Raw genomic sequence first — 72,089 nt, forward strand, 5'->3', positions numbered from 1 at the left:
AGCGTACAGGTCGCAGTGGTGGGTAGTATATGGGGCTTTGGTGACAAAACGGATGGCACTGTGATAGACTGCATCCAATTTATTGAGTAGGGTATTGGAGGCTATTTTGTAAATGACATTGCCGAAGTTGAGGATCGGTGGGATGGACAGTTTTACAAGGGTATGTTTTGCAGCATGAGTGAAGGAGGCTTTGTTGTGAAATAGGAAGCAAATTCTAGATTTAACTTTGGATCGGAGATGTTTGATGTGGGTCTGGAAGGAGAGTTTACAGTCTAACCAGACACCTGGGTATTTGTAGTTGTCCACATATTCTCAGCTAACCTTAGCCACAACAAAGTGAAATTAAAAACATATCATACGAAATAGATGAGGGACATCCACAAATAAATACATATCAAGTGAAATGTAACATATCATACTAAATGGAGGGAGACAGATGTATATTTACCATGTTATGTCCAGGGTGGAACTTGCAGTGCACTTGGACACTGTGTGCAGTACACACCAATCAAGGATTCACCAACAGTGAAATGGCAATGTAAACAAAAAAGATCAATACAATACACAAGTGTTATATATATTTCAAATTTTAGGGATATTTCTTCAACAGAGCAAAACATTTGTCGGAAAATATGGAAAAATCGTCCAGAGGGATGGAAGCTGTTGGGATCCTGAGTACTACCCACTCACTCACTCACTCACTCACTCACTCACTCACTCACTCACTCACTCACTCACTCACTCACTCACTCACTCACTCACTCACTCACTCACCTGTTCCTGTCTGCTGTTTATGATCATCAGGTCTGCTCCTCTGTTCAGACAGTCCAGTCTGCTCTCCTCCCAGGTTTTCATCTCAGTAGACAGGTCTGCTCCTCTGAATGAGTGAGTGAGTGAGTGAGTGAGTGAGTGAGTGAGTGAGTGAGTGAGTGAGTGAGTGAGTGAGTGAGTGAGTGAGAATCAAACATGCCTTGGTCAGTAATGTATCTTCCAGTATTTAACACATGTAGTCTATAGTGTATTCCTTAAAGAGGTGGGGTTTCAGGTGTCTCCGGAAGGTGGTGATTGACTCCGCTGTCCTGGCGTCGTGAGGGAGTTTGTTCCACCATTGGGGGGGCCAGAGCAGCGAACAGTTTTGACTGGGCTGAGCGGGAGCTGTACTTCCTCAGTGGTAGGGAGGCGAGCAGGCCAGAGGTGGATGAACGCAGTGCCCTTGTTTGGGTGTAGGGCCTGATCAGAGCCTGGAGGTACTGAGGTGCCGTTCCCCTCACAGCTCCGTAGGCAAGCACCATGGTCTTGTAGCGGATGCGAGCTTCAACTGGAAGCCAGTGGAGAGAACGGAGGAGCGGGGTGACGTGAGAGAACTTGGGAAGGTTGAACACCAGACGGGCTGCGGCGTTCTGGATGAGTTGAAGGGGTTTAATGGCACAGGCAGGGAGCCCAGCCAACAGCGAGTTGCAGTAATCCAGACGGGAGATGACAAGTGCCTGGATTAGGACCTGCGCCGCTTCCTGTGTGAGGCAGGGTCGTACTCTGCGGATGTTGTAGAGCATGAACCTACAGGAACGGGCCACCGCCTTGATGTTGGTTGAGAACGACAGGGTGTTGTCCAGGATCACACCAAGGTTCTTAGCGCTCTGGGAGGAGGACACAATGGAGTTGTCAACCGTGATGGCGAGATCATGGAACGGGCAGTCCTTCCCCGGGAGGAAGAGCAGCTCCGTCTTTCAGCTTGAGGTTCAGCTTGAGGTGGTGATCCGTCATATTCTTTCCATTTTTTAATAATGGATTTAATGGTGCTCCATGGGATGTACTTCTCCACAACTTTGTTCCTGACCTGTTTGGAGAGGTCCTTGGTCTTCATGGTGCATCTTGCTTTGTGTTGCCCTTAGCTTAGTGGTGTTGCAGACTCTGGGGCCTTTCAGAACAGATGTGTACATAAACTGAGATCATGTGACAGATCATGTGGCACAAAGATTGCACACAGGTAGACTGCAGTACTTAATGCATGCACCACTTTTCAGTTTTTTATTTCTTTGAAACAAGTATTTTTTTTCATTTCACTTCACCAATTTGGACTATTTTCTGTATGTCCATCACCATGAAATCCAAATAAAAACCATTTAAATTACAGGGTGTAATGCAACAGAACAGGAAAAACACCAAAGGGGATGAATACTTTTGTAAGGCCCTGTATAACATGAATTAACTGATATGTGACATGAGGGAGATGTCAGAATAGAGGAGAGAGAGGGAAGAGAGGGAGGGAGGGAGGAGACAGGGAGACAGGGAGACAGGGAGGGAGACGGGGAGGGAGGGAGGGAGGGAGGGAGGGAGAGAATAATTAACTGATATGTGACATGAGGGAGATGTCAGAATAGAGGAGAGAGAGGGAAGAGAGGGAGGGAGGAGACAGGGAGACAGGGAGGGAGACGGGGAGGGAGACGGGGAGGGAGACAGGGAGGGAGACAGGGAGACAGGGAGACAGGGAGACAGGGAGACAGGGAGACAGGGAGACAGGGAGAGGGAGGGAGGGAGGGAGGGAGGGAGGGAGGGAGGGAGGGAGGGAGGGAGGGAGGGAGGGAGGGAGGGAGGGAGGGAGGGAGGGAGGGAGAGAATAATTATCTGATATGTGACAAGAATTCATGCTAAAATTAAAGCTCTTCCCCACCTGCCCTGAATGACGGGGTCGCCGCTGCCTGTCCTTGAAAACTTCTGAGGGGAGGAACCTTGGATATTCTCTCCCAATGCGTGTTGAGAATGAGGCGAGCGGTGGTTTCTAATATTCAACATTTTCTCCAGAAGTGTGCGCTTGTTCACTTCCCTTCATGCATTTGATAGGAAATCACCAGTATATGGGAATTCCCTCTAGCCCACATGCCTACACCGACCCAAGGCTTTTAGATTTATGGGAAATAGTAGATGAGTGTACACTTCAGCAGAAAGAAGAGATTATTGGAACGCAACCCAGAATCTGAATATCTGAAAACCAATATTGTGGACGCGGTGTGTTAGTTGTCTCTTGGCACTGAAAGAGTGGTCGGCGTTTTGGCCAACTTGAACGATGCACTGTGCAACCACATGATGCGCTGGATTTGTGAGAAATTACAGAAATATCTACATATAGGTCAAATCCACATCTTGTTTAAATGTGTTTATTATACTATCATCTACAACTGTTTGTTGTACATTAACATTTTCCCTAAAATTGGGTAATTAACTGTGAGTACATGCATTTACATGCTACATGGTATTATCATTTTGTTGTAATTCATTTTTGCCTATAGATTATTTGCAGCCTTTTGGATCAGTCACAAAACTGTATCGGTTTCAGCTTTGTCCAATTCCCTCTAAACATTTTATTCATGTCAGGGATCGGCCTCCCACATGCGGGACAACTTCCAGTTAAACTGGAGGGCGTGTAATTCAAAAAAATTATATGAGTTAATATAGATTTGAAACATTTAGGTACATATAAGTGTCTTATATTAGCTGAAAGCTTAATTAATGTGGTCAGTGTGAAAACGAAGATTGATATCAGACCAGAAATATTGTTAGTAAGACTAGCTAAGCATTGGCACCAAGTGTAGAGTTTGCACATGTTTTTTCAGATTAGGGGATAAGAGTCCAAAAGCAAAGCTAAATCTTTACATATTACCTTAATGTTTTCTTCTTTCTGTTAACCTAAGTTTAAATGTTAATGTGTTATAGTCTCTATGGCCACTGCACAGAACACAACACAGAACACAGCATCCTCACAATGTTGATTTTATAGAAGCAATGCCATGTCATAGTTTAGAAACAAACTGTATCATTTCCTTTCTAACTGACTCCTAATGGTAATATCTACTGTATGATTACCTTTCTAACTGACTCCTAATGGTAATATCTACTGTATGATTACCTTTCTAACTGACTCCTAATGGTAATATCTACTGTATGATTACCTTTCTAACTGACTCCTAATGGTAATATCTACTGTATGATTACCTTTCTAACTGACTCCTAATGGTAATATCTACTGTATGATTACCTTTCTAACTGACTCCTAATGGTAATATCTACTGTATGATTCTAACTTCAGTGACTAGTAGTTGAGTAGTTGCTCTGATGTGGATCTCCACCAGATTCCTCTCTGATCTCTGTCTGTTGTCCACTACGGTCCACTAGTATCCAATCACCTTCAATCAGGAAGTTATACATTACAGGATATTCTAAACACAGTGATATAACATGATAGCTGTCTGCATCTTTATCAGATAAAGGGAACTTCACAGGTGTGTTTGCCTGCGTGCTGCATGTATCCTCTCAGTACTCTTCTGCCTTCTGTCTATGTCCAACTGCAAGTCACATTGTTTTAACAATCCAATCACATTCAATCAGGAAGCTGGTAAACCCGATAGGTTCCTTTCTTACTTCATCTGAGCCTTAGTTCATCTTCTTACTGAAGAAATTTATGCTAATAATTGATTATGAAAAAAGAAGAAGCCTATGGCAAATCACATAACATGTTTCTATTTAAAACAATGAATACAATCATTGTAAAGATGACAGTATGTCTACACACTGTTTAACTAGAGAGAGATGCATTAGCACTGTAGCACTACTATATAATGAGCTGCTGTATAACTCTTCACAAATCCAGTTATGTTGAGAGGTAAATGCTATGTCATAATATTTATATACAGGTTTAGAATACCCAATAGTAACATCAGCACAGTCCTAGTTATATCTTGGTACTCCACCATTATCAGGTTGTTTTGCCCCTCAGTACAGTACCAGCAGTGTGTTGGTGTGTCTTAGAGAGAGAGATAATGAAGTTGTGTGCACTGTAAGGTGTTGTATGTCCTCCCACCAGCCTCCTCTGTTGTCATGGTGATGTTAAACCACTTTCTCACAAATCCAATAACGATTGAGTAAACATGACTGGTCATTCCATGCCTTTACAGGAAGCCAGGTTTCTGTGTTCAGTTCAACACAGTCCTCCTCCCCATTTGCTGGGTTGTCACGACCATTATCAGGTTGCTGTGAGTACCAGTAACTACAGGGTAAACAAATACAGAGAAAATAAAATATTAAAATGGTATTTTGTCACATGCGGGAAATACAACAGGTGTACACTTTACCATGAAATACTTAGTTATGGGTCCTTCCCAAAGAATGCAGAGTTAAGCAGTAGAAAATATATTAATTAAACATTTACTATATAAAAAAGGAAAATATTACCACAAAATAAAAAGTGACTTGGCAATCAGGTAATAAACAGAGTAGCACAGTGAGTGTGAAATACTGTGAAAGTGTGTGTGGACGTGTTAAATGCTATTTCTATGGAGTTTAGGGATAAGGTTAGAGTTAGTGTTAGGATTAGAATTACATTAAGGGTTAGGAGCTATGGTTAGTTATATAGTTATGGTTAGGGTTAGGGTAAGGCTTAGGTTTAGGAGCTAGGGTTAGTTTTAGGGTTAGGGTAAGGAGCTATGGTTAGTTATATAGTTATGTTTAGGGTTAGTTTTAGGGTTAGGGTAAGGCGCTAGGCTTAGGTTTAGGAGCTAGGGTTAGTTTTAGGGTTAGGGTAAGGAGCTAGGGTTAGATTTAGGAGCTAGACTTAGTTTTAGGGTTATGGTCAGGGTTAGGTTTAGAGTAAGAGTACGGGTTAGGGTTAGGGGTTAGGGAAAATACGATTTTGAATGGGACTTAATTGTCGCATCATGTTTGAGTATCAGTGTAAGTGAGTGTGTGGGTAGATGTCTAGTGAGTGTGTGGGTAGAGTCTAGTGAGTGTGTGTATAGAGTCTAGTGAATGTGTGGGTAGTGTCTAGTGAGTGTGTGGGTAGAGTCTAGTGAGTGTGTGGGTAGAGTCTAGTGAGTGTGTGGGTAGAGTCTAGTGAGTGTGTGGGTAGAGTCTAGTGAGTGTGTGGGTAGAGTCTAGTGAGTGTGTGGGTAGAGTCTAGTGAGTGTGTGGGTAGAGTCTAGTGAGTGTGTGGGTAGAGTCTAGTGAGGGTGTGGGTAGAGTCTAGTGAGTGTGTGGGTAGAGTCTAGTGAGTGTGTGGGTGGAGTCCAGTGAGTGTGTGGGTAGAGTCTAGTGAGTGTGTGGGTAGAGTCTAGTGAGTGTGTGGGTAGAGTCTAGTGAGTGTGTGTGGGTAGAGTCTAGTGAGTTTGCATAGAGTCAGTGTAAAAACATATTTTTAAAAGGGGGTCAATGTAAAAACAGACATGTTTTTTCAGCTTTAAATGGAGCACATACTTTTTTTGGACTAAGATCCAACATTTTATTTGTATTTTTAAACGTCATTTTAAGATATATCTTTAGTGCTTGTGGGATGACATCTTTGAACATGATTTGAAGCAACATGTAATTTGTTAAAAGTCTCTATCACACCTGGATGGTCAAATCTCACCTTGTAGTCATTGGATTATGAACAACCCAGAGAATCTGTCCTACTCCTTACACTGAGGTCAGTGCTATTATAGAGCATTAGTCTCTTATCTTGGGGTTGTCAGTGTAATTAGAGCAGGAGTCTCTTACCTTGGGGTGGTCAGTGATATTAGAGCAGTAGTCTGTCACCTTGGGGTGATCAGTGTTATTATAGAGCAGTAGTCTCTTACCTTGGGGTGGTCAGTGGGGTGCCGTCCACCCATTTCCAGGTCCCCTCAGTAACAGAGTCAGTCAGACCAATCCAGGCTCTCTTATTAAAGCTTAAGAGAAACTCCTGTTGTTGAGAAAGATACTGATATTGTCAACTACACTGAAAGATACATTACTGACCAAGGTATGTTTGATTCACTCACTCACTCACTCACTCACTCACTCACTCACTCACTCACTCACTCACTCACTCACTCACTCACCTGTTCCAAATCACTGTTTATGATCACCAGGTCTGCTCCTCTCTTCAGACAGTCCTGTCTGCTCTCCTTCCAGGTTTTAGTCTCAGTAGACAGGAAGTACCAACTGGATTCCAACTTAATCTGCCAGCCTTCAGGACAGGTTTGTTCTACAACACAAAAACATATATTTCCATCTTGTTATTCGGCACCTATTATTGAAACTGCATATTAGATATGTGATGTTTTGATCATTTATCAGGTAAACTCACTCAGATTTGAGAACTTTGTCATGACATCATCTCTTTCCTTCTGTAGCTGGTCTCTCTCTTTAGTCAGGGTGTTGTAAGTGGTCTGTAGCTGGTCTTTCTCTACAGTCACATTGCCTCTGTTATCTGGAAAGCATTGATACATTTCCAGTATATCACAAAAGTGAGTACACCCCTCACATTTTTGTAAATATTTGAGTATATATTTTCATGTGACAACACTGAAGAAATGACACTTTGCTACAATGTAACGTAGTGAGTGTACAGCTTGTACAACAGTGTAAATTTGCTGTCCCCTCAAAATAACTTTAAAAAAACAGCCATTCATGTCTAAACCGCTGGCAACAAAAGTGAGTACACCCCTAAGTGAAAATAGTTCTGCTGCTATTCTTGAGCAAGCTCTGTACTGGTGATGCCCTGATCCCGCAGCTGAATCAAATTTAGGAGATGGTCCCAGCGCTTGCTGGACTTAATTGGGTGTCCTGAAGCCTTCTTCACAACAGTTGAACCCCTCTTCTTGAAGTTATTGGTGATCCGATAAATGGTTGATTTAGGTGCAATCTTACTGGCAGTATGGGAGAAATTATGTACGGAATTATATATGGAAGATAATAAATAATGTAACATTTATAGAGTACATTTGCCATTCTGGTAAAAGGCATTATCTATTGTATAGGACAGGAAGCCAGAGTAAGGCCATGAGAGTATGGGACAGCTGGAAACACTAAAAATGGAGACACATAGACGCCTAGAATAGCTGGACATACAAAGGTCAGAGGGATATACAAAGGAGGGGTCAGCCAAATGACCAACTGATGGATTATAGGCATAAATCACATATTCTTAGGACATGGAGATGCTGAAGGAATGACAGGGGAGACACATAAGTATGCTGATCTTAGACAACCACATGAAGAGAAGGCGACACATGGGCGCCAGGACAGCTGGACACACTAAAACTAGAGGAGACACACAGTCTGCTGATCCGAGATAAAAGACACACATACAAAAGAACACATGGAGTTAATTACAGGGTCAAAGCATAGGCCATGGGATAGAGGGACGTATATTATCTTTAGGTCAAAGCAAGGGTCTTGTCATCATTATAATCTGACGGAAAGCAGATATGGGCGTTATTGGGCTGAACAAGCAGGATGCACGGATTGGGATGTAACTTCATTTGCATATGGGAGGGACTTATGTGGTATGGTATAACTCAGAGCGAGTACTCTGAAAAAGTGTGTGTGTTCCGCGGACCACTCCGGCTTGCGATACTGTTGTATTAAAAGTCTATTTTGATTTTTGTTCTTGATTGCGTCATATTTGAACCGATTTTCCACCACAGCAGCAATATCCTTGCCTGTGAAGCCCTTTGTTGTGCAAAGCAATGACGACGGCACATGTTTCCTTGCAGGTAACCATAGTTGGCAGAGGAAGAACAATGATTCCAAGCACCACCCTCCTTTTGAAGCTTCCAGTCTGTTATTTGAACTCAATCAGCATGACAGAGTGACATGCTGACATGATGTCAGCTGGTCCTTTTGTGGCAGGGATGAAATGCAGTGGAAATGTTTTTGGGGATTCAGTTAATTTGCATGGCAAAGAGGGATTTTTCAATTAATTGCAATTCATCTGATCACTCTTCATAACATTCTGGAGTATATGTGAATTGCCATCATACAAACTGAGGCAGCAGACTTTGTTAAAATTCATATTTGTGTCATTCTAATATTTGTGTCATGTGTTATATAGCATCTATAAATGTATGTCATTCTTTAAAAAGGGTTCATAAACGTGTCATAACTGTGTGACAATATCACCCATGTCGAATATGACATAACCACACTATTTTAAATAGGATATAAACATGTGCTTTATAAATAGTGACATGCTGTGCTGAAGTATGAAACACGCTCTAAAGTTAAGTTATTTTCGATTAATCTCGTTCCCAGACACTTCCGCCCAAACGCTTGGAAGGTTGGGTAGATCAACGCATCACACTTGGCCTTCGTTAAGTTAGGTTTAAAGTACATTTTAAGAAGAGAAATTAGGGCTTAGCCATCTTTATGACTTTGTGACTGTGTTAACTAGTGACGACCAGGGGGAAAGTATTTGCTAGCAACGGACATAGCCTAATGGGAAATATTTTACTCAGTAAGGTCACTTACATATAATTCTATGGTCACTCCCACTATAAGGTCAACTTTGAATGGTTGATATCCCAGGCTTATACTGTGCATTCAGAAAGTATTCAGACCCTTTGACTTTCTTACAGCCTTATTCTACAATGTATTAAATTGTTTTCTCCCCTCATCAACCTACACACAATACCCCATAATGACAAAGCAAAACGTTTTTGAAACTTTATTAAAAATAAAAAACTGAAATATCACATTTACATAAGTATTCAGACCGTTTACTGTTTACTTTGTTGAAGCACCTTTGGCAGCGTTGAGACTTATTGGGTATGATGCTACAAGCTTGGCACATCTGTATTTGGGGAGTTTCTCCCATTTTTCTCTGTAGATCCTCTCAACCTCTGTCAGGTTGGATGGGGAGCATCACTGCACAGCTATTTTCAAGTCTCTCCAGAGGTGTTCGATCGGGTTCAAGTCCGGGCTTTGGCTGGGCCACTGAAGGACATTCGGAGACTTGTCCCGAAGCCATTCCTGCGTTGTCTGTCATGTGCCTTTTACTGAGGAGTTGCTTTCGTCTCGCCACTCCAACATAAAGGCCTGATTGGTGAGTGCTGCCGAGATGGTTGTCCTTCTGGAAGGTTCTCCCATCTCCACAGAGGAAATCTGGAGCTTTGTCAGAGTGACCATCGGGTTATTGGTCGCCTCTCTGACCAAGGCCCTTCTCCCCTGATTGCTCAGTTTGGCCAGGCGTCCAGCTCTAGGAAGAGTCTTGGTGTTTCCAAACTCCTTCCATTTAGGAATGATGGAGGCCACTGTGTTCTTGGGGACCTTCAATGCTGCAGAAATGTCTTTGTACCCTTGCGCAGATCTGTGCCTCTACACAATTATGTCTCAGAGCTCTATGGACAATTCCTTTGACCTCGTGGCTTGGTTTTTGCTCTGACATGCACTGTCTACTGTGGGTGTCACGACTCCTGCCGTAGTTGGCTCCCCTGACTGTTCGGGCGGTGCTCGGCGGTCGTCGTCACCGATCACTTTTTCCTTTTTCTGTTTGTTTTGTCTAATTAGTTGCACCTGTGTCTAATTGTGTTTTCCTGTTGCACCTGTGTCTAATGTGCTTCCTTATTTAAGCCTAGTCTACCAGCCCTTGTTTTGTGCGGGATTCTTTTTGTGTTATGTGTGGTGTCGTTGGGTGTGTTAGTGCTCCGGACCGTATACAGTGTGCTTTGGGTTGGTCAGTGTTTTTCGCGCCCTGTGTTTAGGGCATTGCATTTTGGTGCCAAATTAAAGTGCACTTCTTCCCTTGGAACTCTCTGCTCTCTGCGCCTGATTCTTCCCTCACACACTCCGTCCCGCGTGACAATGGGACCTTATATCGACAGGTGTATGCCTTTCCAAATCATGTCCAATCAATTGAATTTAACACAAGTGGACTCCAACCAAGTTGTAGAAACACCTTAATGTGATCAATGGAAACAGGTTCCACCTGAGCTCAATTTCGAGTCTCATAGCAAAGATCTGAATACTGATGTAAATAAAGTATATATGTTGTTTTTATATATGTACAGTATATAGATTTGGAAAAAAATTATTAGCCTGTGTTCCCTTTGTCATTATGCGGTATAGTGTGTAGATTGATTCAATATTTTCTTCTCCTCATCAATTTTAGAAAAAGGCTGTAACGTAACAAAATGTGGAAAAAGTGTAGGTGTCTGAATACTTCCAGAATGCACTGTAGACATGGTTTGTGTACTCAAGTAGAGCTGATGCAGTTTTTTTGTTTTTGTTGTCACATTATTGGCAGTGCTTGACTTTGACTGAAATAGGTTTCAGTACGCAGTCCCAAATGGCACTCTGTTCCCTATATAGTGCACTGTCAAAAGTAGAGTGCTAATAGGGTGTCATTTGGGCCTCACTCACAGAAAGCCAGCCTCAGGGAGATGTTGAGAGTGACTTGTAGAACACACAGCACTCCTAAACACCCAGCAGCCAGCCTGTAGAGTCTTAGTCTTCTATCTGCAGAGAAACAGACACAGACACACCATCCTTATGATTACAAACAGAACAAACATCAAACACCCCTCCCCCAGATTTAGGGTTGGCAGCGAACGTTTGCTCAGGAGTGCTGTCATCTCAATTCTGATAAACAGGAAGCGACTTTATGAAGAAAATACCAAAATGACACAATATAGCTAAAGCATGACTTAAAGAGGCTATCTGCGATTGCTGCTTACATTTTTGGGACTTTGAAATGTATCATATTTACCTATTCATTCTTTATGAATTTAACTTTTAAATGCCTCATGAGCTTAGTTTAACTATGTAACCCCATCAGGACCCAAAATATAAGCTTGTTCTACCATGGAATTGATAACAAACCCTGTGTAACCTCAGATGGGTAAAACTATCATTCTGATCTAATGGATGGTATTCGTTTTCCTCTGCTGGTCTTGTTTGGTTCTTTCCTCCTTCTATCCCTCTCTCTCCCTCCCTCTCTCACTCTCTCGCTCTCTCTTCTCTCTGTGTCGTTCCTGTCCCGTCGGTTCCTTGTATTGTATTCACCATGCTGTGATTGCGTTTCGCCCTGTCCTGTCGTGTTTTTGCCGTGATTGCTTGTTCTACCATGGAATTGATAACAAACCCTGTGTAACCTCAGATGGTAAAACTATCATTCTGATCTAATGGATGGTCCGTCCTTGCATACATACTGTAGCTATGACTTACATACAGTACCAGACATACATACTGTAGCTATGACTTACATACAGTACCAGACATACATACTGTAGCTATGAATTACATACAGTACCAGACATACATACTGTAGCTATGAATTACATACAGTACCAGACATGCATACTGTAGCTATGAATTACATACAGTACCAGACATACATACTGTAGCTATGAATTACATACAGTACCAGACATACATACTGTAGCTATGAATTACATACAGTACCAGTCATACATACTGTAGCTATGAATTACATACAGTACCAGACATGCATACTGTAGCTATGACTTACATACAGTACCAGACATACATACTGTAGCTGAATTACATACAGTACCAGACATACATACTGTAGCTATGAATTACATACAGTACCAGACATACATACTGTAGCTATGAATTACATACAGTACCAGACATGCATACTGTAGCTATGAATTACATACAGTACCAGTCATACATACTGTAGCTATGAATTACATACAGTACCAGACATACATACTGTAGCTATGAATTACATACAGTACCAGACATGCATACTGTAGCTATGAATTACATACAGTACCAGACATACATACTGTAGCTATGACTTACATACAGTACCAGACATACATACTGTAGCTATGAATTACATACAGTACCAGACATACATACTGTAGCTATGAATTACAGTACAGTACCAGTCATACATACTGACATACATACTGTCAGCTATGAATTACATACAGTACCAGACATAGCTATGAATACTGTATGCATATAGCTATGACTTACATACAGTACCAGACATACATACTGTAGCTATGAATTACATACAGTACCAGACATACATACTGTAGCTATGAATTACATACAGTACCAGACATACATACTGTAGCTATGAATTACATACAGACCAGACATGCATACTGTAGCTATGAATTACATACAGTACCAGACATACATACTGTAGCTATGAATTACATACAGTACCAGACATACATACTGTAGCTATGAATTACATACAGTACCAGACATGCATACTGTAGCTATGAATTACATACAGTACCAGTCATACATGGCTCTGTCTGTGAATTGCATACAGTACCAATCATACATACTGTAGCTATGAATTACATACAGTACCAGTCTTACATACTGTAGCTCTGTCTATGAATTACATACAGTACCAGACATACATACTGTAGCTATGAATTACATACAGTACCAGACATACATACTGTAGCTATGAATTACATACAGTACCAGACATACATGGCTCTGTCTGTGAATTACATACAGTACCAATCATACATACTGTAGCTATGAATTACATACAGTACCAGTCTTACATACTGTAGTTCTGTCTATGAATTACATACAGTACCAGTCATACATACTGTAGCTATGAATTACATACAGTACCAGACATGCATACTGTAGCTATGAATTACATACAGTACCAGACATACATACTGTAGCTATGAATTACATACAGTACCAGACATGCATACTGTAGCTATGACTTACATACAGTACCAGACATACATACTGTAGCTATGAATTACATACAGTACCAGACATACATACTGTAGCTATGAATTACATACAGTACCAGACATACATACTGTAGCTATGAATTACATACAGTACCAGACATACATACTGTAGCTATGAATTACATACAGTACCAGACATACATACTGTAGCTATGAATTACATACAGTACCAGACATGCATACTGTAGCTATGAATTACATACAGTACCAGACATACATACTGTAGCTATGAATTACATACAGTACCAGACATACATACTGTAGCTATGAATTACATACAGTACCAGACATGCATACTGTAGCTATGAATTACATACAGTACCAGTCATACATGGCTCTGTCTGTGAATTGCATACAGTACCAATCATACATACTGTAGCTATGAATTACATACAGTACCAGTCTTACATACTGTAGCTCTGTCTATGAATTACATACAGTACCAGACATACATACTGTAGCTATGAATTACATACAGTACCAGACATACATACTGTAGCTATGAATTACATACAGTACCAGACATACATGGCTCTGTCTGTGAATTACATACAGTACCAATCATACATACTGTAGCTATGAATTACATACAGTACCAGTCTTACATACTGTAGTTCTGTCTATGAATTACATACAGTACCAGTCATACATACTGTAGCTATGAATTACATACAGTACCAGACATGCATACTGTAGCTATGAATTACATACAGTACCAGACATACATACTGTAGCTATGACTTACATACAGTACCAGACATACATACTGTAGCTATGAATTACATACAGTACCAGACATACATACTGTAGCTATGAATTACATACAGTACCAGTCATACATACTGTAGCTATGAGCTATGAATACATACAGTACCAGACATGCATACTGTAGCTATGACTTACATACAGTACCAGTCATACATACTGTAGCTATGAATTACATACAGTACCAGACATACATACTGTAGCTATGAATTACATACAGTACCAGACATGCATACTGTAGCTATGAATTACATACAGTACCAGTCATACATACTGTAGCTATGAATTACATACAGTACCAGTCATACATACTGTAGCTATGAATTACATACAGTACCAGACATGCATACTGTAGCTATGAATTACATACAGTACCAGTCATACATGGCTCTGTCTGTGAATTGCATACAGTACCAATCATACATACTGTAGCTATGAATTACATACAGTACCAGTCTTACATACTGTAGCTCTGTCTATGAATTACATACAGTACCAGACATACATACTGTAGCTATGAATTACATACAGTACCAGTCTTACATACTGTAGTTCTGTCTATGAATTACATATAGTACCAGTCGTACATACTGTAGTTCTGTCTATGAATTGCATACAGTACCAGTCTTACATACTGTAGTTCTGTCTATGAATTACATATAGTACCAGTCGTACATACTGTAGTTCTGTCTATGAATTACATACAGTACCAGTCGTACATACTGTAGTTCTGTCTATGAATTGCATACAGTACCAGTCTTACATACTGTAGTTCTGTCTATGAATTACATACAGTACCAGTCATACATACTGTAGTTCTGTCTATGAATTACATACAGTACCAGTCGTACATACTGTAGTTCTGTCTATGAATTGCATACAGTACCAGTCTTACATACTGTAGTTCTGTCTATGAATTACATACAGTACCAGTCTTACATACTGTAGTTCTGTCTATGAATTTGAGAGTGGTTACATTTCTGCAACATACATTGTTTTGAACGTTTCTCTGAGTGGATAAAACAGGCAGGTCACCAGGTGCACAGAGCCTGTTTCAGGTTACTAGACCCTCAGCTGTTTACCAAAAACACTGGTGGGGTATCCACTGTGTTGTTGTTTACATTTTTTTATTTTCAATTGATCTTTTTAAATAGTTGTACATAGTTCCAATAACTGAAGTGAAAAAAAAGTATTAAATTGAAGCATTTTAGTGTATGAGACCCCAGCAGGTTGTAAACCTCAGGCACTGTACCAACTGAACCACACAGAAGACAGAACAATAAAACATGTACAAGCATTTTTCTATGATGTGCTATTAGTGTGTGTGCACATGCCAGAATACGTGTGTTCTTTCGGTTTGTGCGCTCATACCTGTCTCCATCTGTGTGTGTGTGAGAGAGAGAAAGATAATTCTTTGTACCTGAGAGATGGGTCTCAGTCTTCACGCTCCTCGTTGCTCTGTTCCAGTTGTCTTGATTAACTTCTTTTAATTCAATCACCTGTTTGTTGACGTAGTCGGCCATCTTAACTAACTGTACCGAATATCAATGATTAAACCAATCAATCAATTAACCTCTTTAATTTATTAATCACATAATTCAGACTGTCTGAATTGTTGTGGTATATATGATTTTAACTTTTACTTATAGTATTATCTTACTAATGATTACCTTTCTGACTGACTCCTAATGGTAATATCTACTGTATGATTATTACCTCCTAATGGTAATATTCTGATTAACTGACTCCTAATGGTAATATCTACTGTATGATTACCTTTCTGACTGACTCCTAATGGTAATATCTACTGTATGATTACCTTTCTGACTGACTCCTAATGGTAATATCTACTGTAATGATTACCTTTCTAACTGACTCCTAATGGTAATATCTACTGTATGATAACCTTTCTAACTGACTCCTAATGGTAATATCTACTGTATGATTCTAACTTCAGTGACTAGTAGTTGAGTAGTTGCTCTGATATGCGTCTCCATTGGTGTCTCTGTCTGTCTGTGGTCGACTGCAGTTGAAAGAATGTTTTAAGTATCCAATCACTTTCAAGCAAGACGTCATATTTCGCAATAACTATATGTGACATTGTTCGTAAGGATGTGAAATTATGGCTCGTACTCCGTGACTCACATTCAATCAGGAAGCTGGTAGAACTCAGAGATTGTTCCTTTATTTACTCATCTGTGCCTTTGTTCTTCTTATTATAAAAGTTATTTATAATAATTGATCATGAAAAAAATGTCATTGGAAGTCATATGACATGTTGCTAATAAAAAGAGCTAGAGAGAGAGAGATGTGTACAGTCTACAAGAAATGATACATAATGAACTGTACATTTTAACATTGACAACAGCTTGAGTGATATATTCCTAATTTGTTTTGTATGCGTGCATGATCCTGTGTGTGTGTGTGTGTGTGTGTGTGTGTGTGTGTGTGTGTGTGTGTGTGTGTGTGTGTGTGTGTGTGTGTGTGTGTGTGTGTGTGTGTGTGTGTGTGTGTGTGTGTGTGTGTGTGTGTGTGTGTGTGTGTGTGTGTGTGTGTGTGTGTGTGTGTGTGCACATGCCTTTCTCTCCAACTTCTCGTTCGTACAGCCATTCTACCAACATATATGATCATTCTTCAGATACAGTAAAGAGTTCCTTCAACAGCAGTACCTACAAAGATCCATCTAGAGGTCATCTAGAGGTGTGAAGGCACTGACAAAAAGGCGGAGGAGGAGGGGAAGTGTGCAACCTGCAAACAAAGGACCAGACGAGCGTTGGCACACTGTCCTCCACGTGTTGAACATTATAGTTTCAACAATCTGAGGCTACACAGTGAACACCCTGCCGGGACTGGAACAATGGAACCACTCTTAAATGCATAGACAGAACTATGCATGCAAGGACTGATCCTCCACGAGTTGAACATTATAGTTTCAACAATCTGAGGCTACACAGTGTACACCCTGCCGGGACTGGAACAATGGAACCACTCTTAAATGCATAGACAGAACTATGCATGCAAGGACTGATCCTCCACGAGTTGAACATTATAGTTTCAACAATCTGAGGACAGAACTGGAACAATGGAACCACTCTTAAATGCATAGACAGAACTATGGTAGAACAAGCTTATATTTTGGGTCCTTAGAAAGTTAAACTAATCTCATGAGACATTTACAGAATAAGCTACATACAAGAATCAATGGGGAAATATTATTCATTTAAAAGTAGAAAATAAAAGATGATGTTGCAATCACAGATAGACCCTTTAACTCATGCTTCGGCTCTATTGTGAAATTTTGGTAATTTATTCATACAGTAGCTTCCTGTTTATCAGATTTGAGATGACCACAAGGTTGAGCAAACTGTTGCTGCCTACCCTCAATCGAATGAAAACCAATGGAAATGTTTGGCTTTCAGAATTCTAATCATAATCATTAGTGATGTGTGTGTGTGTGTGTGTGTGTGTGTGTGTGTGTGTGTGTGTGTGTGTGTGTGTGTGTGTGTGTGTGTGTGTGTGTGTGTGTGTGTGTGTGTGTGTGTGTGTGTGTGTGTGTGTGTGTGTGTGTGTGTGTGTGTGTGTGTGTGTGTGTGTTCCTCTGCGGATGGAAGCCTAAGACTACAGACTGGCTGCTGTGTGTTCGACAAGTAACTCTCAACATCTCCCTGAGACTGGCTTTCTGTAAGTGAGTCTGTGTCCCAAATTACACTCCATTAGTGCACTTTTCAAACGTAGTACACTAATATAGGGGATAGCATGCCATTTGGAAATCTAGGGTGTCATTTGGGACCCTATTCCATGTATAGTGCATTACTTTAACCCTGGCCGATATGATAGATATGTATTTATTATCACACTATAATTCTGTTCACACAAAGCAAGGATCACAATTCGGACCAGCAGTGTTTCAAAATTGTTGACACACAAAACATGTATGAAAATACCACAACCACAGTGTCCCAAATATCATCCTATCCTCTTTAAAGTACACTCCTTTTAACACTGGCACTTAAGGCTTTGGTCAAAAGCAGCTCACCATATAAGGAGTATAGTGTCATTTGGAACACATCACAGGAACTTCTCTTTTCTTTCTTTCAGCCCGTTGTAATGAAGAGAGAAAACATTTAGAGGCCTGTTACAACACCACTGGTCTGGAGCAAGACAGAGACCAAACAGATACCAGTAGAGGTATCATTGACCTGTGTACAGACAGATACCAGTAGAGGTATCATTGACCTGTGTACAGACAGATACCAGTAGAGGTATCATTAACCTATGTAGAGACAGATACCAGTAGAGGTATCATTGACCTGTGTACATACAGATACCAGTAGAGGTATCATTGACCTGTGTACAGACAGATATCAGTAGAGGTATCATTGACCCGTGTACAGACAGATACCAGTAGAGGTATCATTGACCTGTGTACAGACAGATACCAGTAGAGGTATCATTGACCTGTGTACAGACAGATACCAGTAGAGGTATCATTGACCTGTGTACAGACAGATACCAGTAGAGGTATCATTGACCTGTGTACAGACAGATACCAGTAGAGGTATCATTGACCTGTGTACAGACAGATATCAGTAGAGGTATCATTGACCTGTGTACAGACAGATACCAGTAGAGGTATCATTGACCTGTGTACAGACAGATACCAGTAGAGGTATCATTGACCTGTGTACAGACAGATACCAGTAGAGAAACCAGTTATCAGAGACCAGTTACAGACAGAGACCAGTACATTACCCTGACTAAAGAAAGAGACGGTTTAGTGAAACCAGTTTGTTACTGAGCTGAGAGAGACCAGTTACAGAGAAAGAGAGACCAGTTAGAGTTCTGAGTGCGTTAACTCATTACCCTGACTAAAGAAAGAGTCTAACTCTGTGTTGTTTAGGTTCTGACAGAGGTCAGTCTGTCTGTTTGTTCATACTCTAGGTTCTGAGAGAGTGATCAGTCTAACTCTGTGTTGTTCATACTCTAGGTTCTGAGAGAGTGGTCAGTCTAACTCTGTGTTGTTCATACTCTAGGTTCTGAGAGAGTGGTCAGTCTAACTCTGTGTTGTTCATACTCTGGGTTCTGAGAGAGTGGTCAGTCTAACTGTGTTGTTCATACTGAGAGAGTGGCCAGTATATTTCTGTTGTTTCTACTGCAGGTATTGGAGGAGTGGAGAGCCTAATGGTGGTGCAGTGTAGAACTGTGTGGTGGTACCTTACTGGTCATCAGGCCAAGGAGAATGGTGGGACGATCAGTGTTCCAATCGAGAGTAGTGGATCTGTGAAAAAGGCTCTTCATCACACACACACACACACACACACACACACACACACACACACACACACACACACACACACACACACACACACACACACACACACACACACACACACACACACACACACACACACACACACACACACACACACACAGAATCATGTACGCACACAAAACAAATTAGGTATATAATACTCAATACCTATTGTCAATCTTAAGATGTACAGTTAATTATGTAACATTTATTGTAGACTGTACACAAGTCTCTCTCTTTCCCTCTTTTTATTAGCAACATGTCATGTGACTTTATTTTTTCATTTTTTTTAATGATCAATTATTATAAATAACTTTTATTATAAGAAGAACAAAGGCACAGATGAGTAAATAAAGGAACAATCTCTGATTTTTACCAGCTTCCTGATTGAATGTGAGTCACGAAGTGCGAGCCATGATGTCACTTCCTTACGAACAATGTCACATATAGTTATTGCGGAATATAACATCTTGCTTGAAAGAGATTGCATACTTAAAACATTCTTTCTACTGCAGTCGACCACAGGCAGACAGAGACACCAATGGAGACGCACATCAGACAACAACTTGTCATTGAAGTTAGAATCATACAGTAGACATTAGTCTGTTAGAAAGGTAATCATACAGCAGACATTAGTCTGTTAGAAAGGTAATCATACAGTAGAAGTAAGTTAATACTATAAGTAAAAGTAAAAATCATATATATTACAATGAAAGGTCAGACAGTCTGAATTAGTTGATTCATTGATTGATTGGGGTCATCGTTGATATTCGGTACGGTTAGTTAAGATGGCCGACTACGTCAACAAACAGGTGATTGAATTAAAAGAAGTTAATCAAGAATACCAGAATAGAGCAACGAGGAGCGTGAAGACTGAGACCCATCTCTCAGGTACAAAGAATTATCTTTCTCTTTCACACACTCACACACACACAGATGCAGACAGGTATGAGCGCACAAACCGAAAGCACACACATATTATGGCACGTGCAAACACACTAATAGCACATCATAGAAAAATGCTTGTTCGTTTTTTATTGTTCTGTCTTCTGTGTGACCGCAACCTGCTGGGGTCACATACACTAAATGCATAATTTCAATATTATTTTTTACTTCAGTTGTTGGAACTATGTAGAACTATTTAAAAAGATCAATTGAAAATATAAAATGTAAACAACAGCACAGTGGATACCCCACCAGTGTTTTTGGTAAACAGCTGAGGGTCTAGTAACCTGAAACAGGCTCTGTGCACCTGGTGACCTGCCCATTTTTCCCTCAAGAAACGTAACCACTCTCAATAACAATTACGCTGCAGAAATGTAACCACTCTCAAATTCATAGACAGAACTATGTATGTCTGGTACTGTATGTAATTCATAGCTACAGTATGTATGACTGGTCTGTATGTAAGTCAGAGCTACAGTATGTTTGACTGGTACTGTATATAATTCATAGACAGAACTATGTATGAACTAACTATGTATGAACTAACTATGTTTGCAGTTCTGTGGTAGAAGAAGCTTATATTTTGGGTTCTGATGGGGTTAGAAAGTTAAACTAAGCTCATGAGGCATTTACAGTAGAAGTTACATTCATGAAGAATGAATAGGTAAATATTATACATTTCAAAATCCCAACAATGTAAGCAGCAATCACAGATAGCCTCTTTATGTCATGCTTTAGCTATATTGTGTAATTTTGGCTTCCTGTTTATCAGAATTGAGATGACAGCACTCTTGAGAAAACGTTCGCTGCCAACCCTAAATCGGGGGGAAGGGGGCTTGGTTGTCAGAATTCTAATCATAGTCAGTAGTGATGTAGGATGTTGTATGTTGTTTATTCTGTTTGTAATCATAATGTAGGATGGTGTGTGTGTGTGTGTGTGTGTGTGTGTGTGTGTGTGTGTGTGTGTGTGTGTGTGTGTGTGTGTGTGTGTGTGTGTGTGTGTGTGTGTGTGTGTGTGTGTGTGTGTGTGTGTGTGTGTGTGTGTGTGTGTGTGTGTGTGTGTGTGTGTGTGTGTGTGTGTCTGCCTGCCTGCCTGCCTGCCTGCCTGTGTTTCTCTGCAGATGAAAGACTAAGACTCTACAGGCTGGCTGCTGTGTGTTTAGGAGTGCTGTGTGTTCTACAAGTCACTCTCAACATCTCCCTGAGACTGGCTTTCTGTGAGTGAGGCTTTGTCCCAACTGATACCCCACTATCACAGTACTTTTGACATTGCACTATATAGGGAATAGGGTGCCATTTGGGACTGCGTACTGAAACCTATTTCAGTCGAAGTCAAGCACTGCCAATAATGTGACAACAAAAACAAAAGAACTGCATCAGCTCTACTTGAGTACAAAAATCATGTCTACAGTGCATTCTGGAAGTATTCACACGTCCTCACATGTTGTTACGTTACAGCCTCATTATAAAATTGATGAGAGAAGAAAAAACTGAATCAATCAACACACAATGACAATACCGCATAATGACAAAGTGAAAATAGGTTAATAGAATATTTTCCAAATGTATAAAAAAACAAAAACATAAATACCTTATTTACATAAGTATTCAGACCCTTTGCTGTGAGACTCGAAATTGAGCTCAGGTGCATCCTGTTTCCATTGATCTTCCTTGAGATGCTTCTAGAACTTGATTGAACTCCACCTGTGGTAAATTCAATTGATTGGACGTGATTTGGAAAGGTACACACCTGTCTATATAAGGTCTTACAGTTGACAGAGCATGGCAGAGCAAAAACCAAGCCATGAGGTCAAAGGAATTGTCCATAGAGCTCTGAGACAGGATTGTGCTGAGATACAGATCTGGGGAAGGGTACAAATACATTTCTGCAGCATTGAAGGTCCCTAAGAACACAGTGGCCTCCATCATTCCTAAATGGAAGAATTTGGGAAACACCAAGGCTCTTGCTATAGCTGGCAGTCAGGGACGTGACGGCCAGGTGCTTCAACAAAAGTACTCTGACAGAACTCCAGAGTTCCTCTGTGGAGATGGGAGAACCTTCCAGATGGACAACCATCTATGCAGCACTCACTAATCAGGCCTTTATGGTGGAGTGGCCAGACGGAAGCCACTCCTCAGTAAAAGGCACATGACAGACAACGCAGGAATGGCTTCAGGACAAGACTCTGAATGTCCTTCAGTGGCCCAGTCAAAGCCTGAACTTGAACCGAATCGAACACCTCTGGAGAGACTTGAAAATTGCTGTGCAGCAATGCTTCCCATCCAACCTGACAGAGGTTGAGAGGATCTACAGAGAAACATGGGATAAACTCCCCAAATACAGGTGTGCCAAGCTTGTAACCAATAATCATACCCAATAAGTCTCGAGGCTGTAATCGCTGCCAAAGGTGCTTCAACAAAGTACTGAGTAAAGGGTCTGAATAATAAAAGTAAATTTGATATTTCTGTTTTATTATTTTTAATCTTGGAACTACCCATTTCGGATCCGGGAGAATTGTCAGCAACTACACTAATTAGCATAGCTCAATGGTCAAATAATCTTACTAGAAAATATTTATATTCATGAAAATCACAAGTGAAATATATTGGAACACAGCTTAGCCTTTTGTTAATCACCCTGTCATCTCAGATTTTCAAAATATTTTATTTATTTGATTAATTTCACCTTTATTTAACCAGGTAGGCAAGTTGAGAACAAGTTATAATTTACAATTGCGACCTGGCCAAGATAAAGCAAAGCAGTTCGACAGATACAACGACACAGAGTTACACATGGAGTAAAACAAACATACAGTCAATAATACAGTATAAACAAGTCTATATACAATTTGAGCAAATGAGGTGAGAAGGGAGGTAAAGGCAAAAAAGGCCATGGTGGCAAAGTAAATACAATATAGCAAGTAAAACACTGGAATGGTAGTTTTTCAATGGAAGAATGTGCAAGGTAGAAATAAAAATAATGGGGTGCAAAGGAGCAAAATAAATAAATAAAGTAAATACAGTTGGGAAAGAGGTAGTTGTTTGGGGTAAATTATAGGTGGGCTATGTACAGGTGCAGTAATCTGTGAGCTGCTCTGACAGTTGGTGCTTAAAGCTAGTGAGGGAGATAAGTGTTTCCAGTTTCATTGGCAGCAGAGAACTGGAAGGAGGTGCGGCCAAAGAAAGAATTGGTTTTGGGGGTGACTAGAGAGATATACCTGCTGGAGCGTGTGCTACAGGTGGGGAATGCTATGGTGACCAGCGAGCTGAGATAAGGGGGGACTTTACCTAGCAGGGTCTTGTAGATGACATGGAGCCAGTGGGTTTGGCGACGAGTATGAAGCGAGGGCCAGCCAACGAGAGCTTACAGGTCGCAATGGTGGGTAGTATATGGGGCTTTGGTGACAAAACGGATTGCACTGTGATAGACTGCATCCAATTTGTTGAGTAGGGTATTGGAGGCTATTTTTTAAATGACATCGCCAAAGTCGAGGATTGGTAGGATGGTCAGTTTTACAAGGGTATGTTTGGCAGCATGAGTGAAGGAGGCTTTGTTGCGAAATAGGAAGCCAATTCTAGATTTAACTTTGGATTGGAGATGTTTGATATGGGTCTGGAAGGAGAGTTTACAGTCTAACCAGACACCTAAGTATTTGTAGTTGTCCACGTATTCTAAGTCAGAGCCGTCCAGAGTAGTGATGTTGGACAGGCGGGTAGGTGCAGGTAGTGATCGGTTGAAGAGCATGCATTTAGTTTTACTTGTATTTAAGAGCAATTGGAGGCCACGGAAGGAGAGTTGTATGGCATTGAAGCTTGCCTGGAGGGTTGTTAACACAATTGAACCCTGTGGCACCCCCATAGAGACTGCCAGAGGTCCGGACAGCAGACCCTCCGATTTGACACACTGTCACCAATTACTTCTCTGATAGAGTTCAGTGTGTCAAATCGGAGGGTCTGCTGTCCGGACCTCTGGCAGTCTCTATGGGGGTGCCACAGGGTTCAATTCTTGGACCGACTCTCTTCTCTGTATACATCAATGAGGTCGCTCTTGCTGCTGGTGAGTCTCTGATCCAGCTCTACGCAGACGACACCATTCTGTATACTTCTGGCCCTTCTTTGGACACTGTGTTAACAACCCTCCAATCATTTGAGAGGCAATCATTTGAGAAACCAAGGCTGTTGAGTCTGCCGATGAGGATGTGGTGATTGACAGAGTCAGATCAATGAATACGGCTGTACAGTAATGTTTCTTACTGTTAAGATATCGTTTAGGACCTTGAGCGTGGCGGAGGTGCACCCATGACCTGCTCTGAAACCAGATTGCATAGTAGAGAAGGTATGGTGAGATTCGAAATGGTCGGTAATCTGTTTGTTGACTTGGCTTTCGAAGACCTTAGAAAGGCATGGTAAGATAGATATAGGTCTGTAGCAGTTTGGGTCAAGAGTGTCCCCCCCTTTGAAGAGGGGGATGACCGCAGCTGCTTTCCAATCTTTGGGAATCTCAGACGACACGAAAGAGAGGTTGAACAGGCTAGTAAATAGGGGTGGCAGCAATTTCGGCAGATAATTTTAGAAAGAAATGGTCCAGATTGTCTAGCCCGGCTGATTTGTAGGGGTCCAGATTTTGCAGCTCTTTCAGAACATCAGCTGAACGGATTTGGGAGAAGGAGAAATGGGGAAGGCTTGGGCGAGTTGCTGTTGGGGGTGCAGTGCTGTTGACCGGGGTAGGAGTAGCCAGGTGGAAAGCATGGCCAGCCGTAGAAAAATGCTTCTTGAAATTCTCAGTTATGGTGGATTTATCAGTGGTGACAGTGTTTCCTATCTTCAGTGCAGTGGGCAGCTGGGAGGAGGTGTTCTTATTCTCCATGGACTTTACAGTGTCCCAGAACTTTTTTGAGTTAATGTTGCAGGAAGCAAATTTCTGCTTGAAGAAGCTATCCTTGGCTTTTTTAACTGCCTGTGTATGATGGTTTCTAGCTTCCCTGAACAGCTGCATATCACGGGGGCTGTTCGATGCTAATGCAGAATGCCATAGGATGTTTTTGTGTTGGTTAAGGGCAGTCATGTCTGGTGAGAACCAAGAGCTATATCTGTTCCTGGTTCTAAATTTCTTGAATGGGGCATGTTTATTTAAGATGGTTAGGAAGGCATTTAAAAAAAATATCCAGACATCCTCTACTGACGGGATGAGATCAATTTCCTTCCAGGATACCCCGGCCAGGTCGATTAGAAAGGCCTGCTCGCTGAAGTGTTTCAGGGAGCATTTTAAAGTGATGAGTGGAGATCGTTTGACCGCTGACCCATTACGGATGCAGGCAATGAGACAGACACAGCTAGAACATCCGGGTTGGCAGAGTGTGCTAAAGCAGTGAATAGAACAAACTTAGGGAGGAGGCTTCTAATGTTAACATGCATGAAACCAAGGTTATTACGGTTACAGAAGTCATCAAAAGAGAGCGCCTGGGGAATAGGAGTGGAGCTAGGCACTGCAGGGCCTGGATTCACCTCTACATCGCCAGAGGAACATAGGAGGAGTAGAATAAGGGTGCGGCAATAAAAGCAATAAGAATTGGTCGTCTAGAACGTCTGGAACAGAGAGTAAAAGGAGGTTTCTGGGGGCGATAAAATAGCATCAAGGTATAATGTACAGACAAAGGTATGGTAGGATGTGAATACAGTGGAGGTAAACCTAGATATATGCTTTACAGCCAAGGCTAGACAAACATTTGTGTAAGTTTATCATAGACTAGCATAGCATTATGCCTTGCTAGCAGCAGGCAAGCTTGTCACGAAAATCAGAAAAGCAATCAAATTAAATCGTTTACCTTTGATGAACTTCGGACGTTTTCACTCAAGAGACTCCCAGGTAGATAGCCAAAGTTCATTTTTTCCCCAAATATTATTTTTGGAGGCAAAATAATTCCGTTTGTTCTTCACGTTTGGCTGAGAAATCGCCCGGAAATTGCGGTCACGACAACGCCGAAAAATATTCCAAATTAGCTCCATAATATTGACAGAAACATGGCAAACGTTGTTTAAAATCAATCCTCAAGGTGGTTTTCTAATATCTATTGGATAATATATCCGTCGGGAAAATTCGTTTTTCAGTAGGACCGATTGGAGTAATGGCTACCTCTGTATTTTACATGAAAATCTGTCTCGGAGCCACCATGTGACCACTTACGCAATGTAGCCGCATACGGCTATTCTTCAACATAAATGCGTAAAACTACGTCACAATGCTGTAGACACCTTGGGGAATACGTAGAAAGTGTATTCTCGTTGATGACACATTCACAGCTCAATAGGGACTCATTGGAACGCAGCGCTTTCAAAACCTGAGGCACTTCCGGATTGAATTTTTCTCAGGCTTTCACCTGCAACATCAGTTCTCTTATACTCACAGACAATATCTTTACAGTTTTGGAAACGTTAGAGTGTTGTCTATCCACAGCTGTCAAATATATGCATATTCTAGCATCTTGTCCTGACAAAATATCCCGTTTAAAACGGGAATGTTTTTTTTATTTTTATGAAAATACTGCCCCCTAGTACCAACAGCGATAGCAAGACAAGAGTTTGTATAAGTTAGCCTAGTATAGTGTTATGTCCAGCTAGCAGCAGAAAGCTTGGTCACGAAAATCAGAAAAGCAATCAAATTAATCTTTTACCTTCGATAATCTTCAGATGTTTTCACTGATGAGACTCCCAGTTAGACAGCAAATGTTCATTTTGTTCCATAAAATATTATTTTTATACACAAAATACCTCCGTTTGTTTGTCACGTTATGTTCAGAAATCCACTGGTCACGACAACGCCGGAAAAAAAATCCAAATTATATCCATAATATCGACAGAAACATGGAAACGTTTTTTTGCAATCAATCCTCAAGGTGTTTTTCAAATATCTTTTCGATAATATATCAACCGGGACAGTTGGCTTTTCAGTAGGACCGGGAGGAAAAATGGCTACCTCTCTCTTTCTCGCAATAATCACTCTGAGAGCCATCAGCTGGCCACTTACGCAATGTGTTCGTTTACGCTCATTCTTCAACATAAAGGCGTGAAACTATGTCTAAAGGCTGTAGACACCTTAGGGAAGACATAGAAAAAGGAATCTGGTTGATATCCCTTTCAATGGGCAATAGGGATGCATAGAAAGACAGGGGTTTCAAAATAAGGGTCACTTCCTGATTGGATTTTTCTCAGGATTTTGCCTGCAATATCAGTTCTGTTATACTCACAGACAATATTTTTACAGTTTTGGAAACTCTAGATTGTTTTATATCCTAAGCTATCAATTATATGCATATTCTAGCATCTGGTCCTGAGAAATAGGCAGTTAACTTTGGGAACGTTATTTTTCCAAAAATAAAAATAGTGCCCCCTAGCTTAAAGTTGTACACATTTCTACAAAACTGTTTATGCTTTGTCATTATGAGGTATTGTGTTCAGATTGATGAGGGGAGAAAACAATTTAATACATTGTAGAATAAGGCTGTAAGAAAGTCAAAGGGTCTGAATACTTTCTGAATGCACAGTATAAGCCTGGGATATCAACCATTCAAAGTTGACCTTATAGTGGGAGTGACCATAGAATTCTATGTAAGTGACCTTACTGAGTAAAATATTTGCCTGCCATTAGGCCATGTCCTTTGCTAACCTAACATAACTAATGAAAGCCAAGTTTGATGTGTGTATCTTCTGACCATTTGGGCGGAAGTGTCTGGGAACGAGATTAGGTGTCATCTAAACTTAACTTTACAGCTTGTTTCTTCCTTCAGCACAACTTGTCCCCCTTTATATGTTTATATCATATTCAACATAATGGGTTATGTCACATAGTGGGTTATGTCACACTTTATAAAGCATGACATATACTTACAGATGCTACAGTGCCTTGCGAAAGTATTCGGCCCCCTTGAACTTTGCGACCTTTTGCCACATAAACATATAAAACTGTATTTTTTTTGTGAAGAATCAACAACAAGTGGGACACAATCATGAAGTGGAACGACATTTATTGGATATTTCAAACTTTTTTAACAAATCAAAAACTGAAAAATTGGGCGTGCAAAATTATTCAGCCCCCTTAAGTTAATACTTTGTAGCTCCACCTTTTGCTGCGATTACAGCTGTAAGTCGCTTGGGGTATGTCTCTACCAGTTTTGCACATCGAGAGACGGAATTTATTTCCCATTCCTCCTTGCAAAACAGCTCGAGCTCAGTGAGGTTGGATGGAGAGCATTTGTGAACAGCAGTTTTCAGTTCTTTCCACAGATTCTCATTTGGATTCAGGTCTGGACCTTGACTTGGCCGTTCTAACACCTGGATATGTTTATTTTTGAACCATTCCATTGTAGATTTTGCTTTATGTTTTGGATCATTGTCTTTTTGGAAGACAAATCTCCGTCCCAGTCTCAGGTCTTTTGCAGACTCCATCAGGTTTTCTTCCAGAATGGTCCTGTATTTGGCTCCATCCATCTTCCCATCAATTTTAACCATCTTCCCTGTCCCTGCTGAAGAAAAGCAGGCCCAAACCATGATGCTGCCACCACCATGTTTGACAGTGGGGATGGTGTGTTCAGGGTGATGAGCTGTGTTGCTTTTACGCCAAACATAACGTTTTGCATTGTTGCCAAAAAAGTTCAATTTTGGTTTCATCTGACCAGAGCACCTTCTTCCACATGTTTGGTGTGTCTCCCAGGTGGCTTGTGGCAAACTTTAAACAACACTTTTTATGGATATCTTTAAGAAATGGCTTTCTTCTTGCCACTCTTCCATAAAGGCCAGTTTTGTGCAATATACGACTGATTGTTGTAATATGGACAGAGTCTCCCACCTCAGCTGTAGATCTCTGCAGTTCATCCAGAGTGATCATGGGCCTCTTGGCTGCATCTCTGATCAGTCTTCTCCTTGTATGAGCTGAAAGTTTAGAGGGACGGCCAGGTCTTGGTAGATTTGCAGTGGTCTGATACTCCTTCCATTTCAATATTATCGCTTGCACAGTGCTCCTTGGGATGTTTAAAGCTTGGGAAATATTTTTGTATCCAAATCCGGCTTTAAACTTCTTCACAACAGTATCTCGGACCTGCCTGGTGTGTTCCTTGTTCTTCATGATGCTCTCTGCACTTTTAACGGACCTCTGAGACTATCACAGTGCAGGTGCATTTATACGGAGACTTGATTACACACAGGTGGATTGTATTTATCATCATTAGTAATTTAGGTCAACATTGGATCATTCAGAGATCCTCACTGAACTTCTGGAGAGAGTTTGCTGCACTGAAAGTAAAGGGGCTGAATAATTTTGCACGCCCAATTTTTCAGTTTTTGATTTGTTAAAAAAGTTTGAAATATCCAATAAATGTCGTTCCACTTCATGATTGTGTCCCACTTGTTGTTGATTCTTCACAAAAAAAATACAGTTTTATATCTTTATGTTTGAAGCCTGAAATGTGTCAAAAGGTCGCAATGTTCAAGGGGGCCGAATACTTTCGCAAGGCACTGTAAATAACACATTTATGAATTGCTTATGAAAGCATGAGGAAGGCTGTATAAAAGCCTTTATAAACTGAATGTAATTTAAAGCAGGACCATGAAGGTATACTGTGTATTCTGAAGTTATTATTTGAGAGCATTGAAGAATAAATCCCGATCAGTGAAAGAATGATTGATCTAGCTAACTAGCAGATTTACATCAAGCATCAACATCAATGATCAGCTGATAGTCTGTCCTCTTTTCCTGATGTCCATCATGTCTTTGGTAACCAGTGGTGGAGTGACATTTGTTTATGACATCATCATGTCTTAATCAAAGTTTGTACCGACAGATGGCCCCTTTTTAATCTCTTTATAGAATATATCTAAAATGCATCCTTAGATTACGTCTGACTATATCCACATTGTCTCAATATCATGTTATTTTTTTAACACCTTCCTACACCAAGATAGGCATACCTCATTTCAAAATAGACTGTAAACATCAATGTCAATCTTGAATGATAATTCATCACGTTTAACTGGTGAAATGTCCAAACTGCATGTCAATCATCTGTCATTATCATGGGAATATACATTTAGATATTATTGAATTACTGTTTGGTGAGTGAATTAAGCATAAGCTATATGTATCAATCCTTTCCAGATAACAGAGGCAATGAGACTGAAGAGAGAGACCAGCTACAGACCAGTTACAACACCCTGACTATAGAGAGAGACCAGCTACAGAAGGAAAGAGATGATCTCAAGAGAAAGTGTTCTATTCTGAGTGAGTTTAACTGATAAATGATCAAAACATCACATATCTAATATGCAGTTTCAATAATAGGTGCAGAATAATAAGATGGAAATGCATGTTATTTTCTTGTAGAACAAACCTGTCCTGAAGGCTGGCAGAAGTTTGAATCCAGTTGGTACTTCTTGTCTACTGTGAAAAAACCCTGGGGGGAAAGCAGGCAGGACTGTCTGATGAGAGGAGCAGACCTGGTGATCGTAAACAGTGATAAGGAACAGGTGAGAGAATCAAACATCTCTTGGTCTGTCATGCAGGTGAATGAGGACCCAAAAGCGACTTGGCGAAAACAGAGTTTTTAATCCAGTAAAGTTACTTTACAAACAAAAGGCATAATACTACTCGTAATGACGAGAACAGACTGGAGACTTGATCAAGAACTGCAGGTTGCCTCGGGAAGGCACTTGAACGTAGCAGACTCAGACACCTGCTCACCACGCAGCATCTGAGGGAAACACGACACGACAGGGCAATACATAGACACAGCACGGTGAACAATAGACAAGGATCCGACAGGGCAGGAACGGAAAACAAGGAGAGAAATAGGGACTCTAATCAGGGAAAAGGATCGGGAACAGGTGTGGGAAGACTAAATGATTGATTAGGGGAATAGGAACAGCTGGGAGCAGGAACGGAACGATAGAGAGAAGAGAGAGCGAGAGAGTGAGAGAGGGAGGGGGAGAGAGAGGGATAGAAAGAGGGAAAGAACCTAATAAGACCAGCAGAGGGAAACGAATAGAAGGGGAAGCACAGGGACAAGACATGATAATCAATGACAAAACATGACAGTACCCCCCCACTCACCGAGCGCCTCCTGGCGCACTCGAGGAGGAACCCTGGCGGCAACGGAGGAAATCATCAATAAGCGAACGGTCCAGCACGTCCCGAGACGGAACCCAACTCCTCTCCTCAGGACCGTAACCCTCCCAATCCACTAAGTATTGGTGACCCCGTCCCCGAGAACGCATGTCCATGATCCTACGTACCTTGTAAATAGGTGCGCTCTCGACAAGGACGGGAGGGGGAGGGAAGACGAACGGGGGTGCGAAGAAAGGGCTTGACACAGGAGACATGGAAGACAGGATGGACGCGACGAAGATGTCGCGGAAGAAGCAGTCGCACAGCGACAGGATTGACGACCTGGGAGACACGGAACGGACCAATGAACCGCGGAGTCAACTTACGAGAAGCTGTCGTAAGAGGAAGGTTGCGAGTGGAAAGCCACACTCTCTGGCCGCAACAATACCTTGGACTCTTAATCCTGCGTTTATTGGCGGCTCTCACAGTCTGTGCCCTGTAACGGCAAAGTGCAGACCTCACCCTCCTCCAGGTGCGCTCACAACGTTGGACAAACGCTTGAGCGGAGGGAACGCTGGACTCGGCAAGCTGGGATGAGAACAGAGGAGGCTGGTAACCCAGACTACTCTGAAACGGAGATAACCCGGTAGCAGACGAAGGAAGCGAGTTGTGAGCGTATTCTGCCCAGGGGAGCTGTTCTGCCCAAGACGCAGGGTTTCTGAAAGAAAGGCTGCGTAGTATGCGACCAATCGTCTGATTGGCCCTCTCTGCTTGACCGTTAGACTGGGGATGAAACCCGGAAGAGAGACTGACGGACGCACCAATCAAATGACAGAACTCCCTCCAAAACTGTGACGTGAATTGCGGGCCTCTGTCTGAAACGGCGTCTAACGGGAGGCCATGAATTCTGAACACATTCTCGATGATGATTTGTGCCGTCTCCTTAGCGGAAGGAAGTTTAGCGAGGGGAATGAAATGTGCCGCCTTAGAGAACCTATCGACAACCGTAAGAATCACAGTCTTCCCCGCAGACAAAGGCAGACCGGTAATGAAGTCTAGGGCGATGTGAGACCATGGTCGAGAAGGAATGGGGAGCGGTCTGAGACGACCGGCAGGAGGAGAGTTACCCGACTTAGTCTGCGCGCAGTCCGAACAAGCAGCCACGAAACGGCGCGTGTCACGCTCCTGAGTCGGCCACCAAAAGCGCTGGCGAATAGACGCAAGAGTGCCTCGAACACCGGGATGACCAGCTAACTTGGCAGAGTGAGCCCACTGAAGAACAGCCAGACGAGTGGAAACAGGAACGAAAAGGAGGTTACTAGGACTAGCGCGCGGCGACGCAGTGTGCGTGAGTGCTTGCTTAACCTGTCTTTCAATTCCCCAGACTGTCAACCCGACAACACGCCCATAAGGAAGAATCCCCTCGGGATCAGTAGAAGCCACAGAAGAACTAAACAGACGGGATAAGGCATCAGGCTTGGTGTTTTTGCTACCCGGACGGTAAGAAATCACAAACTCGAAACGAGCGAAAAACAACGCCCAACGAGCTTGACGGGCATTAAGTCGTTTGGCAGAACGGATGTACTCAAGGTTCTTATGGTCTGTCCAAACGACAAAAGGAACGGTCGCCCCCTCCAACCACTGTCGCCATTCGCCTAGGGCTAAGCGGATGGCGAGCAGTTCGCGGTTACCCACATCATAGTTGCGTTCAGATGGCGACAGGCGATGAGAAAAATAAGCGCAAGGATGAACCTTATCGTCAGACTGGAAGCGCTGGGATAGAATGGCTCCCACGCCTACCTCTGAAGCGTCAACCTCGACAATGAATTGTCTAGTGACGTCAGGAGTAACGAGGATAGGAGCGGACGTAAAACGTTCTTTTAGAAGATCAAAAGCTCCCTGGGCGGAACCGGACCACTTAAAACACGTCTTGACAGAAGTAAGAGCTGTGAGAGGGGCAGCAACTTGACCGAAATTACGAATGAAACGCCGATAGAAATGAGCGAAACCTAAAAAGCGCTGCAACTCGACACGTGACCTTGGAACGGGCCAATCACTGACAGCTTGGACCTTAGCGGAATCCATCTGAATGCCTTCAGCGGAAATAACGGAACCGAGAAAAGTAACGGAGGAGACATGAAAAGAGCACTTCTCAGCCTTAACGTAGAGACAATTCTCTAAAAGGCGCTGTAGAACACGTCGAACGTGCTGAACATGAATCTCGAGTGACGGTGAAAAAATCAGGATATCGTCAAGATAGACAAAAACAAAGATGTTCAGCATGTCTCTCAGAACATCATTAACTAATGCCTGAAAAACAGCTGGCGCATTGGCGAGACCAAACGGCAGAACCCGGTACTCAAAATGCCCTAACGGAGTGTTAAACGCCGTTTTCCACTCGTCCCCCTCTCTGATGCGCACGAGATGGTAAGCGTTACGAAGGTCCAACTTAGTAAAGCACCTGGCTCCCTGCAGAATCTCGAAGGCTGATGACATAAGGGGAAGCGGATAACGATTCTTAAACGTTATGTCATTCAGCCCTCGATAATCCACGCAGGGGCGCAGAGTACCGTCCTTCTTCTTAACAAAAAAGAACCCCGCCCCGGCCGGAGAGGAAGAAGGCACTATGGTACCGGCGTCAAGAGACACAGATAAATAATCCTCGAGAGCCTTACGTTCGGGAGCCGACAGAGAGTATAGTCTACCCCGAGGGGGAGTGGTCCCCGGAAGGAGATCAATACTACAATCATACGACCGGTGAGGAGGAAGGGAGTTGGCTCGGGACCGACTGAAGACCGTGCGCAGATCATGATATTCCTCCGGCACTCCTGTCAAATCGCCAGGTTCCTCCTGAGAAGTGGGGACAGAAGAAATGGGAGGGATGGCAGACATTAAACACTTCACATGACAAGAAACGTTCCAGGATAGGATAGAATTACTAGACCAATTAATAGAAGGATTATGACATACTAGCCAGGGATGACCCAAAACAACAGGTGTAAAAGGTGAACGAAAAATCAAAAAAGAAATAGTCTCACTGTGGTTACCAGATACTGTGAGAGTTAAAGGTAGTGTCTCAAATCTGATACTGGGAAGATGACTACCATCTAAGGCAAACATGGGCGTAGGCTTGTCTAACTGTCTGAAAGGAATGTCATGTTTCCGAGCCCATGCTTCGTCCATGAAACAACCCTCAGCCCCCGAGTCAATCAAGGCACTGCATGTAGCACCCGAACCGGTCCAGCGTAGATGGACCGACATAGTAGTACAGGATCTAGATGAAGAGACCTGAGTAGTAGCGCTCACCAGTAGCCCTCCGCTTACTGATGAGCTCTGGCCTTTACTGGACATGAATTGACAAAATGTCCATCAAATCCGCAATAGAGGCACAGGCGGTTGGTGATCCTCCGTTCCCTCTCCTTAGTCGAGATGCGAATACCTCCCAGCTGCATGGGCTCAGTCTCTGAGCCAGAGGAGGGAGATGGTTGCGATGCGGAGCAGGGAAACACCGTTGACGCGAGCTCTCTTCCACAAGCTTGGTGACGAAGATCTACCCGTCGTTCTATGCGGATGGCGAGAGCAATCAAAGAGTCCACACTGGCGGGAACCTCCCGAGAGAGAATCTCATCTTTGACCACTGCGTGGAGTCCCTCCAGAAAACGAGCGAGCAGCGCCGGCTCGTTCCAGTCACTAGAGGCAGCAAGAGTGCGAAACTCTATAGAGTAATCCGTTATGGATCGATCACCTTGGCATAGGGAAGCCAGGGCCCTAGAAGCCTCCCTACCAAAAACTGAACGGTCAAAAACCCGAATCATCTCCTCCTTAAAGTTCTGGTAATTGTTTGAACAATCAGCCCTTGCCTCCCAGATAGCTGTGCCCCACTCTTGAGCCCGGCCAGTAAGGAGTGAAATGACGTAAGCAACCCGAGCTCTCTCGCTAGAGTATGTGTTGGGTTGGAGAGAGAACACAATATCACACTGGGTGAGAAAGGAGCGGCACTCCGTGGGCTGCCCGGAGTAGCAAGGTGGGTTATTAACCCTAGGTTCCGGAGGCTCGGCAGGCCAGGAAGTAACAGGTGGCACGAGACGAAGACTCTGGAACTGTCCAGAGAGGTCGGAAACCTGAGCGGACAGGTTCTCCACGGCATGGCGAGCAGCAGACAATTCCTGCTCGTGTCTGCCGAGCATGGCTCCTTGGATCTCGACGGCAGTGTTACGAACGTCTGTAGTCGCTGGGTCCATTCTTTGGTCGGATCCTTCTGTCATGCAGGTGAATGAGGACCCAAAAGCGACTTGGCGAAAACAGAGTTTTTAATCCAGTAAAGTTACTTTACAAACAAAAGGCATAATACTACTCGTAATGACGAGAACAGACTGGAGACTTGATCAAGAACTGCAGGTTGCCTCGGGAAGGCACTTGAACGTAGCAGACTCAGACACCTGCTCACCACGCAGCATCTGAGGGAAACACGACACGACAGGGCAATACATAGACACAGCACGGTGAACAATAGACAAGGATCCGACAGGGCAGGAACGGAAAACAAGGAGAGAAATAGGGACTCTAATCAGGGAAAAGGATCGGGAACAGGTGTGGGAAGACTAAATGATTGATTAGGGGAATAGGAACAGCTGGGAGCAGGAACGGAACGATAGAGAGAAGAGAGAGCGAGAGAGTGAGAGAGGGAGGGGGAGAGAGAGGGATAGAAAGAGGGAAAGAACCTAATAAGACCAGCAGAGGGAAACGAATAGAAGGGGAAGCACAGGGACAAGACATGATAATCAATGACAAAACATGACATGGTCAGGAATGTATCTTCCAGTATTTAACACATGTTGACTAAAGTAGTTGACAACATCAGTATATTTCTCACCAATAGGAGTTTCTCTTCAGCTTCAATAAGAGAGCATGGATTGGTCTGACTGACTCTGTTACTGAGGGGACCTGGAAATGGGTGGACGGCACCCCACTGACCACCCCAAGGTAAGAGACTACTGCTCTATAATAACACTGACCACCCCAAGGTAAGAGACTACTGCTCTATAATAACACTGACCTCCCCAAGGTAAGAGACTACTGCTCTATAATAACACTGACCTCCCCAAGGTAAGAGACTACTGCTCTCTGACCTCCCCAAGGTAAGAGACTACTGCTCTATAATAACACTGACCACCCCAAGGTAAGAGACTACTGCTCTATAATAACACTGACCACCCCAAGGTAAGACACTACTGCTCTATAATAACACTGACCTCCCCAAGGTAAGAGACTACTGCTCTATAATAACACTGACCACCCCAAGGTAAGAGACTACAGCTCTATAATAACAATAACCACATTGTAATGAGTAGGACTGATTATCTGTGTTGTTCATAATTCAAAGACCACAAGGTGAGACTTGACCATCCAGGTGTGATAGACACCTTTAACAAATTACATGTGGCTTCAAATCATGTTCATAGATGTCATTCCACGAGCACTAAAGATATATCTTAAAATATCATTAAAAAAACAGATAAAGTGTTGGTTCTTGTTCCAAATAAGGCAATGCTCCTTTTAAATCTGAAAAAACATGTCTGTATTTACATTGACACCTTTTACTTGTGTTTTACATTGACTCTCTTGCACTGACTCTATGTACACTCACTAGACTCTACCCACACACTCACTAGACTCTACCCACACACTCACTAGACTCTACCCACACACTCACTAGACTCTACCCACACACTCACTAGACTCTACCCACACACTCACTAGACTCTACCCACACACTCACTAGACTCTACCCACACACTCACTGGACACCACCCACACACTAACTAGACTCTACCCACACACTCACTAGACTCTACCCACACACTCACTAGACTCTACCCACACACTCACTAGACTCTACCCACACACACTCACTCACTGGACTCTACCCACACACTCACTGGACTCTACCCACACACTCACTAGACTCTACCCACACACACTCACTCACTAGACTCTACCCACACACTCACACATACTTACACTGATACTGAAATACATGTACACACAAAACACACACACGTATATTGACGCCACAAATCAGTCCCATTTAAAATCTTATTTCCCTTACCCGTCCTCTTACTCTAACCCTAACCCCCTAACCTTAACCCTAACCTTAACCCTAAAACTAACCCTAACCCTATACTAATTCTAACCTTAACCCTAAACCCCCTCGAAATAGTATTTTTAACACATCCACACACAGACACACAGGCACACACACACACACACTTTCACATTCTTTCACATTATTCACACTCACTTTGCAACTCTGTTTATTACCTATCCTAACCGCCTGGTCACTTTTCATTCTGTGTTAATATTTTCATTTTTTTATTTAGCAAATGTTTTATCAATTAATTACTTAATATTTAACTCTGTATTGTTGGGGATTGACCCGTAACTAAGCATTTCATGGTAAAGTCTACACCTGTTGTATTTTGCGCATGTGACAAAATATGATTTTTATTATTTTATTTCCTGTCTTGTTTACCCTGTAGTTACTGGCACTCACAGCAGCCTGATAATGGTGGTGACAACCCAGCAAATCGGAAGGAGGACTGTGTTGAGCTGAACACGGAAACATGGCGTCCTGTAAAGGCATGGAATGACCTGTCATGTTTACTCAATCGTTACTGGATTTGTGAGAAAGTGGTTTAACATCACCATGACAACAGAGGAGGCTGGTGGGAGGACGCGCACACATACAGCACCTTACAGTGCACACAACTTCATTCTCTCTCTCTCTAAGACACACACACACACACACACACACACACACCAACACACTGCTGGTACTGTACTGAGGGGCAAAACAACTTGATAATGGTGGAGTACCAAGATATAACTAGGACTGTGCTGATGTTAATATTGGGTATTCTGAACCTGTATATAAATATTATGACATATCATTTACCTCTCAACATAACTGGATTTGTGAAGAGTTATACAGTAGCTCATTATATAGTAGTGCTACAGTGCAAATGCATCTCTCTCTCTTGTTAAACAGTGTGTAGACATACTGTCATCTGTAAAATGCTTGCTGGGCTTTAAACCCAGCAGGCCCGCCGGCTTTTGTTTTGTTTTTCTGTTTATGGTGTGTGAATATTTTGTGGATTTCATTTTTCCGAACAGTTTTGTTGGACTGGGTCTTTATGCACCCTTGTGTGTGTGGCGTGACCGTCTCTCTGTTTTTTGTAAATAAACGATGCACATCTTTGTACTACCCTGCTCTCTGCGCCTGACTCCTCCACCCACTACTTCTAGAAGCCGTTACAGTCATGCTTTAGCTATATTGTGTAATTTTGGTAATTTGTTCATAAAGTAGCTTCCTGTTTATCAGAATTGAGATGACAGCACTCTTGAGCAAACGGTCGCTGCCAACCCTAAATCGGGGCGGGGGTTGGTTCTCAGAGTTCTAATCGTAGTCAGTAGTGATGTCGGATGATGTTTATTCTGTTTGTAATCATAATGTAGGATTGTGTGTGTATGTATGCGTGTGTGTGTGTTCAGGCAGTTAACCCACTGTTCCTAGGCCGTCATTGAAAATAAGAATTTGTTCTTAAATGACTTGCCTAGTTAAATAAAGTTAAAATAAATAAAATAAATAAAATAAAATAAAATTACAATGTTAGAATTTGTTGTTCAATACATGTAACATAGTATATTTCTCTGACAGAGCTAAACAGTGGAAAACCTGTCCTGAAGGAAACCTGTAGCAATACAGAGAGAGTGGGGAGAGGGGAGATAGGTAAGAGTGAGGGGAGGATAGAGAGGGGAAAGAGAGAGGGGAGAGGAGAGGGGTAGGGAGGGAGGGGGAAAGAGAGAGGCAAGAGGGGAGGAGGGAGATGGAGAGAGGGAGAGAAAGAAGAGAAGAGAGAGGGGAGAGAGAGAGGGGTAAGAGGGAGAGAAGGAGGAGATGAGAGGGGAAAGATAGAGGGGAGTTAAAGAGGAGAGTGAAGTTAAAGAGGAGAGGGGAGAGAGGTAAGGGAGGGGAAGGGGGGAGAGAGAGAGAGGAGAGGAGAGAGAGGAAGAGGGAGCGAGGGGAGAGAGATAGAGAGAGGGGGAGAGATAGTGAGACAGAGAGGGGAGAGCAGAGGAGAGAGATTAAATATGGAGGGGAGGGGAAAGAGAGAGGAGAGGTGGAAGAGAGAGGAGAGGGGAAAGAGAGAGGAGAGGGGAAAGAGAGAGGAGAGGGGAAAGAGAGAGGAGAGGGGGAAGAGAGAGGAGAGGGGAAAGAGAGAGGAGAGGGGGAAGAGAGAGGAGAGGGGAAAGAGAGAGGAGAGGGGAAAGAGAGAGGAGAGGGGAAAGAGAGAGGAGAGGGGAAAGAGAGAGGAGAGGGGAAAGAGAGAGGAGAGGGGAAAAAGGGAGAAGAGGGGAAAGAGAGAGGAGAGGAGAGGGGAAAGGGAGATGGAGAGAGGGAAGAGGAGGATGGGGATAGGAGAGAGGGGAGAGGAGGAGAGAGGGAAGAGGGGGAGAGGGGAAAGAGAGAGGAGAGGGGAAAGGGAGATAGAGAAAGGGGGATAGGAGAGAGGGAAGAGGAGAGTGGGGAGAGGATGAGAGAGGGAAGAGGAGGAGAGAGAGAGGGGAGATGGAGAGAGGAGAGGGAAGAGGGAAAGGAGAGAGAGGGAGGACAGGGAGATGGGAAGAGAGGGGAGGAGAGAGAGAAGAGAAAGAGCGGGGATAAAGAGAGAGGAGATATACAGTGCCTTGCGAAAGTATTAATCTCCTTGGCATTTTTACTATGTTGGAATTTTTTTGGGGGGGGGTGTATCATTTGATTTACACAACATGCCTACCACTTTTAAGATGCAAAATATTGTTGTTTGTGAAACAAACAAGAAATACAACTGAAAATATGAAAATTGAGCATGCATACCTATTCATCCCCCCAAAGTCAAAACTTTGTAGAGCCACCTTTTGCAGCAAATACAGCAGTCTCTTGGGGTATGTCTCTATTAGGTTGGCACATCTAGCCACTGGGATTTTTGCCCATTCTTCAAGTCAAAACTGCCCCAGCACCTTCAAGTTGGATGGGTTACACTGGTGTACAGCAATCTTTAAGTCATACCACAGATTCTCAGTTGGATTGAGGTCTGGGCTTTGACTAGGCCATTCCAAGACATTTAAATGCTTCCCCTTAAACCACTTCAGTGTTGCATTAGGAGTATGCTTAGGGTCATTGTCTTGCTGGACGGTGAACCTCCGTCCCCGTCTCAAATCTCTGGAAGACAAACAGGCTTCCCTCAAGACTTTCCCTTTACTTAGCGCCATCCATCATTCCTTCAATTCTGACCAGTTTCCCAGTCCCAGGCATATGAAAAACATCACCACAGCATGATGCTGCCACCACCATGCTTCACATTGGGGATGGTGTTCTCGGGGTCATGAGAGGTTTAAAGTGGTCCTATGGACAGATACTCCAATCTCAGCTCTGGAGCTTTGCAGCTGCTTCAGGGTTACCTTTGGTCTCTTTGTTGCCTCTCTGATTAATGCACTCCTTGCCTGGTCAATGAGTTTTGGTTTGGCGGCCCTCTCTTGGCAGGTTTGTTGTGGTTCTTTCAATTTTTTATAATGGATTTAATGGTGCTTCGTGGGATGTTCAAAGTTTCAGATATTTTTTATAGCCCAACCCTGATCTGTACGTCTCCACAACTTTGTCCCTGACCTGTTTGGAGAGGACCTTGGTCTTCATTGTGCCTCTTGCTTGGTGGTGCCCTTTGCTTAGTGGTGTTGCAGACTCTGGGCCTTTCAGAACAGATGTATATATACACTGAGATCATGTGACATATCATGTGACACTTAACTTGCACGCAGGTGTGCTTTATTTAACTAATTATGTAACTTCTGAAGGTAATTGGTTGCACCAGATGTTATTTAGGGGCTTCATAGCAAAGGGGGTGTATACATATGCACGCACCACTTTTTCATTTTCTTTTTTTAAACAAGTAATTATTTAAATTTCACATCAGCAATTTGGACTATTTTGTGTATGTCTATTACATGAAATCCAACTAAAAAAATAAATTTAAAATACATGGACATTTAGCTAGCTTGCATTTGCTAGCTAATTTGTCCTGGAATATATTTATTATATTACCTGAATTGGACAAGGTCCTTTTTTTCTTGCACACTCCTTGCACACCCCTTGCACACCACATTGCAAACATATCATACCCGCTAACCACTACAGACAGCCTACATTGTTGTCACCATTTTAGCTAGCTAGTCAACATAGCTACTAGAACTAATGCATTAGTAAACCCACTACAATCATGCAGTACAGTGTACAGTCAGCAAGCAGTTGAGCAGTCACACACGCAGGCACTGCTGGCAATACATGTATGTGTTCCAGTGTTGGAAAGCCATAGCCAGCTAGCTAACACATTATCCCTATCTATTTGAGTCGGGTGTTTGAGAAGGCTAAAGGCTAAACTTCTCCTTCATTTTTAAAGAATTTAATTTGTTCAAAACTGTTTAACTATTGTTTTCACTCTCTTTGAGTCACCTACTCAACACATATTATTCTCTGCAGTGCTAGCTAGCTTTAGCTTATGCTGTAAGTACTAGATGTATTCTCTGATCCTTTGATTAGGTGGGCAAAATGTCAGTTCATGCTACAAGAACTCTGATAGGTTGAGGACGTCCTAATAGGTTGAAGTTGTCATAATTACTCTGTAAGTCTATGGAAGTGGTTGAGCACCATGAGCTTCACTAGTTTTGTATTGAAGTCAATGTACCCAGAGGAGGAGGTAAACTATCTGTCCTCCGGTTACACCATGGTGCTATCCTACAGAGTGCTGTGTAAGCTGCTGTAGATCTCTAATTGTATTAATATTTAGAATAGTTTTATCTAAAGACGATAACTGTTTTAATGTTTCACTTTTTTTCATGAAATTCCTTGGATGGTCCTCCCCTTCCTCCTCTGAGGAGCCTCCACTGCTGGGATCATTGGCCTGTCTGTCCACTGTAAGTTTAACATTTTTGCTATATGTTCATTGCTTATCCCTTAGTTGTAAGAGATGGTTACTACGTACATGATGTTTTAGCTAGTAACTATGTATTTATACTCTGAGGATAAAAGGAACAGCTTGTGAAGGAGTTTTTACGTTTACAAGACTAACACAACTGCAGAGACCAGCTACCGACCAGCTACACCAACCTGACTAAAGAGAGAGACTAACCAAAGACAAACCTTACTGAGGAGTGAGACCAGCTACTAACCAGTTACAACAACCTGACTAAAGAGAGAGACCAGTTACAGACCAGTTACAACCTGACTAAAGAGAGAGACCAGTTACAGACCATTTACTTTGACCTGACAAAAGAGAGAGACTAGTTACTGACCATTTACAACGACCTGACAAAAGAGAGAGACCAGTTACAGACCAGCAATAACAACCTGACTAAAGAGAGAGACCAGCTACAGACCAGCTACTACAACCTGACAAAAGAGAGAGTGACCAGCTACAGAACAGTTACAATACCCTGACTAAAGAGAGAGACCAGTTACAGACCAGCTACAGCAACCTGGCTGAGGACAGAGACCAGCTACAGACCAGATACAACAACCTGACAAAAGAGAGAGAGACCAGCTACGGAACAGTTACAACACCCTGACTAAAGAGAGAGACCAGTTACAGACCAGCTACTACAACCTGACGAAAGAGAAAGAGACCAGCTACAGAACAGTTACAACACCCTGACTAAAGAGAGAGACCAGTTACAGACCAGCTACAGCAACCTGACAAAAGAGAAAGAGACCAGCTACAGAACAGTTACAACACCCTGACTAAAGAGAGAGACCAGTTACAGACCAGATACAACAACCTGACTAAAGGGAGAGATCAGCTGGAGAAGGAGGAGAGGAGATAAGAGGAGAGGAATCTAGGAAAGACTAATTAAGATAGAGCCTTGGTGTCAGAGAAAGACATAGAGGAAGAAGAAGAACATTAGGAGAATGAGGAAGAGTGAACAAATAATTGATCTGTTTAGATATAGAGGAGAGGATTAGGCATACTGTACTCTGTAAAAGCTTCTTCATTATTTGTATTAACAACATTGCCATAGGATTATGCTTAACTGTAAGTGACAGTTTTAACTGTTTTAACTGATGAGAAACTGTCAAATCAACACGTCACAGGCCACCACTTGACTTCCCCCACTTTAGCTTCTAACAGAAACGTTTTAGTTTCCGACCATGCTTATGTTTTAAACATATATTTTAGTAGATACAAAATGTGACCTGAGTTCACATATAGATCAAATAGTATTACTGAGACTTTGACACCCCAGCCTTCAAACGAAGGTCACGTTATGTCTTGTATTCTGTGACCAGCCACCTATTTCATCACATACATCACCAATGGTCTGAGGCCATATAGGGAGGGGCCTTTTATCTATCTATGCTGTCTGTGTGTGACATCGGTGTGAAGAGTTAGACAGAAGTGTCGGTGGGAAATCAATGTCTGCATTTTTCTCAGAAGTTAAAAAGGGAGTTGTGTGTGTGTGTGCTCTCAATCTTCAGTGTTTGTGTCCAACTGCAAGTCACACTGTTTTATGTATAAAAAAAATATATAATAATAATAATAATTAAAACCTCTTATGGATAAGGGAGACGTCTCAACTGGCTAATTGCTGGGGGAAATGCACAGCGCCAGATTCAAATAAAATGCTATATGTAACGGCGTTCTTCGTTTGTAGAAAGAGAGTCGGACCGAAATGCAGCGTGGTGGTTGCTCATGTCTTTAATGAAGGAATCGCGATACATGAAATAACTTAATCAAATACAAAACAACAAACGGAACGAAACCTAATACAGCCTATTTGGTGAACACTACACAGAGACAGGAACAATCACCCACGAAATACAAAGTGAAACCCAGGCTAACGAAATACGGTTCCCCATCAGAGACAACAAGAATCACCTGACTCTGATTGAGAACCGCCTCAGGCAGCCAAGCCTATACTAGACACACCCCTAATCAACCACAATCCCAATGCCTACAAAAGCCCCAATACGACAATACAATAACCCCATGTCACACCCTGGCCTGAACAAATAATAAAGAAAACACAAAATACGAAGACCAAGGCGTGACACTATAAAATTCAAACTTTCATGAAATCACACATGTAAGATACTCAATTAAAGCTACACTCGTTGTGAATCCAGCCAACATGTCAGATGTAAAAAATGCTTTTCGGCGAAAGCATAAGAAGCTATTATCTGATAGCCTGCATCATCTGCACCAGCAGTAAACAAAGGAGCAGGCGCTACACAAAACGCTGAAATAGAATATAAAACATGCAATACCTTTGACGAGCTTTGACTAATGAATCACTATGGCATGGACTAACATCTAGTTGTTAAAGGACTAATGAATCACTATGGTATGTAGTAACATCTAGTTGTTAAAGGACTAATGAATCACTATGGTATGTAGTAACATCTAGTTGTTAAAGGACTAATGAATCACTATGGTATGTAGTAACATCTAGTTGTTAAAGGACTAAATGAATCACTATGGTATGTAGTAACATCTAGTTGTTAAAGGACTAATGAATCACTATGGTATGGACTAACATCTAGTTGTTAAAGGACTAATGAATCACTATGGTATGTAGTAACATCTAGTTGTTAAAGGACTAATGAATCACTATGGTATGGACTAACATCTAGTTGATAAAGGACTCATTAATAACTATGTTATGGTGAAGCAGTGTGTAATAGATTGATAATTGACATGATGACAAATACGACATTTTGTTGAGATTTTTTTATTGTAAAAAGTTTCCTTTGTTTAATTCTTCTATTGTAAAATGTATTTAGACGTCTTGTTTTCGACCCAAATCAATAAACATAGTAAACAGCATCATCTTAGTTAATTTATTCATTTACTAGACCTACTAATGACCAATAATAACTTGTGTTTGGGTTGACAAATCACTTATATTATTAGGCCCAAAAAATATGAATGAGAATTAGAAATAAAGCACAGAACAGAATGAACAAGGAATGAAGAGGAAGTTACACACATACACACAACTGTCTGGTCCTCAAGGGTGAATCTCAAATGGCTTCCTATTCGCCCTTGTAGTGCACTGAATAGAGAATAGGGTGCCATTTGTCTCACATCCCAATAGTCTCCTTCTTATTGGTGGATAGAGCCTTGACACATTCTAACACCTACGGCCTTCTTATTGGTGGATAGAGACTTGAAACATCCTGTCACCAGCTGTGGGCCACAGACAGAGAACAGAAAAGTACAGGATTTAGACACATCAGACCAACTACTGCTCAGTCAGTTAGAAAGGTAATCATGCAGTAAGTCAATACTGTAAGTAAAAGTAAGTTTGAATCATAGATATTACAATAAGAGGTCAGACAGACTGAATTAGTTCATTCATTGATTGATTGGCGTAATCATTGATATTCGGTACAGTTAGTTAAGATGGCCGACTACGTCAACAAACAGGTGATTGAATTCAACAAAGTTTCTGAAGAAAACCGGAACAGAGCAACGAGGAGCGTGAAGACTGAGAACCATCGCTCAGGTAAGAACTAAGTATTCTAAGTACCTTAGTGTCTCACACAGGAGCTGAGGCACCCAAGCAGGTCTGCACGTACAAACTGAACGCATTCACACACTATAAAAACACTTGTACATTTGTATTGTTCTGTCTTCTGGGTGGTTCAGTTAGAATGGAGCAGGGTGTTCAAAACCTGCTGGGGTCACGTACACTAAAATGTATCAATTAAATGTATTTTTTTACTTCAGGTATTGGAACTATTTAAATAAGATTAATTGAAAATAAAAATAAATTATCAACAACACATTGGACACCCTGCCTGAAAAGCTGGAGAAATGTAATCACTCTCAAAATCATAGAGAGAGCTACAGTATGTCTGCAATGAGTGACCATTCATGATCAAAATGATAGTTTGAACCATGAGGCTACATACACAGTGTTCGTTTACATTTCCATAGTTTATAATTCCATGGAAAAACAAGTTTATATTTGTGTTCTGATGGGGTTAGACAGTTCAACTAAGATCATGAGGTATTTCTGTTACATTTTTCAAGAATCAATTTGGTAAATATCATTCATTTAAATTAATGTTTAAAAAATGTATATAAAAATCGCAGATTGACCTTTTAAATCATGCTACGTCTATATTGTGTAACTTTAGTCATTTCTTCATACAGTAGCTTCCTGTTTGTCTGATGTGAGATGACCACACTCTTGAGCAAACTGCTGCTGGAAAACCAATGACACGTTGGAAATGTTTGGTTCTCAGAATTAGTAAGGGATCTGTGGGATGATGTGTGTTCTGTTTAAATCTGAATCATTACTGATGATGGTGTTTGTGTGCGTGTGCGTGTGCGTGTGCGTGTGCGTGTGCGTGTGCGTGTGCGTGTGTGTGTGTGTCTGTTGCCGTGTGTGTGTTCCTCTGCAGATGAAAGAACAAGACTCTACAGGCTGGCTGCTGTGTGTTTTGGAGTGCTGTGTGTTCTACAAGTCACTCTCAACATCTCCCTGAGGCTGGCTTTCTGTGAGTGAGGCTATCCTCTTTTATAATGCACTACATTTGAACAGGGCCGTTAGGACAGATATGAATGTCATTGTCACACCATCTTTCTGTTCTCACAAAACAAGGATCACAATTCAGACTTACAGACATTACATAGCTTATGGGACCCGTAGTTTGACAGTATTGTTGAAACACAAACTAAAAGAATGACAACACCACAACCATTATGTCCCAAATGGTGTCCAATGTTCTTTGACCAGGGCACATAGGGCACTAAGGAAGGAATAGGTTGTCATTTGGGACCCAATTCCCTGTCTTTCAGTCCACTCCAACAGGGAGAGAGAGCAGTTAAACGGCTGTTACAACACCACTGGCCTGGCGCAGGTTGGAGACCAGCCAGATTCCAGTAGTATCATGGATCTGTGTACAGAGAGAGACCAGTGCCGGATGAACAGAAACCAGCTAGAGAGGGAGAGAGACAAAGAGAAAATGGACAAAAAACAGTTACTGGAGCGTTACACTGCCCTGGCTACAGAACGGGACAGGTTGAGAAACAGGGTCAGTCTTCTGACCAATGAGAAGGTGGTGCTCTCTAGCTGTGGTAAGTTGTCAAGTCAGTCACTAGGGCTGCGTCCCATTCTCTACCCTTCCTTCTCCTGAAGTGTATACTTGTTCAGTCATGAATTTAAATGCATTGGACTGGTGCAAGCATATTCATTTAAATCGATGTGGAAGTGTACACTTCAGGAGAAGGGTTTAGCATTGGAATTTAACCCCTGTGTGCACCCTCATTATGGATTTACAAATAGTTAATGACAATGTTAGAATTTGTTGTTTAATACTTGTTACATACAGTATACTATACAGTATTTCTCTGACAGAGCTAAACATTTATCAGAAAATCTGGAAAACCTGACTTGAAGGAAATCTGTCCCAATAATCTCTCCTTTCTCCAGATGTGTGCACTTGTTCACTTCCCTTCATGGATTTAAAATAAATGACTGGTGTAAGGTTCTTATTTTTCAGACTAAATAACCCACGGATACTAGAGAAGCTTCAACCAAGTTTAATTCTTCCCAAAGGTTCTGTACAGCTGTATTCAGACAACCCAACATTTGTTCCATCCAGATATTTATATCTCACGTAAGACACTCCCTCTCTCCAATCCTTACGTTTTATGGTCCAACGGGAAGAGAGTAAAGAGGGTAACAGGATGCCAAACCTTTATTACTCCCTTATGAGAATCTGTCCTCAACCTCCTCCATCTGTCTCCCCCGTATCAACATGTTGCTCTCCTCTTCTCCATCCAACACATTCCACAACTATCTGTCTTTCTACAGAGACCCAGTCTCTTTTATTATACTATGTGTCTGATCTATCATGTCTTTAATATATCGATGTTCAAAATGTTGAATCCAACACTGGTATATGGGAATTCTCTCTAGCACCCATGTCTACACCAATGCTTTTAGATTTGTGTGATGTAGTGAACGAGTGCACACTTCAAGAGAAAGAAGAGATTTTTGGAACGCAACCCAGATCTGAATATTTGAAAACCAATAGTGCGGACAATACGTGTGTTGTCTCTAGGTACTGAAAGAGTGGTGGAAGGGAGTGGCATGGCAGTCCAAACGATGAGGACTGTGTTAAAGTGTCCTAAAGGATGGAGGATGGTGGGATCCAGCTGTTACTTCCTGTCTACTGAGAGGAAAACCTGGGAGGAGAGCAAACTGGATTGTCTGGCGAGAGGAGCAGACCTGGTGATCATAAACAGCAGACAGGAACAGGTGAGAGAGGAGGGGGGGAGAGATTTGATGTGGATCTCTTTTATTCTTCATTTGGACTAATCTTCCAAGAGTCCTTAAACATGAAATTACCATTTATATTACGATAACATTTTCACTTATAACACGTTATTACAAACAGACATAATACACTAACACATTGACCAGATAAATACTCTAACAGTCTAAAAAGATAGATTGATTCCTCATCTACCATAGTCCAGCACAACCTCCCTATGTATTATATTTAAATGGTTTAAAGTATTGTTTAAATGTATATATTGTAAGGTTTCTGGTTTGCTCAGTTAGAGAGAGAGAGAGAGAGAGAGAGAGAGAGAGAGAGAGAGAGAGAGAGAGAGAGAGAGAGAGAGAGAGAGAGAGAGAGAGAGAGAGAGAGAGAGAGAGAGAGAGAGAGAGAGAGATTGAGAGAGAGATTGTGAGAGAGAGTGTGTGTGTGTCATGATGTTTAGAATAACTTAATTCAATCCTAACAGAAGTTGTTGTACCAGCTGGATGGTCTCCTGGTCTGGATTGGTCTGACTGACTCCGTTAATGAGGGGACCTGGAAATGGGTGGACGGCACACCACTGACCACATCGTAAGAGAAATTACTACTTTTATAATACGGCTCTAACATCTGGATAGCATTTAGGATGATGTTTCTACCACAGTATCTGACAGTGTCTGACATTTTCACTTATGTGTCCTGTTCTCAGTGGTGATTTTAGCATGTAAATCTTGGTGGGGAAAACCCAACAATTATTTTGGGATGAATGCCAGCAAAGCTGGCATGGGACATTATTACAGTATTCTCCCTGTACACCAAGTCGGAACCGGGGCATATAATCAAATAAGCATTTAAGCAGACAATGAAAGCTCTTACAATATTCAATGATGACATTTCTCTAAAACAAGCTATAGGCTACATGTGCATCACCAAGTCAGAACAGTAGGCTAAATTATGAGGGGGAAAGGGACCAAAGTATTAGGATGAGACACATGGACTAGTAACAGCTTACTACACAACACCCACGTAGTATTACTTTCTTAGCTTCAGTCCACATATCTCCTTGACATATTACATCATTTATGCAGCACCATATAAGACCTTTTTCACACCCTCTCCACCGAATAGCAGGCAGCGGTCGCAAAATAGGGATTGCTTTGCAACGCTTGCAGATAGCCACTGTTTCCTTACAAACCACTCCTTGTTGAATTTGCGATTTCTGAATTGCTGTGTAATGTTTATGTCCAATGGCCGATGATCACCGATACATTTTATCTATAATTTCTCTTCATATGACAAGGATTTAAAAGGAATTGCCAGTAGATTGTCGACGTGATTCATGATGATGACTGCTCGTCTAGCTTGCTAGATAAGATGTTTAAAGTATGATGTCCAATCAAAGCTACGGTAGATATAACGTGATTTGTCATTTATCTGTGGCCAATGACCTTGAGCTTTCTTGGATGGGCACTTTAATGTAAATCTACGGCAGCACCCAAGGGGGCTTGAACTGCCTAGCTTTCTCTGTAGATTCTGCTGTGACGTAGTGTCCCCATGAGTGACAGAACACTGAGCCAATCACGGCACAATTAAAGAACTCTACCAACCGCTACGCCCGGTATATTCTGCTGGCTGCCCCTCTACCACAGAAAGTCCTGAGCTATGCTGAAACACCTGTATACCTGGAACATGGAAATTCCCTCTAGTGCGCATCCCCACACCAACCCAATTATTTTAGATTTGTGGGAAGTTGTGGAAGAGCTCACACTTCAGGAGAAAGGAGATATTATTGGAACGCAACCCAGATCTGAATATTTGAAAAAACCAATATAGCGGACACTGTAACTGTGTTCAAATACCCATACTAACATACTGTATACTACATACTTAATGAGTATATACTATATACTAGTAGTTAATTTTAGTATACTGTAAACAAACAAAGTATCGTTTCAGTTGAGCGTACTAGACAGAGCGTCGTCTGTCTATCGGAAGTTGAGGCTGTTGCTATGCAACCTCTTGCGAGCTTATTAAGCATAACTAATGAGTAGCTAAACTTTTTACGATTTTTGGTGTGTTCGTAAATTACATTTGGAATGGCAGCGTGCGCTCTGGGCATTCGTAATTCCAGAACGCTTCGCTCTTGGGAGAGTTCAAAGTGCACGCTGGACGCTCTGGCCAAGGACTGGGGTTGATCCGAGCGTTCAACGGCAGTCAAGCACCCAAGCTAACTGGCTAACGTTGGCTAGCTATGAGAAACACCTCACTTTGACCGTTTTACTCGCCCTAGCAGAACTGGTTAGGCTGTTTTCATGTTATCCAGAGTGTTGGTGACTGATCGCAACAATTTAATTACGCTTTTTTGCCAACGTTTACTGACAACCGGCCATATTCAAAGGGTGTTGAGCGTTTTTACGTAAATTCATCAGTTATTCTGCGCGAGAGTGCTCTAAAATCAGAGTAGATAGTTAGAATTAACCATGTCCATTGAAACGCACAGCTATTATACCACTTAGATAAGAATGATGTAAATAATCAAGTCAATAAACGTTGGGTAGTCAGATAGTGAATATACTAACTGGTACGTTCGATGTACTAGTAGCAAACTAACGTTATGTAGATAGCTAACATACCGGTACATACTGCTGTATTGCTATGCGATATGTAAGGATAGCGTAGCAAATAAATTGTCAGCCAACATAACGTGTAACGTAACTTATTTGAAAAGTCATTACTTTATTACATTGCTCAACATTTTCTTAACATTTTTCATAATTACTTAAAGTAATGAATTAGTATCTGCTCTCTTCGGACTCTGGCTAAATATTTTCTGCCATTTTTTTTCTTATCTGAAAACGTGAAGCCACGACCATTTTCTAAAGAATTGCATTATGGGCCCTAAAAGTAGAGAAACAGCTTGTATACTACGTATTTTGGCGAATTTAGTACGACTTCCGGGAACTTTTGGCATACTAACTCTATCCATTGTTTTTTTTTTGTGGAAAAGTTTTATTTGCACAATTCCTTTAAAAACAGCTCATACATTTATTCCATCATTTATACACATAAAAACGGCAACAAAGCATAAAACACAGCATTTGAAATTTACATTTAAATTCGTTAAAAGTACATGTTGTTAAAACCAATGACAACAACTATGAATAAAAGTACTTTCTTTGTAAAAACATCAAATCTGTAAAGCCATTTAAAATGTGTACGAATGATTTAACAAAGATAAAACATTTTTAAGACGTTAGAAACATGTTAAAAAGTCACTTTGTTAAAAGGCTGTCTTCAATCGCTTGTACAGGAGCGGAGTGAGTCCTTATCAAGCTCGCCTCATCCTGCTCTCCTGAATAGACCATCGTCCCATCCTTCGGGGCCCAGAGGAGATCCCTCCCCTAGGCGCGTCGCCCTAGGCGCCCGCTGCACTGTCAGGCCGTGGCCGCCGGGACCTAGGGTGTTGTGGGGGACCCGACGCGTGTGGTCGAGGCCCCCTTCCTTCCGTACCACCCCAGGACTTCCGTGGCTACCATGGCCACTGCCTGGGGGGTGGTCTCTACGCTTTTTGCTACCAGCAGGTTACGGGAGGACCACAGTGCTTCCTTCAGACACGTGAGGGTGGGCCAGAACTTGGTGAAGGCCTTCGGTGGAATGGGCCTTCGGCCCACCCCATACAGCACGAGCTGAGCTGTTAGGTCCTCCCCTGCTGGCAGACACGAGGTGATCAGGGGGCCTGCTTCCTTCCACAGGTCCCTGGCGGTTCTGCACTCCCAGAGCATGTGCCTCACCGACTCTTCTTGGCCGCAGCCTGGTCGGGGCACGCGGATGTCCTCGCCATGCCCCGTGAGTGCATAACGGCCCTGACCGGGAGGATCTCGTGGGCGACCATCCAGGACAGGTCCCGATGCCGATTCAGGAGAGCAGGATGGGCCACGTTGCGCCAGACCGTTGTGGGCTCGCCTATAGCGAGCCCGCGCACTGGACATACTGGTTCCCGCTCCTGCACAAGAGAGAGAAGAGAGCGGTGTTTAGTTAAAACCGTGACTGCTTCCTTTTCCAGTTTAAAATGTCTTAAAAATTTCTGGAGCTGGAAGTAGTGGGTGGGGAGCAGGAAAGAGACTGGGGCTCGCAGGTCGACTGGGATCAGCCTCAGTGTCCTGAGGTAAGATCCCAGCCAGAACCGTGCGAGTGCCTGTGTCTTGTTATTGACCAGGGAGGTGGCAAGAGTCAGATGTAATGCTGTATAGCGGCTGCCCAGGAACAAGTAGAGGTCAGGCAAGCCTTTCCCCCCCTTGGACCTGGGCCTCTTGACCACCTCCCTCCTCAGCCTCTCCCACTTGCTTCCCCACAGAAAGTAGAAGAGCATCCGCTCCAGGGCTAGAATACTCCTTCGGGGGGGGATAAAAACAGAACTGATTAATAAAAGCACAGGTAAAATCACAACTTTAATGATTAAAACCTTGCCCTCAAAAGTCAGCTGTCGTAGTCCCCAAAAACCCAGTCTCTGTCTTACTGTCCCCAGGATCCATACTATGACCAATAATGGTGCTGTTAGTATGAGTAGTCGAACACAGTTTGTGTGTGTTGTTTCTAGGTACTGGAAGCGTGGTAAGCCGGACCATGGTGGTACCAACAACAAGGATTGTGTCGAGGTCTACCATCGGGACAACGTTTTGGCCAACTGGAACGATGCACCATGCAACCACATGCTGCATTGGATCTGTGAGAAATTACAGAAATAGCTACATATAGGTCAAATCCACATCTTGTTTAAATGTGTTTATTTTATTGTTGCACATTAACATTTTCCCTAAGATTGTGTAATTAACTGAGCACATGCATTTTGTGACGGCTCTGAATTTTTCTGAACCGTCTCAGTGCAGCTCCTTCCAATAGGGCGCTTTCCCTTTAATTCCCAATTAAATAGCCAGCATCAGCTGCACGAAAGTGGGGTTGTGATGGAGACGTGCATGAGGATGTGTTCAACCCTCAGTTCGAAGCTTCTCTATTCCGTGTGTTTTGTAGCCTAAGAGAGTTTACCCAGGATCGGATCCACTCTTTGCGTCCCTGGACTACACCTCTCCGTTCTTCGTGGCCTTTCTCCGCTGGAGATCTATTGGCGGATTGGATTGTCTGACTGACCGACTGACTACCACCTTTTTGTATACGGTATTTCATTTGTTTGGATGTGATGTATACTGTGATTTGTGTAGTTAGTGGTAGTTGAGGACTTAATTAAGAGTTGATCCGCTTTAAGGTTCTGTGGTAAAGTAATTGTTATATTGATTGTATGTTTAATACTGGGTTTACGCTACACGGAACGAACGGACAAACATCGCGTGACAAAAGTCACTTGAGTTCACTGAACTCCTTTACCGGGCAGGACTCTTTTTAGGCCCGAGGTACAGGACATTTCTGGAGGAACCAGAACTCATTGTGATATTATTATATATGTGTGTAATCATTGTTGTTGCTAATACAACCCACGCAACAGAATATAATTGTTTTTGAAGTTCTTTTCAATGTTTTAAGGGTTTATGAAAAGTTTATTTCCATCCTGACTTTTACATACGTCCTTTGTATTGGTGTAGACTTGACGGACCAGATGGGACTCATTCCCACCCAAACTAAAAGGAGAAACGAATGTTTTCTCTGGTAGGCACAACCTACCTGGCACCCCTATAAATAATAACCTCAAGTCAAAACCGTTACAATTTGCATGGTACATGATATTATCTTTCTGTCTTTCAGCTGTAATTCCTTTTTGGCAATATATTATTGGCCTTTTGGATCAGTCACAATACTGTATTGTTTTCTGCTTTGTCCTTTTCCCTCTAAACAGTTTATCCATATTACTTCTATGAAATGGTATTGTACCATCTACTCCGCTGTGAGATATATTTTCATCTGTTTCAATCTGGTGTCCAAAGCGGAAAGTAAAATACCATAAGACAGATCTACCACTTCCTAGACCGCTTATGTTGCTTATGCCTTGAATCGGCCCGACACACAAACACACGTACTCAATCAGACACGCACACAAGCATGCACGCACGCATTTAAACCTCAGTAAAGTTTCAGTTTTATAGCAGCATCTATGCCAGGGTTGCCCAATCATTTTCCTGGAGAGCCTTCAAACTCAACTCTGGATGTCGAAGCCAGTTCCACTGCAATTTTTCATTGCTCCCTTCTAATTAGGGACTGATTTAGACCTGGCACACCAGGTGGGTGCAATTAATTATCAGGTAGAAAAGAAAACCAGCAGACTCTGGATCTCGTAAGGGTAAGAATTGAATACCCCTGCTGTGGAGCAGAGCTCTCCAACCCTAATCCTGTAGAAGTACCGTCCTGTAGGTTCACACTCCAACCCTAATCCTGAAGAGCTACCGTCCTGTAGGTTCACACTCCAACCCTAATCCTGTAGACGTACCGTCCTGTAGGTTCTCACTCCAACCCTGTTCCTGGAGAGCTACCGTCCTGTAGGTTCTCACTCCAACCCTGTTCCTGGAGAGCTACCGTCCTGTAAGTTCTCACTCCAACCCTGTTCCTGGAGAGCTACCGTCCTGTAGGTTCTCACTCCAACTCTGTTCCTGAAGAGCTACCGTCCTGTAGGTTCTCACTCCAACTCTGTTCCTGAAGAGCTACTGTCCTGTAGGTTTTAGCTCCAATCCTGTTCCTGGAGAGCTTCTGTCCTGTAGGTTTTAGCTCCAATCCTAATAATGTAGAGCACCTGACTACAATAATTAGCTGTTGAAAAAATTAATCAGGTCAATTAAAACTGAGGTTGGAGCGGAGACCTGGTTGCTCTCCAGGAACAGGGTTGGAGTTAAAACCTAAAGGGGTATCTCTCCAGGAACAGGGTTGGAGTTAAAACCTACTGGAGGGTAGGTCTCCAAGAACATGGTTGGCGTCAACCTACTGGAGAGTATCTCTCCAGGAAGTATTTGTAAAATTATTGACAAAATGTGGTTGTATGTTTTTTAACATAGAAAAAATTACTTAAAGAAATATACTTTGATTAAAAATATGTATTTTTTAACATGTGAACTCAGTGAATTACCATTTAGGCTTTCAGACTTATTGATCTGGTACTAAGCATACAGAAGGTAGGTCTAGTCACAGACACAATTACTGTACTTCACCCCCACATGGTCTGAGCCATATCATCACTCTTAGCTTACCTTTACCAAGAGCTATATACAGTCACGTCCACATTTTGCTATATACTTTGAAAAAAATAAAACTTCTAAATAAATAAATTTAAAGAAGATAAAAGGGTCAACATTATTGTCACCTCTGTTTTAAAATACTCCAGCACCCTCCCTCTGTAAGGATAGCAACACTGAGACTGGTCTGTTTAAAATACTCCAGCACCCTCCCTCTGTGAGGATAACAACACTGAGAGTAGTCTGTTTAAAATACTCCAGCACCCTCCCTCTGCTAGGATAACAACACTGAAACTAGTCTGTTTAAAATACTCCAGCACCCTCCCTCTGTGAGGATAGCAACACTGAGACTGGTCTGTTTAAAATACTCCAGCAACCTCCCTCTGTGAGGATAGCAACACTGAGACTGGTCTGTTTAAAATACTCCAGCACCCTCCCTCTGTGAGGATAACAACACTGAGAGTAGTCTGTTTAAAATACTCCAGCACCCTCCCTCTGCTAGGATAACAACACTGAGACTAGTCTGTTTAAAATACTCCAGCACCCTCCCTCTGTGAGGATAACAACACTGAGAGTAGTCTATTTGCAATGTATAAGTACCCAGTAGGTACAAGTAAGTTCCCCTCAATATACAGTTAATTTTAACTATCTAAATCCTGTGTTACACCTAGTAATTACATTGTACTTATGCAGATACTACATGTACTCTGTGGTGTACTAGTGGGTTTATCCCCCCACTTGGTTGTCACAATGGGTAACGTACACATTAGTTATAAACTACATTTTTTATTTGAATCAGGGATGACACCCATATGCCAGACCCCAGTCAGTGAGGTTGACCTTAATCTGATCTGTTTCTGTCAACTCAACCAAGTTAACCCCGGCAAGTGTTAGCAAAAACATCGAGTGGAGATTTTGAAGAGTGCATTCCAGGGTAGGTAAGTAGAGCCTCCAACCTTCGTAACTCGGACACCCAGGACATCGGTCTAGGAGAGATGACAGCCTTGTGACAGTTGTTACTGAATCGGATGCAGTGGAGAAGAAACAGACTTGCACATATGTAACAGGTGTGCTAACAAACATGCCTCGTTACACCTCTGTAATTACAGACAGTAATTACATGTTATTATTACAGTGTAACTTTCAGTAGTTAATAGGAACTCAAATGCTTGTTACGGTGTAATTATACATGTAATTACATTGTAATAAGGACCCGTTCAAATGAAGATTACCGATTTGTCAACCAATTAATGTCTACAAAATGACTAGGTAACATTTCATTAAATAACTTAATAAGTTTGAATGTTAGAGAGAATCATTTTAAACGCATGATGCTGGATAAATCACCAATAATCATTTGCAGATCATTTTTGTTGACCTAAATCTCTGCGTTAACTTCCTGGGACAACTCAACAATTGACAGAGCACACCTTTAATATCAGCATGTTGAGTATCACAACACAGACTATTACAGTATCGCTATACAGACTATTACAGCAATGCTATACAGACTATTACAGCAATGCTATACAGACTATTACAGCAATGCTATACAGACTATTACAGCAATGCTATACAGACTATTACAGCAATGCTATACAGACTATTACAGCAATGCTATACAGACTATTACAGCAATGCTATACAGACTATTACAGTATCGCAATACAGACTAGTAGTGTCTAAAAACTCTGCCACTATGCATTGCACAAGCCATCTATATTAGTCTTTGTGGTTAAGCCCTGGCTGTTGTGAGAGTGGGCTTGTAGGCTGGGTCTAAGTCTATATTAGTCTTTGTGGTTAAGCCCTGGCTGTTCTTTCCACTCCTCTCCTCTTTTGACCTCACCCTCTCACCTTCCCCCCCTACTCACAAGGCAGGCAATACGCTCGACCTCATCTTTACTAGATGCTGTTCTTCCACTAACCTCACTGCAACTCCCCTCCAAGTCTCCCACCACTACCTTGTATCCTTTTCCCTCTCGCTCTCATCCAACACCTCCCACACTGCCCCTACTCGGATGGTATCGCGCCGTCCCAACCTTCGCTCTCTCTCCCCCGCTACTCTCTCCTCTTCCATCCTATCATCTCTTCCCTCTGCTCAAACCTTCTCCAACCTATCTCCTGACTCTGCCTCCTCAACCCTCCTCTCCTCCCTCTCTGCATCCTTTGACTCTCTATGTCCCCTATCCTCCAGGCCGGCTCGGTCCTCCCCTCCTTTCACTCCCTCCTCTCTACATTTTCCTCCTCTGTCTCTGCTGCTAAAGCCACTTTCTACCACTCTAAATTCCAAGCATCTGCCTCTAACCCTAGGAAGCTCTTTGCCACCTTCTCCTCCCTCCTGAATCCTCCCCCCCTCCTCCCTCTCTGCAGATGACTTCGTCAACCATTTTGAAAAGAAGGTCGACGACATCCGATCCTCGTTTGCTAAGTCAAACGACACCGCTGGTTCTGCTCATACTGCCCTACCCTGTGCTCTGACCTCTTTCTCCCCTCTCTCTCCAGATGAAATCTCGCTTCTTGTGACGGCCGGCCGCCCAACAACCTGCCCGCTTGACCCTATCCCCTCCTCTCTTCTCCAGACCATTTCCGGAGACCTTCTCCCTTACCTCACCTCGCTCATCAACTCATCCCTGACCGCTGGCTACGTCCCTTCCGTCTTCAAGAGAGCGAGAGTTGCACCCCTTCTGAAAACTTACACTCGATCCCTCCGATGTCAACAATTACAGACCAGTATCCCTTCTTTCTTTTCTCTCAAACTCTTGAACGTGCCGTCCTTGGCCAGCTCTCCCGCTATCTCACTCTGAATGACCTTCTTGATCCAAATCAGTCAGGTTTCAAGACTAGTCATTCAACTGAGACTGCTCTCCTCTGTATCACGGAAGCGCTCCGCACTGCTAAAGCTAACTCTCTCTCCTCTGCTCTCATCCTTCTAGATCTATCGGCTGCCTTCGATACTGTGAACCATCAGATCCTCCTCTCCACCCTCTCCGAGTTGGGCATCTCCGGCACGGCCCACGCTTGGATTGCGTCCTACCTGACAGGTCGCTCCTACCAGGTGGCGTGGCGAGAATCTGTCTCCTCACCACGCGCTCTCACCACTGGTGTCCCCCGGGGCTCTGTTCTAGGCCCTCTCCTATTCTCGCTATACACCAAGTCACTTGGCTCTGTCATAACCTCACATGGTCTCTCCTATCATTGCTATGCAGACGACACACAATTAATCTTCTCCTTTCCCCCTTCTGATGACCAGGTGGCGAATCGCATCTCTGCATGTCTGGCAGACATATCAGTGTGGATGACGGATCACCACCTCAAGCTGAACCTCGGCAAAGCCGGAGCTGCTCTTCCTCCCGGGGAAGGACTGCCCGTTCCATGATCTCGCCATCACGGTTGACAACTCCATTGTGTCCTCCTCCCAGAGCGCTAAGAACCTTGGCGTGATCCTGGACAACACCCTGTCGTTCTCAACCAACATCAAGGCGGTGGCCCGTTCCTGTAGGTTCATGCTCTACAACATCCGCAGAGTACGACCCTGCCTCACACAGGAAGCGGCGCAGGTCCTAATCCAGGCACTTGTCATCTCCCGTCTGGATTACTGCAACTCGCTGTTGGCTGGGCTCCCTGCCTGTGCCATTAAACCCCTTCAACTCATCCAGAACGCCGCAGCCCGTCTGGTGTTCAACCTTCCCAAGTTCTCTCACGTCACCCCGCTCCTCCGTTCTCTCCACTGGCTTCCAGTTGAAGCTCGCATCCGCTACAAGACCATGGTGCTTGCCTACGGAGCTGTGAGGGGAACGGCACCTCAGTACCTCCAGGCTCTGATCAGGCTCTACACCCAAACAAGGGCACTGCGTTCATCCACCTCTGGCCTGCTCGCCTCCCTACCACTGTGGAAGTACAGCTCCCGCTCAGCCCAGTCAAAACTGTTCGCTGCTCTGGCCCCCCAATGGTGGAACAAACTCCCTCACGACGCCAGGACAGCGGAGTCAATCACCACCTTCCGGAGACACCTGAAACCCCACCTCTTTAAGGAATACCTAGGATAGGATAAGTAATCCCTCTCACCCCCCTTTAAGATTTAGATGCACTATTGTAAAGTGACTGTTCCACTGGATGTAATAAGGTGAATGCACCAATTTGTAAGTCGCTCTGGATAAGAGCGTCTGCTAAATGACTTAAATGTAAATGTAGAGTGGGCTTGTAGGCTGGGTCTGAGTCTATATTAGTCTTTGTGGTTAAGCCCTGGCTGTTGTGAGAGTGGGCTTGTAGGCTGGGTCTGAGTCTATATTAGTCTGTGGTTAAACTTTGGCTGTTGTGAGCGTGTGCTTGTAGGCTGGGTCTGAGTCTATATTAGTCTTTGTGGTTAAACCCTGGCTGTTGTGAGAGTGTGCTTGTAGGCTGGTTCTGAGTCTATATTCGTCTTTGTGGTTAAGCCCTGGCTGTTGTGAGAGTGTGCTTGTAGGCTGGGTCTGAGTCTATATTAGTCTTTGTGGTTAAACCCTGGCTGTTGTGAGAGTGGGCTTGTAGGCTGGGTCTGAGTCTATATTAGTCTTTGTGGTTAAACCCTGGCTGTTGTGAGAGTGTGCTTGTAGGCTGGTTCTGAGTCTATATTAGTCTTTGTGGTTAAGCCCTGGCTGTTGTGAGAGTGTGCTTGTAGGCTGGGTCTGAGTCTATATTAGTCTTTGTCGTTAAGCCCTGGCTGTTGTGAGAGTGTGCTTGCAGGCTGGGTCTGAGTCAGACTGAAACTAGATAAAGAGAAGTAACCACTGTCTGGTTTTGATATTTTGTTCTTGTGAGACAGTGGACAATGCTAATGAATTCAGAGGCTACTGTACCAGGTTACTTTATAAGGAAACCTCAGCTTATTAATACACACACACATTGACGTAGGTGATCATACCACCAGGTAGTGACCATGTATATAATCAGCTGTGCCCTTAGGTGGTGTGCAGAACTCAGGATGGACATCAGTTGAATGTTTGATGTTTGATTATTATATATTATGTATTATATTCAAATTGTTATGATTTATAAGTGCACATTGATTATTCCTTATTTGTTAAGTAAATAACAGAGCCAAGAAAGGTGGAACCAACAACTTCGCTGAAAGTTGCATGTCACGGGGGCTATTCGAAGCTAATGCAGTACGCCACAGGATGTTTTTGTACTGATCAAGGGGAGTCAAGTCTAGAGTGAACCAAGGGCTCTGTTCTTAGGTCTACATTTTTTGAATGAGGCATGCTTATTTAACATGGTGAGGAAAGCACTTTTAAAGAATAACCAGGAGTCCTCTACTGATGGGATGAGGTCAATATCTTTCCAGGATACCCGAGCCAGGTCGATTAGAAAGGCCTGCTCGCTGAAGTGTTTTAGAGAGCGTTTGACAGTGGTAAGGGGTGGTAGTTTGACCGCGGACACATTATGTCATGTTTGTCATTTATTATCATGTCTTGTCCCTGTGCTCCCCATTCTGTTCGTTTCCCTCTGCTGGTCTTATTGGGTTCTTTCCTCTTTCTATCCCTCTCTCTCCCCCTCCCTCTCTCACTCTCTCGCTCTCTCTTCTCTCTATCGTTCCGTTCCTGCTCCCAGCTGTTCCTATTCCCTAATCATCATTTAGTCTTCCCACACCTGTTCCCGATCCTTTCCCCTGATTAGAGTCCCTATTTATTCCTTTGTGTTCCGTTCCTGTCCCGTCGGTTCCGTGTTTAGAATTCACCATGCTGTGATTGCGTTTCGCCCTGTCCTGTCGTGTTTTTGCTGTGATTGTGTATCGCCCTGTCCTGTCGTGTTTTTTGCCTTCATCAGATGCTGCGTGTGAGCAGGTGTCTCTGACGACCTGCAGACTGCAGGTCGCTTCTCCAGTTATTCCCCTCTACAGACTAGAGGATTTCTGTTATTCCCTGTTTGGACTTAAATAAACTCTGTTTCTGTTAAGTCGCTTTTGGGTCCTCTTTCACCTGCATGACACATTACAGATGCAGGCATTGAGAGAGTGATCGCTGAGATCCTGGTTGAAGACAGCAGAGGTGTATTTAGAGGGCAGGTTGGTCAGGATGATATCTAGGATGATATCTCAGCTAGGGGCTGAGGGGGGTCTGTAACAAGCAGCAACAGTGAGAGACTTATTTCTGGAAAGGTGGACTTTTAAATGTAGAAGCTCAAACTTTTTGGGCACAGACCTGGATAGTAGGACAGAACTCTACAGGCTATCTCTACAGTAGATTGCAACTCCGCCCCCTTTGGCAGTTCTATCTTGATGGAAAATTATGAAATTGGAGATTGAAATTTCAGAATTTTTGGTGGCCTTCCTTATTCTGTAATAGCTACTGTAAATTGTACACTGCTGTTAGATTAACAAAAAATTAATCTTTCTGCCCATATGACATGTCTATGTCCCGGAAAGTTGGCTGTTGTTAACAACACCATTCTAGTCACATATCGCATGTTGAGCAGCAACCGTCCCGTATAAGGGACACCAATCCCGAGAGCAGGGCTGCCAAACCCTCTTCCTGGAGATCTACTGTCCTGAAGGTTTTCAGTCCAACCATAATTTAGCATTTCTGATTCAGCTAGTTAAGGTCTTGTTGAGCAGCTAATTAGTAGAATCAGGTGTGTTAAATTAGGATTGGACTGAAAACCCACAGGAAGGTAGATCTCCAGGAAGAGGGTTGGGCAGCCCTGACCTAGAGGTTAATATAGCCAGGTGAGACAGCCACATATCACAGTCTATTTTACAGGATATAAATATTGCATTCCAGCTAAACAACGGATATACACTGAGGGTACAAAACATCAAGAACATCTTCCTAATATTGAGTTGAGCAACCACAACTCTTTTTATTTTGCAGTTATCTTGGTAGCAATAAGTGAAAAGAGAAAATGGGAATCAAGCATTTCAAATACAGGTACAGCCTGTTCCTTTTGGGTCAAGCTGAATTACGTAGCATGTATTTGTTTGTTTGCCAACAAGGTTTTTGAAACGCAGGGTGTAATTGCCTCCAAGTAGAGTACAGGTCATGTTTTCTCTAAATAAGGAACAGGTCTATCCTTTACACGCACAGTGACACACACACACACACACACACACAGTGACACACACACACACACACACACACAGTGACACACACACACACACACACACACACACACACACACACAGTGACACACACACACACACACACACACACACACACACACACACACACACACACACACACACACACACAGTGACACACACAAACTAACACAAACAAACACAAACAGTGACACACACACACAAACACAAACAGTGACACACACACACAGTGGCGCGCACACACACACAGTGACACACACACACAGTGGCACACACACACACACAGTGACACACAGTGACACACACACACAAGTGACACTCACACACAAACACAGTGACACACACACACACACACACACACAGTGACACACACACACATACACACACAATGACACACAGTGGGACACACACACACAGTGACACAGTGACACACAAACAGTGACACACAGAGTGACACACACCCAGTGACACACCCAGAGTGACACATACACGCACACACACACAGTGACACATATACACACACACACACACAGTGACACACACACACAGTGACACACACCCAGTGAAACACACAGTGACACACACAGTGACACACACAGTGACGCACCCAGTGAAACACACAGTGACACACACAGTGACACACACACACCAACACAGTGAAACACGCACACACACACACAGTGACACACAGTGACACAGTGACACAGAAACACAGTGACATACAACACAGTGAACACACAGTGACACACACAGTGACACACACAGTGACGCACCCAGTGAAACACACACACCAACACAGTGAAACACACACACACACACACACAGTGACACACAGTGACACACACACAGTGACATACACACAACACACAGTGACACACGGACACAGTGACACACACACACAGACACAGTGACACACACACACACAGTGACACACACAGACACAGTGACACACACAGACACAGTGACACAGTGACACAAACTGCACACACACACTCACACAGTGACACACACACAGTGACACACACACATTGACACACAGAAACACCCACACACACAGTGACACACACACACAGAGACACAGTGACACACACACACACACACACACACACACACACACACACACACACACACACACACACACACACACACACACACACACACACACACACACACACAGTGACTCACAGACAGTGACACACACAGTGACACATACAGTGACACACACACAGACACAGTGACACACACACAGACAATTACATTTACATTTAAGTCATTTAGCAGACGCTCTTATCCAGAGCGACTTACAAATACACTGTAATAAGGACCCGTTCAAATGAAGATTACCGATTTCTCACCAATTAATGTCTACAAAATGATTAGGTAACATTTCATTAAATAACTTAATAAGTTTGAATGTTAGAGAGAATCATTTTAAATGCACACACACAGTGACACACAGTGACACACACACACACAGTGACACTCACACACAAACACAGTGACAGACACACACACACACAGTGATACATACACACACACACACACACACAGTGACACACACACACAGTGACACACACCCAGTGAAACACACAGTGACACACACAGTGACACACACAGTGACGCACCCAGTGAAACACACAGTGACACACACAGTGACACACACACACACACCAACACAGTGAAACACGCACACACACACACACACACACACACACAGTGACACACACACAGTAAGACACAGTGACACAAAGTGACACACACAGAAACACAGTGACATACACACAACACACAGTGACACACAGACACAGTGACACACACAGACACAGTGACACACACACACAGACACAGTGACACACACACAGACACAGTGACACAGACACAGTGACAGTGACACAAAGTGACACACACAGTGACACTCACACAGTGACACACACACAGTGACACACACACATTGACACACAGAAACACCCACACACACAGTGAAACACACACACAGAGACACAGTGACACACACACACACAGACAGTGACACACCCAGTGATACAGTGACACACACACAGACACAGTGACACACACACAGACATAGTGACACACACACAGACATAGTGACACACACACAGTGACACACACACAGTGACATACAGAACACACAGACACAGTGACACACATACAGACACACACACACACACACAGACAGTGACACACAGTGACAGACACAGTGACACACACACACACACAGACAGTGACACACACAGTGACACACACACAGACCCAGTGACACACACCTCCACATTTGACGTACACAGTGACACATCTATTCTGTGACACACACACTTCTATCAGTCCATCTACATTCTCTCATTCTACCTCCATCATTTTAATTCTCTTCTAAGTCCATCTATTCTGTCATTCTCTCACTCTTACCCTTCTATCAGTCCATCTATTCTGTCATTCTCTAAACCTTACCTTTCTATCAGTCCATCTATTCTGTCATTCTCTAACCCTTACCCTTCTATCAGTCCATCTATTCTGTCATTCTCTAACCCTTACCCTTCTATCAGTCCATCTATTCTGTCATTCTCTAACCCTTACCCTTCTATCAGTCCATCTATTCTGTCATTCTCCAACCCTCCATGTTTTCCTTTTGAGGGACAGCCTGTGGGTACATGTTTTATAAACGTATCATTTTAAATGAATAATGTACCCCCCCCATCTAAAAATAACAAAACAAATAAAAAATGTGGGGGGACAAAGAATTTGAAGATTTTGTTGAATGACTAAAGGTATGGCCATAAGCACATGGTTTGGAGGGCTCTATGATATCAGTCTTAATATAGTAAAGTAGTATATTTAAATACGAGGGACATGGAATCACCTCGACAGAAGAAGACCACTTTTGCAGCTTCAACATTACTAATGTATATTTCCCTAATGAGTTAGACATAAGTTAAATACAGTAACACAGTATAAAGGTATTATATGTGTGCAGTAACTGAAAATTACAATATTAACGTTGTTATTACGTAGGACTTGCATTGAGTTATTACATTAGTGAAATAGGTCCTTGTGTACAGTACTTACAAAAACTATGCATTTAAAATACAAGTATCAAAGTATTATGTAACAGGCTGATAAAATGTTGCTCCAAAAGTAATATGATTTCATTCACAGGCATGAGAACAGCTTAATGTTTAGAGTTACTGAGAACGCTAACAGTAACTAAATATCCCAAAACTGCTTTCTTGAATCAACTACAGCCAAGGTATGTGGAAAATCATGGTATTTTTTTTCTGAGTAAACTATCCCTTTAAAGAGGGTATAGTGTTTGAAACATGAACACTTACCCTCAGATGGAAGGAGGTTCAAAGTTATTTTTGCCATGCATCCAACTTGCTGTTTGCAAATGGCTTTGAATTACTCTGCAGTATTTCCAGGTATCATAAAATTAATTGCAGCTTTCAACTTTTTCAGTGGCCTGTTGACAAAGTTATACAGTAGTTGAGCATTAAACTTATTAATACTTATCTGTACAAAATATCATTGGTACATTTTTTTAAACTTCATTATGTACACCTTGGGCAATGGACATTCAGGAGAATGGACATACACAGGGATGTTCACGTAGAAATGTATTGTGTAGCTCCAAAATGACTGTCAACAAATGTAAAGGAGATTGTGTATGCTCTATTCATTCTATTTCTATATTCAACCTGTAGATACGGTGCTGCCATTAGTGGAAGGCAGCCAATAGTTTCAGAAAGGTAGTCACGTCCTGAGATCTGTGTAGCATGAGGGACTTACACATAAACATACGTATAATTCCTGTAGCCAAACTACACCAGCTGTTTAGTACGTGAGGTGAGGTCCTCTGGGCTATTCTAAACATGTCAGGTTCTTTACATCAAGGACTGGAGCGTGGGAATCAGACAACAGTATCAGGATGCAACAGCAATTGTCATTTTCAGTGTCACAAGGCAGACACACATTCTCCATAGGCCTTCATCATTCCTGTGCATCAGCTCTATAAGCTCTGTACATCTGTCCTAAAAGACAGACTTCAATATCGGAACTAAAATACATTTCACAAGGTTTATCCTCCTGAGACTCTGCAATACATCTATACATGTGTGTCCTCTCTAGAGGACATCAGTTCTTGGTCCGTATCTCTGAGTACAAGCCTCTGTATTAACTGGAGTTGATGTCCGCACCCCCGCTGAGCTACATGCATCCCCTCTCCCATGGACACACCCCCTCCCGCGCTATTCTCCCATGGACACACCCCCTCCCTGTGCTATTCTCCCATGGACACACCCCCTCCCTGTGCTATTCTCCCATGGACACCCTGTGATATTCTCCCATGGACACACCCCCTCCCTGTGCTATTCTCCCATGGACACACCCCCTCCCGCGCTATTCTCCCATGGACACACCCCCTCCTGTGCTATTCTCCCATGGACATACCCCTCCCTGTGCTATTCTCCCATGGCCACACCCCCTCCCTGTGCTATTCTCCCATGGACACGCCCCCCTCCCTGTGCTATTCTCCCATGGAAACACCCCTCCCAACTCTCCATGGACATACCCCCTCCTGTGCTATTCTCCCATGGACACACCCCCTCCCGCGCTACTCTCCCATGGACACACCCCCTCCGTGCTGCTCTCCCATGGACATACCCCTCCTGTGCTATTTTCCCATGGACACACCTCCCTCCTACTCTCCCATGGACACACCCCTCGGTGCTATTCTTCTCATGGACACACCCCTTCCCCCGCTACTCCACCATGGACACACCCCCTCCGTGCTACTCTCCCATGGACACACCCCCTCCCGGGCTATTCTTCTCATGGACACACCCCCTCCTGCGCTATTCTTCTCATGGACACCCCTCTCCCTGCGCTATTCTCCCATGGACATACCCCCTCCCTGTGCTGCTCCCCCATGGACATACCCACTCCCTCGCTGCTCCCCCATGGACATATCCCCTCCCTGTGCTGCTACCCCATGGACATACCCCCTCCCCTGTGCTGCTCCCCCATGGACATACCCCCCACACTCAGATTCTCATCTAATCTATTTAATTTAAACGATAGGAACCATGTTTTCACTTTGAACTATCCACGGTCTGAAAATAATAATAATAATAATAACCCAATAATAATAACCCAATAATAATAGCCCAATAATAATAGCCCAATAATAATAACCCAATAATAATAACCCAATAATAATAGCCCAATAATAATAACCCAATAATAATAGCCCAATAATAATAGCCCAATAATAATAGCCCAATAATAATAACCCAATAATAATAACCCAATAATAATAACCCAATAATAATAACCCAATAATAATAGCCCAATAATAATAGCCCAATAATAATAACCCAATAATAATAGCCCAATAATAATAGCCCAATAATAATAACCCAATAATAATAGCCCAATAATAATAACCCAATAATAATAACCCAATAATAATAACCCAATAATAATAACCAAAACATAAGAACCCATTAATAATAACCCAATAATAATAACCCAATAATAATAACCCATAGCATTTACAGTACAATAAAACATATCATTTAATTCACACAGTAATAATAATTTAGTAAATAAATCTTTATCAGTCTTCACACCTCCAACGTTGTCGGCGCTCCCAGGGTACCTTAAGGAACGTCCTGCCCGGAGAAAGCCACAGATCAGCTGTGTTTAACCCCTGTGATAGTTCACAGATGGTCAGCCATCCAAACAATGTATTGAGTCATCACGCTGGGCCTCAGTGCCTGCAAGTCGCAACCTTATCTCCTTCCACTACAGCTTTGAATTACTCTGCAGTATTTTCAGGCATCATAAAATTAATTGCAGCTTTTTACTTTTTTTCGGTGGCATGTTGACAGGGTCAAACAGTAGTTGATCATTCAACTTATTAATACTTATCTGTACAAAATATCATTGGTTAAATATCATTTAACTTAATTATGTACACTTGGGGCAAAAGGACATTCAGGAGAATGGACAAACAGAATGTTGAGATAGAAATATATTGTGTAGATCCAATATGACTGTCAGATAGATTGGAATAGTATAGGAGGTTGTGTGTGATCTATTCATTCTATTTCTATCTTCAACACAGAGTTCCAGGTACAGCCCTGCCATTACTTGAAGGCAGCCAATGAAATATATTTTTAAGTAGTTGCCTTCTAAGATCTGTATTTAAAAGTTAAAAAGTAATCACTTTGAAATCTGTATGTAATGTGAGGATTTACATAAATATACACAGAGTGTACAAAATGTTATGAACACCTTCCTAATATTGAGTTGCACCCACTTTTGCCCTCAAAACAGCCTCAATTCGTCAGGGCATGAACTCTACAAGGTGGCAAAGACATTCCACAGGAATGCTGGCCCACGTTGACTCAACGCTTCTCACAGCTGTGTCCGTCTGTTTTGTCACCAAAGCCCCATACACTACCCACCCTTGACCTGTACGTCTCGTTGGTTGGCCCTCGCTTCATACTCGTCGACAAACCACTGGCTGGGTTATCTCACACTGACAGCGTCGTGAAGAAGCGCAGCAGCGCCTCTTCAGCCTCAGGAGGCTGAAGAAATTCGGCTTGTCACCAAAAGCACTCACAAACTTCTACAGATGCACAATGAGAGCATCCTGGCGGGCTGTATCACCGCCTGGGTGCGGCCAACTGCTCCGCCCTCAACCCAAAGGCTCTCCAGAGGGTAGTGAGGACTGCACAATGCATCACCGGGGGCAAACTACCTGCCCTCCAGGTCACCCACCACCCGATGTTACAGGAAGGCCATAAAGATCATCAAGGACATCAACCACCGAACCACTGCCTGTTCACCCCGCTATCATCCAGAAGGCGAGGTCAGTACAGGTGCATCAAAGCTGGGACCGAGAGACTGAAAAACAGCTTCTATCTCAAGGCCATCAGACTGTTAAACAGCCACTACTAACATTGAGTGGCTGCTGCCAACTACACTGTCATTGACACTGACCCAACTCCAGCCATTTTAATAATGGGAATTGATGGGAAATGATGTAAATATATCACTAGCCACTTTAAACAATGCTACCTTATATAATGTTACTTACACTACATTATTCATCTCATATGCATATGTATATACTGTACTCTACATCATCGACTGCATCCTTATGTAATACATGTATCACTAGCCACTTTAACTATGCCACTTTGTTTACTTTGTCTACACACTCATCTCATATGTATATACTGTACTCGATACCATCTACTGTATGCTGCTCTGTACCATCACTCATTCATATATCCTTATGTACATATTCCTTATCCCCTTACACTGTGTATAAGACAGTAGTTTTGGAATTGTTAGTTAGATTACTTGTTGGTTATCACTGCATTGTCGGAACTAGAAGCACAAGCATTTCGCTACACTCGCATTAACATCTGCTAACCATGTGTATGTGACAAATAAAATTTGATTTGATTTGATCTCCAAGTCTCTGCTAGGTAAAGCCCTGTCTTATCTCAGCTCACTGGTCACCATAGCAGCACCCACTCATAGCACGCGCTCCAGCAGGTATATCTCACTGGTCACCCTCAAAGCCAATTCCTCCTTTGGTCGACTTTCCTTCCAGTTCTCTGCTGCCAATGACTGGAACGAACTGCAAAAAAATCTCTGAAGCTGGAGACTCATATCTCCCTCACTAGCTTTAAGTACCAGCTGTCAGAGCAGCTCACAGATCACTGCACCTGTACATAGCCATCTATAAACAGCCCATCTATCTATCTACCTCATCCCCATACTGTATTTATTTATCTTGCTCCTTTGCACCCCAGTATCTCTACTTGCACATCCATCTTCTGCACATCTACCATTCCAGTGTTTAATTGCTATGTTGTAATTATTTTGCCACCGTGGCCTATTTATTGCTTTAACTCCCTTATTTGCACTCACCTCATTTGCACTTACTGTATATAGACTTTTTGTTTTTATTTTGTTCTACTGTATGTTTTGTTTATTCCATGTGTAAATCTGTGCTGTTGTATGTGTCAAATTGCTATGCTTTATCTTGGCCAGGTCGCAGTTGCAAATGAGAACTTGTTCTCAACTAGCCTACCTGGTTAAATAAAGGTAAAATAAAATAAATAAAAAATAAAGTTGGCTGGATGTCCTTTGGGGGGTGGACCATTCTTGATACACACAGGAAACTGTTGAGCATGAAAAACCCAGCAACATTGCAGTTCTTGACACACTCAAACCAGTGTTCCTGGCACCTACTACCATACCCCGTTCAAAGGCACTTCAATATTTTGTCTTGTCTGAATGGCACACGTACACAATCCATGTCTCAATTGTCTCCAGGCTTAAAAATTCTTCTTTAACCCGTCTCCTCCCATTTATCTACACTGATCAATACAGGATCATACCTTTCACCTGGAATCACCTGGTCAGTCTGTTATGGAAAGAGCAGGTTTTTCCTAGTGTGTTGTACAATCAGTGTATAATTCCTATAGACATACAACTTTTTAATACATGAGGTGAGGTCCTCGGGAATATTAATACATGAGGTGAGGTCCTCAGGATTGTTAAAAAGCGAGGTGAGGTCCCCAGGACTGTTAATACGTGAGGTGAGGTCCCCAGGACTGTTAATATGTGAGGTGAGGTCCTCAGGACTATTAATATGTGAGGTCCCCAGGACTGTTAATACGTGAGGTGAGGTCCTCAGGACTATTAATATGTGAGGTGAGGTCCCCAGGACTGTTAATATGTGAGGTGAGGTCCTCAGGACTAATATAAACATAACAGGTTCTTTACATCAAGGACTGGAACTTGGGAATCAGACAATATCAGGAT

General features: G+C 42.7%; 3 protein-coding genes across 5 annotated transcripts; 2 read left to right on the forward strand and 1 right to left on the reverse strand.

Annotated features, from left to right (window-relative positions):
* Window positions 1-3,290: 3,290 nt before the first annotated feature.
* On the reverse strand, window positions 3,291-15,929 carry LOC124021569 (CD209 antigen-like protein C). The gene is made up of 6 exons (XM_046336709.1): window positions 15,691-15,929; window positions 11,152-11,247; window positions 7,097-7,219; window positions 6,849-6,994; window positions 6,606-6,709; window positions 3,291-5,041 (listed from the first exon to the last, which is right to left on the reverse strand). The coding sequence occupies exons 1-6, from the start codon at window positions 15,791-15,793 to the stop codon at window positions 4,882-4,884; spliced, it is 732 nt and encodes a 243-aa protein (XP_046192665.1). The 5' UTR covers window positions 15,794-15,929; the 3' UTR covers window positions 3,291-4,881.
* Window positions 15,930-20,106: 4,177 nt separating this feature from the next.
* On the forward strand, window positions 20,107-39,239 carry LOC124021571 (CD209 antigen-like protein C). 2 transcript variants are annotated; one of them, XM_046336711.1, is made up of 6 exons: window positions 20,107-20,472; window positions 21,648-21,743; window positions 30,674-30,796; window positions 30,899-31,041; window positions 36,498-36,601; window positions 38,158-39,239. In XM_046336711.1, exons 1-6 carry the CDS (start codon window positions 20,370-20,372, stop codon window positions 38,315-38,317), a joined length of 729 nt encoding a protein of 242 aa, XP_046192667.1. In that variant the 5' UTR covers window positions 20,107-20,369; the 3' UTR covers window positions 38,318-39,239. The 2 variants fall into 2 exon arrangements, with proteins under 2 accessions (XP_046192667.1, XP_046192668.1); XM_046336712.1 differs by lacking the exon at window positions 21,648-21,743.
* Window positions 39,240-45,908: 6,669 nt separating this feature from the next.
* LOC124021565 (CD209 antigen-like protein E) lies at window positions 45,909-55,446 on the forward strand. Of its 2 annotated transcripts, XM_046336704.1 has the most exons (7): window positions 45,909-46,213; window positions 47,118-47,213; window positions 47,515-47,793; window positions 48,783-48,979; window positions 49,471-49,574; window positions 53,581-53,826; window positions 54,700-55,446. In XM_046336704.1, exons 1-6 carry the CDS (start codon window positions 46,111-46,113, stop codon window positions 53,726-53,728), a joined length of 927 nt encoding a protein of 308 aa, XP_046192660.1. In that variant the 5' UTR covers window positions 45,909-46,110; the 3' UTR covers window positions 53,729-53,826; window positions 54,700-55,446. The 2 variants fall into 2 exon arrangements, with proteins under 2 accessions (XP_046192660.1, XP_046192661.1); XM_046336705.1 differs by lacking the exon at window positions 47,515-47,793.
* The last annotated feature ends 16,643 nt before the right edge of the window (window positions 55,447-72,089 follow it).

Source organism: Oncorhynchus gorbuscha, unplaced genomic scaffold (genome assembly GCF_021184085.1).
Source record: "Oncorhynchus gorbuscha isolate QuinsamMale2020 ecotype Even-year unplaced genomic scaffold, OgorEven_v1.0 Un_scaffold_1130, whole genome shotgun sequence".
NCBI lineage: Eukaryota > Metazoa > Chordata > Actinopteri > Salmoniformes > Salmonidae > Oncorhynchus > Oncorhynchus gorbuscha.

Bases quoted from the DNA above. Each gene is read 5' to 3' on its own strand.
- LOC124021571 (XM_046336711.1), top strand. From the start codon at position 20,370: ATGGCCGACTACGTCAACAAACAGGTGATTGAATTAAAAGAAGTTAAT. The intron at 21,744-30,673 runs GTGAGTGAGGCT...AATCCTTTCCAG, and splicing joins CTCCCTGAGACTGGCTTTCT to ATAACAGAGGCAATGAGACT. The intron at 30,797-30,898 runs GTGAGTTTAACT...ATTTTCTTGTAG, and splicing joins GAGAAAGTGTTCTATTCTGA to AACAAACCTGTCCTGAAGGC.
- LOC124021565 (XM_046336704.1), top strand. From the start codon at position 46,111: ATGGCCGACTACGTCAACAAACAGGTGATTGAATTCAACAAAGTTTCT. The intron at 47,214-47,514 runs GTGAGTGAGGCT...CCTGTCTTTCAG, and splicing joins CTCCCTGAGGCTGGCTTTCT to TCCACTCCAACAGGGAGAGA. The intron at 47,794-48,782 runs GTAAGTTGTCAA...TGTTGTCTCTAG, and splicing joins GGTGGTGCTCTCTAGCTGTG to GTACTGAAAGAGTGGTGGAA.
- LOC124021569 (XM_046336709.1), bottom strand. From the start codon at position 15,793: ATGGCCGACTACGTCAACAAACAGGTGATTGAATTAAAAGAAGTTAAT. The intron at 7,220-11,151 runs GTGAGTGAGGCC...AATGCTTTCCAG, and splicing joins CTCCCTGAGGCTGGCTTTCT to ATAACAGAGGCAATGTGACT. The intron at 6,710-6,848 runs GTGAGTGAGTGA...TCTCAACAACAG, and splicing joins TAAACAGTGATTTGGAACAG to GAGTTTCTCTTAAGCTTTAA.